The 72,089-nt window shown below is 45.5% G+C and overlaps 1 protein-coding gene across 1 annotated transcript; it reads left to right on the top strand.

Annotated features, from left to right (window-relative positions):
- The first annotated feature begins 12,446 nt into the window (after positions 1-12,446).
- Positions 12,447-36,214, top strand: LOC147693007 (uncharacterized). Its single transcript, XM_086939570.1, has 2 exons — positions 12,447-13,675; positions 35,989-36,214. Exons 1-2 carry the CDS (start codon positions 12,447-12,449, stop codon positions 36,212-36,214), a joined length of 1,455 nt encoding a protein of 484 aa, XP_086795696.1.
- Positions 36,215-72,089: the final 35,875 nt, after the last annotated feature.

Raw genomic sequence — 72,089 nt, forward strand, 5'->3', positions numbered from 1 at the left:
TAGGTATCAAAAATATCCTTAGAAATAGGTTATCCACTCAAATCAAGCTTCTAGCAACAAATAACTCCACCTGGAGTTATTCTGACGTTGTGACAGATGAAAACCCCAAAGAACGGCACCCTTGGGCCCGGAGTCAAGCAGACCCATAAACAACAGTACCTTGAAATTGATGAAAGCAAAGACGGTGCATGGCGTCGGGTAGGTGATGCTTTGTTGGCGCCTGCGGCGTTGGTTACTTACGACTCCAGGGGAGGTGACGTCACGGATGGCGGCGGTTCCTTTCAAAGGTGCGATGTTGATGGATTCGGGTGTAACCAGCAATGAGGATCCGCTCCGCATTGAGGAAGCACCGGCATCGATGAAGTCGGAGCTGTGGTGTGAGGCGGGACAGTGTGTCATGGACGTCACGAGCGGTGTCCTCGGCTCCGGTGCAGGCAGGCAGCGGCCTCGTTGACGGCTTCGGAGTCGATGCAGCACGGCGTCAGCAGGTGTCGGGCCTACGGTGCAAGTCAGGGCGGTGCGATGTGCTCTTCACGAGCGGTGCCCATGGCTTTGGTGCCGGTTATGGCATCGCTCACTGGCGTCGGAGTTGCAGTTTCCGCCTGTGGCATCTGAAACAGCAGTTCAAGATGCAGAGAGACAGAAGAGATGACGTCTTTGTGTCCCTGAGACTTCAGAACAGGAGGCAAGATCAGTTTCAATACCTTGGAGATCTTTTCTTCAAGCAGGTGACAAAGCAAACAGCAAAATTATTTTTCTCCTTACCTTGGTAGCAAGTAGCCACTGTAGGGCAACCCCAGACAGCAAAGAGCACAGGGGCAGTATTCCTCCTCAGCTTATCCGGCTCGTCTCCTTGGCAAAGGTTCCTCTTGATTTCCCAGAAGTGATCTAAGGTTCTGGGGTCCAGACCCCAATATTTATACCACAAAATACTTTGTTCTCTGAAGGCAGCGGGTGTCTGTACCCAGCCAAAACCAGTTCTCTCTTCACCGATGCAGCTTCCTGGCAAGAGGTGGAGACAGCATTGTTGTAGGCAGACCAGGCCCATTCATGTGAAAACAAAATCTCCTCCCCCACTCTAAATGCAACCAATGTCTATTCAGCCCAGCCCTGTCTCATCAGTCTCCTGGAGCCACTGCCCCTCTCCAGCCCCTGTCATCCAAAAGCAAGACATGCAATACACAAACCTAGCAGGCTCACACTGGATGGTTAGGCAAGAAAATGCCTACTTTCTAATACTGGTATTTTGAAACACAGAATGTAAAAATCACCCTCACTAAAAAATGCACTTTAACATTCTGAGTTCAGGCATACTACATTGTACTTTTCTATCTTGTTCCAAAGGTCAGTTATGTTTATAAGATGTTATAAAAAAAACTCCCCATTTTGTCCTATGGTGAAAAGTGAAAAACTACATTGGCAGTATTTCACTATCAGGACATGCCACACACACCAGGACATGTCCAACCTTTCACATACATTGCACCCTGGCCACAGGGGTACACTGGTCCTACATTTGGGGTGGCTGATATGTAGAAAAGGGAAGGTTTAGGGCCTGGCAAGTGTGCGTACTCGCCAAGTCGACATGGCAGTCCCAGACTGCACACAGGCTTTGCAATGGCGGGCCTGAGTCACATGTTACAATCTGCTTCCGTGGGTGGCACAATCAGTGCTGCAAGCCCACCAGCAGCATTTGATTTACAGGCTCTGGGCACACATAGTGCACTGTACTAGGGTCTGACAAGTAAATCAAATAAGCCAATCATGGAATCACTTATCCATTACCATAATTTAGAAAGGGGGCACTTGCACTTTGGATTGAACAGAAGTGGCAAAATGCCCAAAGCATCTAGATCAGCAAAAATGGAGTCCAACACAGAAGGTAAAGGCAAAACATGGAAGGGAGACCCACACCAATGGTGCCAGGTCTAACATTATCCTAACCCAGTACTATGGCACAAAAGTATGGTCAGAGTGCTTATCCACCTCATCCAGTAAAGACCAACCGAGAAAGCCCTGGAAATGTACCATAATGTAATGAAGGTATATTAATTAGTGTATACAGTTACTAATTGAATGACTGCTCTTGGACTATTTTCTACTAATAAAAAAAGTGAAAAAGCAAACACATCTTCCTGCCCCTTCTATAAAATATGCTGACGAGAAGATATACCAGGACATGTAGAAACAAAAAGTGCATGCTGCAGTAAACAAAGTAGAAACATTTAATGCCTGCTGCATCTCACCGTGTATAATTCCATAACCAATGACCAGTCGAGGGGGCAAAATTCTTCTTATTATGAGACATCCTGGGTTTTTCATTCATTTGTGCACAAATTGGAACTGCAGCTCGAGTCTACTGATGCTACTTTGTGCTCGCATGGCTACACATCCACTGTTAAATCCAAGAAAACATGGATTCCTGTCGGATTGCAGGGAATACATTAAGATGCCCACTTCTCTATAGTGGCGGACCAGAAGGGGTGCTGAACAGATAGATGCCATCACATGGCTGGTCATGGTGTTGCTGGGCTCCAGGAAGAGTTAGGTCCAGGAGACTTTAGACACAACATTGGAGAGATGCTTGAAATACCCTGGCCATATTTATTCAATACACCTCTAGCAGTTTGAATGAAAGTGAAATGGCTTCATCTTAATGTTATTTTTAAAAAAATCTTTTTATTGACAGGATAATTGAAAACAATCATGACAGTTTAGCATGTTTGTAAGTTTCGCTTTGCTTACGTGCATATAATCGTCATGTCACTTAGGATGGAACCATTTTCATTTTATAATATTCAAAAACATTACCAATACAACACCCCCCTCCCTTGCCCTCCCTCCCTCCCTTGGCTCGTACATAATTCACATTCTAATCACTCATGGTTCCTAGCTCCTTTTATATATGCACATTTCTTGTTGTGAACCTGCTGCAAACTTACAAGGACTATACATAATTCTTTCCATATATTGTATTCGTCCTGTGCACCCAGAGGTATTTATAATGCTTGTATCTTGGTTGGGCCAAGTCCAGTAAAGGGCGCTTTATTCTATGCGAGTAACATCACACCTATTGTCCTATATCCACAGAATGGTCAGACTCTACATCCTCTCCTGCCTCAAATGACTCCAAAAATGTGTTCCAATCCAGTGATATGGGGGTTTTCCTGATTCCCCTACGTTCTTCGCGCTGCAATGTCGTACTTTCAGCCTTCCCCCAGCGTACCACCTCCGCCCTCTATGTCTCAGGATCTGGTGGCCTAGGCGATTTCCACTTCATGGTTATGGTGCGTTTCACGAGAATCAGGGCTAGATCAGTGAAACGTGTGCCTACGCTCTTCTTTCGTTCTGTAGGGCCTAACCCCTTCATCTTAATGTTAAATGGGATTATATCTTTATATGCTATTTTGAAAGTAACAGGAGGTGAGTGTTTAGTGCTCTCTATCATTGTATTATAACTTATTGGCATTAAAATAGTGGTTTGGTCTCAAGAGACCTCAGCACTATTTGCAAACAGCAATGCATTAAAATTCTTGCTGGGTGGTATGTCCTGTTAACTACATAAATGATCCACAATAAGGTAAGGAATTTACCCATTGCTTGTCAGCTTTATTATTTTTTTAATTTTCTTTCTAGGTGGGGATGATTTGATTTGCTTTTATTCCTAACTCCATGGGTCACTGGTTGTTGGAGCAGCTGTGCCAGGTAAGATAAGGCATTACTATCCAATAGGGGTTCAGTCCCACACTGAAGCTCTTCCTCCTTTTCAGAAGATTACGGTGAGTAAATCAATATATCCATCCACAGGGTTTAATGCCAGCTGGGCTGTCCAACTGGGCATCTGTGCAACCCTTTCCCCTCAATTGTGAGGCCTGGAAGTTTCCAGTCCTTGATCACATCAATCTTTGGGCAACTCAAACCTCAGAGTATCTCAGAGAAGGGGAAGTAGTAGAGGACAAGGGTAGGATGATATAAAATAGGTCACATACTCAGGCACAAATGCAAAACATACAGCTTCAGTTAAATTAGTATTTCATCTGTGACTGGGTTTCTTTAACCAAAATCCTATAATGTGGGACATTTTTATTTTAAAAAACTGTATGGTTTTTGGTATGTTGAAATAAAATAACAATCATTTGTGGTATCTTTGCGTGGGGTATTGATGCCCCACTGCCAGCCACTAGGACCAAGGGCTTGATTTAGAGTTTGGTGGACATGGTACTCTGCCACAAATGCAACGTAGTACCCTGTCTGCCAATTTCTTGGTCCTTAAACACACAATAAAAAGGCAACAAAAATAAAGTGTACACAAAATATTTTGTACCAGAAACAATGAAGATAAGACTAGTAACTCCTTTTTGTTTGAATCTGTCTTTTATTTGTGTTCTTCTTCAAAAAGCACCAGAGCAGCCAACGCGTTTCGCCTTAACAATAGGCTTCCTCAGGACAGCTTTACATAGACAGCTATTAGCAGCCAAACTGCGTAAACATCGCAAGGAACAACACATTTTTGATGAGCACTTTTAGAAACGAGTTTGTATACATCAAAGCTTGAAGAAACAAACATCAAATGGCACGGTTTGGAGTTATGCATTCAAAATTCAAGAGTCTATTCATACGAGCTGTGTTCGGCAGGTCCATACAGCAGACCACATTCTTAGCATCCAACATGTTTTTGGTCTGTTGAAATGCAAATATCAATCATTTTAGGTAACATTGAGTGGGGTATTGATGCCTAACCACCAGCCACTAGGACCAAGAGATTTATTATAAAGTTTGGTGTACAGGGTACTGTGTCACAAACGCAATAGATTACCCTGTCTGGAAATTTCTCGGTCTGTCTAACCTCATTTAGAGATAGGCAGAACATAAGGTTTCCGTTGACGGAGCCCCCGTTGGCTGTTGCAATGGAAAGTTCCTCTGACATCCTGACAGACATGGGGCCATCAAAGAAAGATATGACACCACCCACCCTGTTTAGGATGGACAGTGTAATGCACTTTATTTCTGTCCCTTACTCTCAGGTAAAACCTGGTGGCGAGAGACAGAAAAAAACAAATGACTTTCCACTCCCTTAGAGCAAACTCTCAGAGTGTGGGCGTCATTAGTGTTTATGAAAAACAAACAAAAGAAAATAAAAACGTTTGTGAATAGCCCTCAAAACGTACGGTGGGTGTTTGGTACCTTGTGTAAGGTGTGATGACAGTGTCCTTCAAGGTACAGAGATGATAGAGTACCAGCAGACACTACTCCTTCCACCAAAGCATAAATCGGGTCTCAAGCCCATAACCATGAGGTGACTCCATTTGTTACACTGAGGGTTTCGAAAACAGTGGGCAACATTTTCCCTTCTACCCATATGGGATCTGTTTTTGAGGTTTCTTCGGCAGGGTATGTTGCTAGTCGCCTGGTCTTCAATCTCAAGTAGACTCCAGATTCTTTGAGATAGGATATAACTGAGGTGTACTCCCTGTGAAACTGCATTGTTTATGTCAGGGACAGTGCACGCGGGGTTGTAAACGACATGCTTTGGCCATAAGAGCAGCAAAACAGAGGTGATGATCAAGTTTCTGGTGCCTGCTATCAAGTTAAAATTGAAGGTGAGTTTGATGTGGGGATCTGGCTGGCTGGATGAAAAGGGTGGCAATCTGGTGGACTTTGTCCTCTAGCTCTAACCACAGGTTGCTCACACTGGGGTGTCTTCATTTTCTGGGAGGGTGTGATCTGGTGGTTTAACAGGTGCATCACCCTTGATATTTGGTGTCAGTTTTTTAAATAACTGGTATGCCACAATGTAAATAATTTATATTTGATAATGCACATGAAATTTGTTATTTGGTGATTATATTAGAAAAAAGAAGTTTTATCAAATTGTTTAAAACGTTAATGCTTGCTATTTTCTCATTTTTCAAACTGTGCAAAATTTGGTACGTTTACATATTGTCTTAATGTCTATCATCTCTCATCAAATGTCTAACAAATATCATGGTGCATACCCAACTTAATGTGCGCACCTTAAAGTTGTCATTTGTTTCACCTGATATTTCAGGGACTTTTGGTGGATGTAATGGACAGCTATGGCTGTTTATACTAGCAGATTTCTGGTCTTCCTTCGCAGAGCACTCACAATGTCTCCTCTAATATACCCTTGCTCACAGACCCTCTAAGAGTTTGTGATCTTGCAATGATTGGGACATTTGTAAAAGTATCACAAAACCTAACAATGCCCTAGTTCAGCATTCCTTTTATTGAGACTGAGGAGGAAGGTGGTAATTTCTTCGTCTGTTTCCTCCTGAGAATACAAGAGCACCCTGTGGCGGCGGCGCAAGCTGTCAGGAGAAAAATGATGCTGGATACTGGGACTCAGCAGGAAGTGAATGTCTTAAGCCTAGTTTAGAGTTTGGCAGATGGGATATTCGGTCACAAACATGATGCATATCCCATTTTCTGTATTATAAGTATCATAGGATATAATGGACCTGTAATTCCGCGGACGGTATATTCGTCACATTTGTGACGGAGTATCGCATCCATCAAAGTCTAAATCATGCCCTTAATCTCTTTTGCCAGCCATTCTCTTGGAACCCTGGGAATTTGTTTCCTACCCACACCTCCCATATATATCGCCAGTAGGTAGTCATAATTAAGTCCTTGTTTCTATTCAAAACACGTTTTTTCTTTTCCCAATATCTTTGGGGCCATGTGACTAATCTTCGCAAAATTTTCAAAACTTATGGGCCACTCACTTAAGCTGGTATGTTGGAAATTTTAGGGTGATTTGTCAAGCGGGGGCCAAGAAAAAGGAGGGTCCCAAAACGCATTTTCTCCATGTTAATTTCTATGGGAAACTTTAGACATGGCTACAGCCCGAACTGCCGAACGGAATTACTCCCAATTTGACAAAAAGGTAGCTCTTGGTTCAGAAAGCACTCTTTTTGTTAAATGGTGTAAATTGGTTCAGTAGTTCCTGAGTTTCTCTGATTATACAAGTTAGGACGCAGAGGATCCGTAAACCCTCCTGATATCGTGCCTGCAATCTGATTGGCTGCCAACACTTGAAACCAGGAAGTCTTGGCAGCCATCTTGTGACTTGGTTGAATTGAGTTACCAGAAAAAAGATTTAAAAACGTAAAAAAACAAGAAAAGGGAGCAGGTAGAAACACCCTGATCTCCTAGGCCTCCTCAGGGGGTTCCACAAGGACCCCCAGGCCCTAAAAAGCATTTTTTTAAACATTATCGGCTGGATTTGCGGTGGATCCGCGAAAGTGACCGTAAATGTATAAAAAAATGAAGCACAGGCTCCTGCTCTTCTTTTCCTTTAAGCCCCCGGGTGGGCTAGGTCCCAGGGGCAATGAAAAAATAAGATGTGGGGCCTGTGGGGCCGCGTGGGCCCCCGCAACCTCGGGGACCACGACCTCCCCAGGGCTTATCCATTGAATGTGGGGGAATAAGAGGATCCCACAGCCCCGAGCCCCACCACATCTCGGGGACTATAAAAACAAAAATCAATGCTTGGGGTGGTTCTCCCCCCATGCAGCCCTGGGGACAGCTACCTCCCCAGGGCTATGGATTTGAAATGCAGGGGGGCACGTGGACCACCACTTCCCCGGGGCTACTTTGCAAATTGGAGGGGTGCTGCGTGGCCCCGCTCCTGGAGCCGTAAATGGCCCTGGGGACCGCCACGCCCCAGGGCCAGCCCAAGCAATGTCCCGGAGTGCCTACCCCCGGGGCATTGCAGTTTGCTATGGGATGGTGGGAGCACTGCTCAAACAGAATGCTCGCATTGAAAAAGCGAGAGCACTTTGCTCCCGCTTGTTCAAAGCGACTACACTTTGCTTTTTACCACAAGGGAGCTGTATGTCATCAGCTCCCTAGAGGTAAATAGCCATGCCGGTTCCATCAGGAGGCACTAGCGGTCCGCGAGCACTGGGGCCTACAGAGGGGGATCGTGTGGCCCCCCTCCTTAAAAAATAAATGAGAAAACGTATAATGAAATGGCGATGTGGCCCCCTCCCCTTTAAAAAATAGAGACAAAGGACTAGCCCCAGGGGATGGGGTCCGCGGGGCATCTATTGGTCTCTGGAGGGGGGCCATATGGCTCCCCTTCCATTTCAATTTAATAAAAAATAAAACATGGGTGAGACCCCGGGGAATAAGATTTCCGGGGCCCAAAAAGGTAAAGGGACGTGTGGCCAGACAGCCACAGATTGACAGTGCACGCTCCAGTTTTTAAACATACAATAGGACTGTGTAGGGCAGGTCGAGGTCTCACAATGATGTAAAGAGTTTCTGTAGCCAGGCCGAGCAGGAAGGTGATACCTCTGACCATGAGACAGACGCGCAGGTCAGTATAAAGCACAACTGGAATGTTTGCATTTGTAAAAGCAAATGAATTTCAAATAATGTGCAGATGCGAGTTTCTAAATGTGCGAGTGCCTGTGTAAGTGTGTTTGCTTGCATCGTGAGGTGAGTGTGCATAGCACTTGTGCAATATGAAGTGCTAGATAAAAAAATATTCTGCGGCAGCTATTATTCATTTTTAATGCATATTGAATTATTAAACTTGGTTTCTGTGCTCATTTCAAAATTAGACAGACAACGCCACAATGTGGTGGGCTGTTATTAGGGCCGGTGTTGAGAATTAAGGGGGTTGAGAGAGCGCAAATCAAGTAAAATGTAGAGGTGCACCATATTTACAAGCACGTTGCACCAGTCTAGTTAAAGGAACATATAAGAGTGTCGAATTTATAGAGTGCATACATATAAGAGTGTTTAATTAATACAGAGTGCATAGATCAGTGTGAAAAGTTAATGTAGGAGTGTTTAGAGATGTTAGAATGATATTAAATTCCATGTTATGTGGCTGTTGCAGAGGAGAATGTAATGCTGCTAAACGTAGAAATGTGTAGGCCTCATGGCAGTTCACTGAGAAAGAATACGTGCCTTTACAATTTCACATGATATGGATTACTGTTGTCATAATTCAAAGTATTATTGATCATAGAACTGAAAATATACGTTTTATAGAAGTGTTCCCTATAACCAGTTGTGTGTAATATGTTAGAATACTGTTTAGGCTGAGAAATAAAGTTCATAGTGTGCACAGGCCCGTTTCATGTAATTCTAGTAGGCCTGAAGAGATAAGGTCGTTTCTTTTGATCTGCATGTGCTAGTTAGAATCAGGTCGTGTTAAGCATAAATCGTGGACCATGCTCGAAGGTTTACGACTTGTGAGATAAGCTGGAGGCCGGAATTTGGGGCCCACTTCATGGGTGTCTGTTTGCAGGTGCAAGGGGGTTCCAATCAAGAGAGTGATGAATAGAGCTCTGTTCTGGGAGACAGGCACAGGCCTGGAGGAGGGTTCAGGAATTTCCTGGGGGGTACCGTCTTGCCGGAGAAGAGCCTGAGAAGCAAGGTCAACGCTAACAAGGAGCCCAGAGGAGTATCAACATGGAAAAAGCCAGAACCGACACCACGTGAGGGGTGTACGTGAGGGGAGTCTCTGAAGGGCGTTTCTACTGTAATTGTGATTTTGTATTAGAGACAGCACCCCTGGGTGGAGGTAGAGCAGATGGCCTGAGGAACCTAAGAGAGCGGATGGGTAGGCAGATAGCGCATTACTGCGATGCACAGATTTACAACAAAGACTAAGGGAAAGTGAGTGATCTTCTTTGGAAGTCACCACGGCTGACACCTTTTTAGGTTAAGATCTTGCTAAGTAGGGATGTCACTTAGTCTAGTGTAGGGACAGTCTAATTTGGATTTTCCTTCCCTTTTGTAAATGTCGCACAAGTTACAACTTGTGTCTATTCTTGCAACCTTGATGATTTTTGAATTAGTTTTGGTGATATTCTTCTGTCGCCTAGGAGCATTTAGAGAATTCATGTTTGTACTAATGCCAGTGTATCTTTTGAACCTTATATTGAGATGTTTGTATCTCCAGTTATCTTTGGCTTTAAAATAAATCTTTTAAAACTTATTCGTAGTAAGTGGTTCTTCAGAGTTGTGCAAAGTCTTAAACTGATTAACCTAGTAGTGGATTGCTTTTTACTCTATGACAGGTAACAAAGGTTCAGTCGAGCTGAGTCGGGATCTAGATCTATAGTGATCTGATAAGAGATCAAAAATCCCGCCGTAACAGTTGGTAGCAGAGTATGATGGTTACCTTCTAGAGGAAGGTGATCTAGACTAGGTTAAGATTACCCCGAGGCCCCTAGAGATCGAGAGATGAGCAGCAGAAGAATCGCCTGCCGAAGAAAGTGCTGACGGTGCGAGAGAAAAGCAGCAGAGTCGGACGAGAGTGAGTATAATAAGGGTCATGCGTTGTCAGATTGCGGTGTTTTGTGTTGTATCTGTATTGTAATGTCATGCGGAGTTGAATGCCTGTAGTGTGATTGAGGGAGGGTTGTGAGCGCGCGCAACCTGGTGAAAATCTTAAGTTCAGAGAAGAGCTTAAGTGGTTCGGGTGTATCGAACATCCAGAGTAATTGTCGACCATTGTAAAGGGGGTCATGAGGTACCATTGATCGCCCGCAGGACCGTGATAGGGGGAACGCAAGAGTGAGTGTATGAGTAACGGACGCAGGTCGGAAGTTACTGTGTGTAAGTAACCTATCAGTCAAGGCGATTGTCTGGACGTTCACGGAAAGACATTTCGTCAGTTAAGGTGACAATTACAGTTAGACTGTGGGCGTACAGTCAAGGAAAGTGATCGCTTGGTCGGAAGTAATAATTTTTCAGGGTATGAATGGGACACATGCATGACCGGGAGACGAGCTGAGAGAGGAGGGGAACTGCTGCGAAGGGGAGACGAGTGACGTCAGAGAGAGCCGCGCTGTGATAGGCCGGTTGACGCGAACCGCGCTGTGATAGGCCGGTTGGTGTGAAGCCGCGCTGTGATAGGCCGGTTGATGCGAACCGCGCTGTGATAGGCCGGTTGGCGTGAAGCCGCGCTGGGATAGGCCGGTTAGCGAGAGCCGCGCTGGGATTGGTGGATTGTCATCAGGAAGTAAACGAACGCAGGGAAATAGGGAAAAATTGTAGATTTTGAACATGAAGTGTTTTAAATGCTTGAGAGCGATCTTTAAGAGAAAAAGGAGAGAATCTTATTACGGGGAAGAGACCCCGCCAGAGGGTACACCAGCTCATTATATGGCTACGAATGTTGGGTTGCATACTATACTGTAGCTTGCTACTTGGAGTAAGATTACAGAAGGGAACGAGGAACTGACTTTTCTGAAATACGGAATGTTTAGATTAGAAGTGTTGCACCAACTAAAAGCAGTTATGTCTTCATTGAGACCTTTGCCTAGACCAACACAGTTTGAGGCCCTTAATGCGTGCATGACAGGAATCAGAACAGGCATCAAGAAAGGGTGAGACGATCAGTAAGAGCAGTACAAGATGCCAAATGGGACTCGGAAACCAAGAAATGGAGGGTACAGACTATTGAAGTGGATAAGTTGTACCCAGTGAGAGAGGTTACAGGAGATAAGAGAACCCCAGAGGAGGATGATGAGAGCGAGTCAGAGGATAGCCTAATAAATAGGTTGTTGATAGATAGACCGCCTCCGTACAATAGGGAGATGGAAGGTATCGAGCTCCCAAGGGAAGATAGGGTTGGCATAGAGGAGAATAGACCACTCCCTATAACGGATTGGGTATCTACCAAAGGTGAGGAAACATCTCAACCTAGTCCTGTACAGAGGGTAGTCGGAAGGTTTGTGGTGAAGAAGGTGCCAGCAACGGAGTGTGTTGAGTCTTATGGATTGCCAGATGCTCTTCAAGTACCCGTTACCATAGGTCCTATAGTGTCGGTTTATAACCCAGAGAAAGTGCGAGAGGAGGAACAGGTATGGCTAGACAGAGAAAGAGCTGAAATGGAAAGAAGGAACAACATGACAAATGCCTGGAGGCAATTGCCAGGACCGACAAAATGGAGCACCCCATTGGATTCAGCAGTGGATCCCATAACAGAACAGGGGGGTCAGAGAGGACCGATGGATCTGAGAGGACCACGGCCGAAATCCTTTAAGGAATTGAGGTCTGACTTGAGGGAATGGGATGCTGCCACAGAAACACAGAGTAACAGGTCAAGAGTGGAAGCTGAATGGGGAAGTCGATGCGATGGGACATTGTCTCACTGCGGGGCTAGCGAAAGCGGTCAGGAGTGGGACGGTAAGAGTCAGGAGAGTAGAGGAGCTACCCGTCATATCCACGGTGGAAGTAGGCAGGAGCAAGAAGGTAGAAGTACAGAGTGTGGAAGGGCGTCTCGTCTCATTCACAGTGAGGGAGACCGAAGGACGCAAGAGTACAGGGATAGCTTTAAGTGCACCCACCATGCACCTGGCGATAACGTACAGCATTGGAATCGCGGGAACATGGGGAGCCACGAGGTGTCTCACCATGCGTCAAGCGATCATGGGCAGGAGCGGGATCGCGGGAACATGGGGAGCCGCGAAGGGTCTTGCCATGCGTCGAGCGATCATGGACAGCAGGGGAATTGTGAAAGCTTGGGGAATAATGGAGTGTCTTACCATGCATCTAGAGAAACCAGGCAGAATGGGAAATGTGGGACTATAGGGAATAGAGAAGTGTTTCACCATACACCAAGAGAGGATGGAACTGCATGGGACCTGGAGAGATGGGAGCATGGGAGGACTCCCCATAACACGCCTGAGCCCAGACGTAGGACTCAGAGCTGTGATGGGAGAGACGTAAATGGGCTCTCTAGAGACAGCATACTGAAAGCTGTGATAAAGGCAAAAAGGCTCGATGTGACCAGTTTAAAATCTGACCTGGACGAGATAATAGATGGTGCGTTGCCTTTAGAAAGGATTGACATGTACGAGCAAGATGAGCTGCTGTTTATAGCAAAGGATATTACTCGAAAGGCAAGAGCAACTCACGAGAAATTGTCTGAACTGGCAGACAAGTATATGGTAGACTTGTCGAGAACAAAGGCATTACAGGGTAACCATAGGTTGCATTATTCAGATCAGGACCTGGATGAGAGGAGGACAACTGGATTAAAAACACACATAAGGGAACTGATCACAGGAATAAGAGCAAGGAGAGATCTGGATAAATGGGAAGAAAGGTGGTCCAAGAAAGGGACTGTCAGGCGGAGCGCAATTGTGATGTCCCCGGAGGGAGGGCCACTGCGGATGGAGGCATTCCCTTTGCGAGAAATAGCGAATGGGAATTATGTACATGTGCCCTGGAGTAGGGGAGATTTGGCTGCGTTTACCAACTCATTTCCGAAGTTAAGAGAGAATCCTGTAGAATGGTACAAACAGGTAGAGAGGTTTGTCAAGATTTCAAAAGTACTGTGGATTGATTTGAACACTTTATTCGACATTGTGGTCCCAGGAGACTTGTGGACAGCATGCAAAGTTACTGTCGAATGGCCCACTGCAGAAGCAAAAAGAGATGCTTGTACTAATGGACCGTCAGAAACAGTAATGATAAAATATGAAAAGGTGATGACATGGCTGAAAGAGAGGGTGCCACCGCAGGATATAGATTGGGTGAAAATAGACCGAACTAGACAGGAACCCAAGGAGACAGTCCATGAATTTTATGAGCGATTGCTGAAAACGTTCAAACAATACAGTGGACTAGATGTAATGGATCCCAAAGACATAGGACAGTTTGTATCGAAGTTCGTTTTGGGGTTGAGACCTGATATTTGTTTGATGATTCAGCAACACTTAATTTGCTGGCAAAACAAACCATTGGATGAAATTTTGAGATACGCAAGGTATTGCAGTGATGAAATAGATTCCAAAGCAAAGAAACTTAAGGAGAAGTTGATGATGGTTCAGATGCAGTCGGCTGGAAAGGGTGGACAGCAGCAACAGGGAACAGGGACGATGGGAAGGAGATCAAATAGTCAGAATAGAGACAACGAGGAGAATCCGAGACCTAGAATAGACTTTGCTACATTGAAAAAGACGACAAAGTGTCACCAGTGTCACCAGGTGGGACATTGGAAACGCGAGTGTCCCTATAACCCTGAAAACGGAGAACTGGAAGTAGAGGAGGAGGAAGTTCAGACCGTTCCAGTCCAAGGGGTGACAGTACCAAAGGGTAAGGTGGCCAAAGGGGGGACTTCGGCTCCTCGAGCTCAGTTCCCGCAACCACCAAAGATTACGATAGATAAATGCCTCTTTTAGTAGGAGGAGAAGAGTGTTACTACGTTGATCCACTAACTGGACGGCGTGTGAGTAGAGAGGAGGACTGTACCCTCGGGGCAGTTCTAGAGGTGGACCAAAGAGGACCGTTTGTTGAGGCTGAGGTGGCGGGGTGTCCTACGACATTCTTAGTAGATACCGGAGCTACTCGATCAACTTTGAGATCAGCTGTGGTTCCGGATCTGCCAATGTCGGGGGAAACAATTCAAGTGGTAGGAGTCGCAAATAGGAGGATGACTAACCCTTTGACGGAACCAGTGCTAGTGAGAATAGGAAACTACAGCGATGAACATCAGTTTGTAGTATGTGATTCTAGCCCTGTGTGTCTGTTAGGAAGAGACTTATTGTGCAAACTAAATTGCACAATATACTGCACGCCTCAGGGAGTAGAGGTACAGACTAACAACGATGATGCCACCTTTAAAGTTGCAAATTCAAGAGTATGCGTAGAACTGTATCCTACCCTGACGGTGGAAGAGCTCCCTTGGGACTTAAGAGATACTGTGTCATCTGAAGTATGGGATTTCACTGGAGAAGAGATAGGATTAATTAAAGGAGTAGAACCAGTGAAAATCATGATAAAACCAAATGTTGAATATCCAAGAACGCCTCAATACAAATTGACCCCGGAGACGATTGCAGGAATAAAGCCCGTGATCGACTCCATGATTAAGCAGGGAATACTAAAGGAAATCGTGGGTAGTCCATGCAACTCCCCGATTATGGGTTTGCAGGAACCTAGCGGGAAATTTAGAATAGTACAGGATCTCCGAAGGGTTAATAACATAGTTGTTTCATGTTGTCCAGTGGTACCGAATCCATCAGTGATATTGTTTCAGATACCATTCCAAGCTGAGTGGTTCACAGTGATAGATCTTTGCCAGGCTTTCTTTTCAATTCCATTAGATGAGGAGAGCCAGTTTCTTTTTGCATTTAAGCTGGAAAATCGTGTCCTAACATGGTGTCGTATTCCACAGGGGTATACAGAAAGCCCATCGATTTTCAACCAGCTACTGAAGAAAAATCTTGAAAGTCTAGTACTACCACAGAACTCGGTTCTAGTTCAGTACATAGACGACCTACTTGTTGCGTCAGGAACAGAAGAAGCTTGTAAGATAGACACCATCGCCTTACTGAACCATTTAGCTGAAAATGGGCATAAGGTGTCTCCGAGCAAATTGCAGTACTGTCTGACAGAAGTACAGTACTTGGGTCACCGAATTGAAAAAGGAAAGCGGAAGGTGTCACCAGACAGGATAGAGGCGATCATGAAGATGAATTCGCCTACGACACAAAGAGAGGTCAGGATGTTCCTTGGAATGGTTGGATATTGCCGACAGTGGATAGCTAACTTTTCCCTGAAAGCAAAACCCTTACAAAAACTGACGCACAAGGAGGTGAGCAATCCGGTACCATGGGACAAGGATTGTTTGATGTCGTTCCTACAGCTGAGAAAGGACTTGTGCCGTGCTCCAGCTTTGGGAATGCCTGATTACGAAAAACCATTTTTACTTTACTGTTGCGAAAGAGAAGGTTGTGCTTTGTCAGTTCTAGCACAAATTCATGGAAATGCCCGTAGACCAGTTGCATATTTTTCGGCTACTTTAGATCCAGTAGCCGCAGCGTTGCCCGGATGTCTCAAATCCGTTGCTGCAACAGGTGTCAGCATTGAAAGGTGTGAAAGTATTGTGATGGGACATCAATTAGTGGTGTATGTACCTCATTCTGTAGAACTGTTAATGACCAGGACCAAGACACAGCACTTGACCAATAATAGGCTCACACGCTACGAGCAAGTTATTCTTGCTGCGGAGAACGTGACCCTTAAGAGGTGCTCTGTTTTGAATCCTGCCACTTTGATGCCACTTCCTAATGATATAGAAGACGAAGAATGTGAAGATCACGATTGCCTTGATGTGACTGAACTATGCACCAAGCCAAGACCAGATATTGTGGATGAGCCGTTGACTGACCCTGATGAAATTTTCTTTGTTGATGGCTCATGTGTAAGAGACGATACTGGTCAGTTGAGAGCAGCTTATGCTGTTTGCACCATTACTGGAGTTGTGGAAGCCGCTTGCCTGGAAGGAGTACACTCCGCTCAGGTAGCCGAAATCATTGCATTGACACGTGCCTGTTTAGCAGGTAGCAAAATTCGAGTCACCATTTACACAGATAGCCAATATGGTTTCGGTGTAGTTCATGACTTTGGGCAATTGTGGTCTCAGAGAGGTTACATGACTTCTTCAGGTTCGCCTATTCGAAATGGGGAGTTCGTGCGACTATTGTTAGAAGCGTTACAAGGTCCGGCAGCAATTGCCATTGTTAAATGTGCAGCACACACCAAAGGTACAGATTTTGTGTCCCAAGGAAATCGTTATGCCGATGAGGTTGCTCGCTACTGTGCGGAGCAAGGATACACTTTCACGGAAGTGGAAGTGGGTGGGACACAGGAAAAGACAGAGTTAAACATGATGCTAGAAACAGTTGATACTTGGGATGATTTAAAAGACATGCAAGAGAACGCATCAGATTTTGAGAAAAAGACATGGGAAACTGCAGGTTGTGTAAAAAGTGAAATGGATTTGTGGATTTCAGCAGATGGAAGGGCAGTATTACCAAGTGAATTAGTGAGTCCAATGGCACGACAGATACATGGTCCAGTACATTTAGGAAGGGATGCCATGCTGCGGGTATTTAGGCAGACTTGGTACAACCCCAAGTTTAGAGTAGCAGCAGAAGCAGTGTGTCAGAGGTGTGTAACATGTCAGCAATTGAACGTAGGGAAAAGGACACCAGTTACACTGAGTCACATTGGGAGGTCTGGTGGGCCTTTCAACCGAATGCAGTTAGACTTTATTGAGATGCCAAAAAGCAACCGCCTCAGGTATGTTCTGGTGGTTGTATGCATATTTTCCAGATGGGTCGAGGCATACCCTACACGCAGGTGCGATACACTCACAGTAGCAAAGTTGTTGCTTAGAGAGTTAATACCACGCTCGGGGTGCCGACCTCTTTGGAATCAGACAGAGGGACACATTTCAACAGTGAAGTTGTGAAGATGCTTTGCTCTGCATTAAATATTGATCAGAAGTTGCACTGTAGCTATCGACCAGAGGCTTCGGGATCGTGGAGCAGATAAATGGAACTATAAAATCCCGAATGGCCAAAGTGTGTTCATCGACGTCCTTAAGCTGGCCTGATGCCCTGCCCTTGGTACTCATGAGTATGCGTAGCACACCAGACAGGAGAACAGGCCTCTCCCCACACGAGGTTCTAATGGGGAGGGCAATGAGACTTCCATCTGTTCCAACTACAGCTTTGTTGAATATCACAGATGATCTGATCCTGGATTATTGCAAGGGACTTTCTGATGTCATTCATTCTGTGTCTCTTCAGGTGCAGGCTGCTGAAATTCCATCTTCCAGAGACCTATGTCACAACTTGTGCCCTGGTGACTCGGTGCTGGTGAAGAAGCACGTCCGGAAGAACTGCCTAGACGTGCGCTGGAAGGGACCCTACCAGATTATTCTGACAATGAATACTACTGTAAAGTGTGGAGGGCTGCCAAATTGGATTCACGCCTCCCATACTCGAAGAGTTCCAGCACCCCTGGAAGAAACAGCTCCTCTCACAGATGAAAATCCAGCTGTGGACGGCGAACCACTAGGGGGGATCAGTCAAGCTGTGGGGGTGTCGGAGGAAGCTGGGAGTGCTTCACATCAAGCGGAAGAAAGACAGGACGGCAGTGAAACTGAAGTTGCCACAGAAGGAGAAAGTTGCTGTGAATACGGCTCAGACACTGATCAAGCCAAAAGTGATCAAGAACCGAGTGTGAGGACAAGAAATAGGAGAACAAGGCGTGGAGAAGCTAGTTGGCCTGAAAGGAAGAAGAGGCTGAGCTTGAAGCCAACTCCAGAGAGAACTCTTGCTCCTATATCTGAAGACTCAGATCTGGAAGAAGGTGCACAGAATCAAGAACAGGAGGGTCCAAGAAGATCAAGGAGGGTGCGAGTGCCCTGCAGAAGATACGCCACTCCTGAGTGGACCCACCTAGCAGCAGATGTCTAGTTCACGGAGATCCGGGAGGGTGAGGGAAGTGACAGTGACCAGTACTGACCCAATCATAACATTGGAAGTGGTGTTGTTGGTACCTGGACTTGAGATCGAAGGGTTGCTGACACTCACTGTCCCCAATCCTCCTTATCTGAGCAGAATAAGAGAACTGGTTTTAAACAGAGTAGAATTTCCGACTTTTGGTCCAACGATACCAGCACTCGAGGAGATAATTCTTCGCTTAGAAATTTTAGAATACGTGATTAGAGCCGCTGGAACACGCATGATTACAGACTGCTAAAGACTTTTGTAAATAAACAGATTGAGAGATAACCTAGCGCCAAGTGGAAGAAGAAGAAATTTAGGGACTTTTTCATTTAGTTGACGGAGAAGGGCTAGGGTTGTCTGTTGCTATAATTCAAAAGACTGATCTTGCAAAAGGGATTATCAGCTTCCAGGTGTGGTTCGAAAAGACCGAATAAGCAAGGAAAACACTGTTGAAGGAGCAAAGAAAAGAGACTTTGTGATGTAAGAGAAAAATAGAACTACACTGTCTTGAGATCATGGAGGCCGGCAACCCGAACCGCAAGGCAAAATGCATAGTAGGCACACTTTTAGTGGGAGTAATTTCTCTTATAGTTTTAGTAGTTACTGTATCATATATAGTGGGACATGAAAATGAAGAGAAGGCAACAAAAGAAGCAAAAGTTGTAGTGACACCGAAACCTACTACTGCTGGTCAAAAGGGGGACAATACAGAGAAAGATAAAGCTTTGCTAGCAGCAGAAGCTCGTAGGTTGCACGTAGATGAATCACAGGGAAATTTCAAATCAAATGCATATGCTAAATTCCTTTATGAATACATTGATGCTATGGATGCAAAGGACTGCTATGTCTGCATGCAATTGCCAGCTTCTGTAGACGAAGGTATTAGGTACCATCATCTTCCATTGACTTATGGAATCACATGTAGTTTGTTGCTTAGTATATTTTATGGACGCGATAGCTTTGAGTATTATTTTTCAAACTTTGACGCTGTTTTACCAGAGGTCCCGGCCTACAAGCATATGAACAAGTGGGATTGCTATAAGAGTGAAGATCGATTAAGGAAATTTTTCATTCCTTGGAGAACGCTGGATACTTCATATGCCCGAATAAATAATTTGACTTGTAAAGTGTCAGAAATTGAGAAAAAGTTTATAGGGCAGGTGGATGATCGATATAGGAGGCAGAAGATCCTAAAGGCTTCGGGCCAATGGAAAACAGATTGGACCGAGGAGGAAAAGTCACACAAAAGGAAGGATAGTAATGGTCCAATAGCTTTAGATCGAGTGCAAAGAGGGAAACTATGTATATACAGGGGTAAAACCTACTATGAGAATGTGTTTGTGGGAGAAGTAAGTTGTGAACATGCTTTCCAAATAGAATACTATACAAAGGATTTCTTGAAAGGAATGCAGGTGATCCCGAATGTATATTTTGTCTGTGGAAGAAATGCATACGTGAAACTACCGGATAATTGGTACGGATCATGTTATTTAGCAATTGTCTTCCCCAAAATATACCATGCTAAGGATCTAGAAATCATAGAGGGAGGAAAACAAGCCAGAGGGAGAAGGGATGTAAGCACTGATGAGGTAATTGGAGACGTATTTGGTGCTATGTTCCCTCTTTTAGGGTTAATACTGAATGATGTCAAGATTAGGAGATTGGCAACAGTTGTAGATAGGTTGTCCGCCAGTACTGCTAGATCACTAATGCTGGCGGAGGGAGAGATGCAATCAATAAGGGCAATGGTTCTCCAGAACCGACTTGCTCTAGACGTTCTGTTAGCCAAAGAGGGAGGAGTCTGTAAGGCTTTGAAGGTCCAGGAATGTTGCACTTACATTCCAGACAATTCAAAACCTCTTGAAAAATATATACAGAACATCACTGAAATTCATCATGAGATTGAGGATCTAACACAGGTGAATGTGTGGGAAAAAGTGGGTCATGGAATGGGTAAAGTTGGAGGTTGGTTTGCCAACCTAGGGAAGGGTTTCATTTGGTACATACTGAAACCTATCATCATAATAGTGATTTGTGTAATCACATTGTGGGGGTTGGTGTGGCTGTATCAATGGTAAAGATCAAATAGGTTGCAAAGATCCATGAGAGAGCAGGAGCAGAGGTTAGCTGCGATGCAGGATAACCAGTACAGGAGCCTGAGGGCTCTAGAGATGATGAAGCGAGGGAGCACTGCAACGAGTTCTGTTTGATTCAATTCATACCCTCAGGGATGGTGTTGTGATGGTGATGACCTCTAAGGGTCATCAAAGGGGTGAACTGAGAGAGCGCAAATCAAGTAAAATGTAGAGGTGCACCATATTTACAAGCACGTTGCACCCGTCTAGTTAAAGGAACATATAAGAGTGTCGAATTTATAGAGTGCATACATATAAGAGTGTTGAATTAATACAGAGTGCATATATCAGCGTGAAAAGTTAATGTAGGAGTGTTTAGAGATGTTAGAATGATATTAAATTCCATGTTATGTGGCTGTTGCAGAGGAGAATGTAATGCTGCTAAACGTAGAAATGTGTAGGCCTCATGGCAGTTCACTGAGAAAGAATACGTGCCTTTACAATTTCACATGATATGGATTACTGTTGTCATAATTCAAAGTATTATTGATCATAGAACTGAAAATATACGTTTTATAGAAGTGTTCCCTATAACCAGTTGTGTGTAATAAGTTAGAATACTGTTTAGGCTGAGAAATAAAGTTCATAGTGTGCACAGGCCCGTTTCATGTAATTCTAGTAGGCCTGAAGAGATAAGGTCGTTTCTTTTGATCTGCATGTGCTAGTAGAATCAGGTCGTGTTAAGCATAAATCGTGGACCATGCTCAAAGGTTTACGACTTGTGAGATAAGCTCGAGGCCGGAATTTGGGGCCCACTTCATGGGTGTCTGTTTGCAGGTGCGAGGGGGTTCCAATCAAGAGAGTGATGAATAGAGCTCTGTTCTGGGAGACAGGCACAGGCCTGGAGGAGGGTTCAGGAATTTCCTGGGGGGTACCGTCTTGCCGGAGAAGAGCCTGAGAAGCAAGGTCAACGCTAACAAGGAGCCCAGAGGAGTATCAGCATGGAAAAAGCCAGAACCGACACCACGTGAGGGGTGTACGTGAGGGGCGTCTCTGAGGGGCGTTTCTACTGTAATTGTGATTTTGTATTAGGGACAGCACCCCTGGGTGGAGGTAGAGCAGATGGCCTGAGGAACCTAAGAGAGCGGATGGGTAGGCAGATAGCGCATAACTGCGATGCACAGATTTACAACAAAGACTAAGGGAAAGTGAGTGATCTTCTTTGGAAGTCACCACGGCTGACACCTTTTTAGGTTAAGATCTTGCTATGAAGGGATGTCCCTTAGTCTAGTGTAGGGACAGTCTAATTTGGATTTTCCTTCCCTTTTGTAAATGTCGCACAAGTTACAACTTGTGTCTATTCTTGCAACCTTGATGATTTTTGAATTAGTTTTGGTGATATTCTTCTGTCGCCTAAGAGCATTTAGAGAATTCATGTTTGTACTAATGCCAGTGTATCTTTTGAACCTTATATTGAGATGTTTGTATCTCCAGTTATCTTTGGCTTTAAAATAAATCTTTTAAAACGTATTCGTAGTAAGTGGTTCTTCAGAGTTGTGCAAAGTCTTAAACTGATTAACCTAGTAGTGGATTGCTTTTTACTCTATGACAGGTAACAAAGGTTCAGTCGACCTGAGTCGGGATCTAGATCTATAGTGATCTGATAAGAGATCAAAAATCCCGCCGTAACAGGGTCATTAGGGTTGCAGACGGACTTTTGTCCGTCCGATATCCAATTGTATTTGGGAACACCTGCCTAAAAGGGGGCGGTCCCACCTGGCAAATTAGGATGCAGCGGCCACTGTGGCTGTCACATTGCCCATGTTTTGTATTGCAGTGGGTGCTGCGCTCTGCAGCGCCCGCCATAGTACAAAAAAACCACCCCACACATTTCCCTGCACTACCTGGCAGTGCCTGCGACATGGTACAGGGATATGTAGGGGGGCACCATAGGTGCCCCTCAGGGCCCAAATCCCAGGCCCAGGTGGTAAGGTGGGCCCACTTTGGGCCAAATACATTTACGCCTGTCGTTTTGTTGGGCGTTGACTGCCGCAGAACAACAGGCAGAAAGTTTTGGGGCCCTCTTATGGAGGTACTGCAAATTAAACCACCCGCCCTGACAATGACAGTACCAGCACGACTACTTGCCATCATGTTCCTACACGTCTGAAAATTCAGATCATCCCAGGCCCCAAAAGCTATAAAAATGGCTTAGGGGGCAGGTATTCATTGTTTTTAATGTATGTGGGATTAATATAAAACTGGTATGTGATCTTTATGTTTGACAAACAACGCCACCATGTGGCAGACTGTTATAAGTGCCAGTGTTGCCAATTAAGTGCCGCTGCCAAACACTGGACACCACCGGCTCAAATGAAGCACTCCCTTAAGCACTGTGTGTTTCACATCCAAAAGCGCCACGGTGCCAGATAGAGCCTAGCTTCAAAACTGAAAGTTTCACGCTCTCTGGCATTAGAGCAGACAGGCTTCTTTACAGCTCTCTCGCACTACAAGGCGGGTGCTGGTTTGTTCGCTCTACATGTGACTGAGACGGTATTTTTGTGACAGGCACATTTCGTGCCTGTCACACAAATGTAGCATTTTCTTCTTTTATCTGCTCCAGTTTTTGAGTTCAGAGGCCGTAACGTGTGGCACAACAGACAGCAAAACGCTTAGGGGTCTGGATTACCACTAAAAACCTTACCCTTTTTTTCAATATTTTCCATTTGAAAATTATCTTTTCATTTTTAACATGTTCCAAACGGTAAACAGCGTTTAAAACAAATCTTTTACCCTGCTGGGAATCACAATGCGGTCAGTACAACGACCGCGCGTTGTGCTTCTGCATCCCATTACTCCGCAAGTCGGAACAACGACTTGCGGAGGGGGGGAGGTGTTGGATTTAGAATCCAACACCTTTCCTAGTTTCCGCACAGACTGGAGTTGGAATAGTGAATTATACTATTCCAACTTCCAGCGCCCCCCTCCGCAAGTTGTTGTTCCGACTTGCGGAATAATGGTATGCGGAATCACAACGCGGTCGTTGTAATGTCCGCGTTGTGATTCCCTGCGAGGTAAAAGAATGTGGGATTTCAAGGTATATTCATTCCAAACAAGTCACAGTATTTCAAGCCTTATTTATTGATCAATCGAGAGTCATTCAGTAATTGAAAATGCTTGCTACCTGCAGGGCATCCTCCTTACAAAATGGCGGCCCACACATACTCTATAACCATTAATCACTGTATGATTCTTGTACTGCCGTTAGAGGACATTAAATGGCCATTGCAGCAGTGCTTCCATAGAAGTTAATTCACTGAAATGTCAGGGTTAGCAGAAGTGACATCATACACCCTTTGACATCCACTTTCACTCCCACACACATACACACAAATTCACACACATACACACACTCTCACCTGCAAGCACGCACACAACATACATTCAAAAGCATTTCCATGGCCACTGACTTGCCTCAGTGGCCATGGAAGGGCATATTCCAGCTTATTGTACTCCATTTTCAGGTCAAGCCTCGGCAGCGCATGCGCTGCTCTCGGAGGCATGTTGTAATTGAGTACGGACTTGAAGCCCCGCCCACTCTCTGACCATTTTTCATTGCCTTGTGTCATTGTCCTTTGTAAATGCTGGCTTCTGATTCGTTAATAGGCTTGTTAGTCCCTCCTTAGTATCCCCTTGTCTTCATTTTTAACCTCCCATGAGGACTGACCCTTTTACTTCTGTTGTTACACGGTATGTCTTATTTAGTCTGTAAGGGGAAACAGCCTTTACTACACAACCGTTACAACGCATGCCATTACATCGCATGCCGTTGCAACGAAAAAGGTGCTCAGCAGTGTGTAGAAGGTGTTGGATTTAACTCCAACACCTTCCCTACTGTTGCACACACTGAAGTTGGAATAGAAAATGAATCTATTCCAACTTCCAGCGCTCCCCCGACAGAAAGTCGGGGTAAAGGTTGGCGTTGCAATGGCATGCAATGTAATGCCATGTGTTGTAACATCACATATTCTCTGTAAGCACTAGTTTCTCCTACTTCAGGCACCACATGCTTTCCTGCAACATTCACTTTGCAAGCAACCCGGGAGAATGGAGGTCACTTCTTTGAAATGGAATAGGTCTTGCATTTATAAGAGTTTGAGCTATCGGTATTGTAAATGACAATGCCTTTTATTTATGTGTTAATTATCAAAACAGACTATTAAAAGGCATAGTAATGTACTATTCCAATAGCTTAAAATATCGCAACTGCGAGACCTATTGTATTGCCAATGCTTGTTATTACACTATTAGTGAATAATATATTTTATTTATTTACTATTAGTGAAAATAACACATTGACCGAAAATAAAGAGAGTGGAGCCCCCGCTGCCCCTGTGTTCCTGGCACTGAATTTGCCACCTCTGAGGCCAGGGGTCACAAAGTCAGTGCTAGGGGTAGCAAAGGGCAAGCCAGGGATCACAACTGCGACCCCTGGCGACCCCTAAATGACGTCCATTAATACTCCCCCTGTATTTACCATCAAATGTAGATCACTCATTCTTCCATAATCACAATCCTGTCCACTTAAGTGAATACTCGTTCAGTGGAGGGGGAGCTACTAATGAGACAGGTATTGAACATTTCACAAGGAGGGTCATTTACTTGGCTGAGTGCATTTTCGACAGCACTAATGCCCATCAGAAGCACAATTCCTCCTTTATCTGCATCTCAAATGATATATATATTTATATCTTCTTGAGGGTACCTTAAGGCTAGTCTTTAATTATGTGTTGTATGGTGTTCATTCATTGCTTTCATTGCTGGTTATTAACTTGGGTTACTGCTTTCTGAATACATCTTCACACATAGGGATGGAAATTACTTTTTTAATTCGGTGTCCATGTTTTATGTTTTGTGTCTGATGACAATAACAAGTGGGTAATGGCCCTGCTTGAATCTCCATCATTCTGTGTGGTCATTTGTGACACTGCATAAGTAATAATGTGACATAAGTACATGTCCCATGGTGCACAGCGTGACCATAAGAAATGGATTTCCTGTATAAGGATTTAAGGGACAGTCCATCGTCCACCTAGGGAAAATATTTTAGAAATGGGGTCAAATTGTGTATTTTTTTTATTTTACCGAAAATGTCTAAGGACCATATGTATCAAAATCCTCATTTGCGATTCTCAAATAGTGATTTTTTGCGAATCGCTATTTAAGAATCGCAAAATGCTATGCATGTAGGATTTGCAATACATTTTGCGAATCCTACATATTCCTTAATTGCGAATCTCAATTTGAGATTCGCAATTAAGGAATAGCTCCCAATTCATTCCTATGGGCCTTTGAGGCCCATAGGAATGAATGGGAAGACATTCTCAATTTGTGATTATCAATTAGAGAATCGCAAATTGAGAATGCAATTTCAAGGGTATCAAAAGGTCACCCTGTTGCACCCCTGAAATAAGCATGGGTGCACATGTGGCACACATACATGCCCTAAGGGCATGTATGTGCTTCACATGGCACTTTGAAAAATGCAAAAAAGTGCATTTTTCATAGAAATCGCAAATTACCATCAACTTGAAGTTAGTGATAATTTGCAATTCCATATGGCCAAATTGCACTTTTTTGATGCTTCTTACATTGCATTTAAGGAATCGCAAAATTTGCGATTCCTTAAATGCAATCGCAAAATAAGGAATCGCAAATTTTGTGATTCCTTATTTTGCACGCAGATTCGCCTCATACATACCACTAAGCAAAATTTTGATTGCAAATGCCGATATTCTGTGAATTCTGGCATTTGCGATCGCAATTTTGCTTGATTCATATGGCCCTAAAAAGCAACGAAATATACTATGCGCAAACGAAGTCTGATCATCCCAAAGGTCGATTTAATACAGAAAAAAGGTGTGAAAACCATTACTTTTAAACACAATTCCAAGAAATTTGCTAAAAGCCACAAGTAATCGAGATAGTTGAAAAATGTGTGCATGCGATTTCGTATGGCCCATCATTAAATGTATTTGCCATCTTTTATCCCTTATGCATTCCACTTTGAAATTTTCCATTGTGCAACTTCCAAATAGATTCTAAATCTCATGATCAAAAATCTGTTTAAAAGGTGTATGGTGTGAAATTGAACCAGCAGAGATTTCACCATCTCAAGTCAGAGAAGGCAGTGGTAGGCTCATCACAGTGGCATAGCAAAGGGTGGGTGGGGGAGGTCTGCACCTGGTGGTACGAGGTTTGGGGGTGGAGCCCTCCCTTTGCCGCTCTTCAGTGTGGCCGTAGAAGGGCAACATTCCAAGAAACCGCCAGCACCCTCCTCACTTCAATGCAACTGTTGCGGGGCTGCAAATGCAGGAGGACCGCCCCGGGTGGTCTAAGGTCTAGCTACGCCACTGGCTCATCAGATCTTATAGGCTCATAAAGCAGAGGAACTGCACAGGTTACAGAGATGCCACAGGTTCTATGGCGGAAAGGTATCACCAATACTACAGGCCTATGCCTATTGTCTAGGACAACAGTATACCTGTCAAGAAAATCTTCATCTTTAAGAATGAAGAGAGTCTTGCGCACAGGTCACATGCCCTGCAGAACACAGCCTCTGACCCCAAGAAGGGGAAACAGACTTAATAACGAAGGCCAACATTAACAACGAGATGCCTTTACCACGAAAGTCTTTTCAAACAATGTTTTTTAATACGGAAATGCCTTTACCATAGCTACCCTTTACCCCGAAAAGTGATATATATATATATATATATATATATATATATATATATATATATATATATATATATATATATATATATATATATACATACATACATATCTATACTAATTTAATAAAGAGAGAGCCTAAACCTTTGAGGCGAGTAATCTCAGGAACCACAGCACCAATCACAACACCCAATACAGCGTTGGAAAGGGCAGTTGCAGCAGAAGGACATAGACTATGCAGACACCCACCATATACATTTAAAAGGTAAAAGAACCATGCCAGCAAAGTAGTCCCTTGTGGGCGTGTCTGCGTTGTGCTGTGGGCGTGTGCTGGGGGTGTGACAAACGCTGGGGGCGTGTGGTGCGTTCCGCTCTTCATGCCATGTCTCATATCATGTGCTAATCCCACCCTGCTCCCTTTAAATACCCCTGCACCCCATAATCATAACCCACCCTTACTCCTTAAAATACCCCAACACCCGGTAAGTACATTGGTTGCACGGCGGCCCACATCTCCAGCAACATACTCATATTTTTTCACCACCCATTTGAAAAATGCACAGGTCTCTCTCATTGATGGCCAGCACCGACATACACTTTTAGACACACCTCCCGCTACAAGTTCTAGAATTGCGAACTTTAGAGCTGGGGAGCTACGTTCGAATCTCGGCATGAGCTCAAAATCCTGTGATTCCAGTCAAATCGCTTTGTCTCCCCGTGCCTACCACAAATGAATGTGTTCTTCTGTAATGTAAATTGTGCTCATGCCATGTTGTCGAGTTTGCGCTATATAATATTGCAAGGAAAAATAAAGTAGGGAAACTCGAGTTCACACACTACTGAACGCGCACTCTTAAGTGCATCAGCAGTGCACTGTGAATCCGAGCGTTTCACAGGCCTGTCACAGATAAGAAATGCTATCAAAACGAAATCCTACAAAACAATATACTACTGGCCGGCAGCAATTCATACCCGGACAACGTCGCGACGGGCTGCTAGTATTTATATATATATATAATATATATAAATCGTCAAACAAGATGCCCCCCTTCGAGGATGCACTCAAGGACAGACGTTGCAGAAGGACAGATTTGCAAAGATTAAAACAGGATTTCTGTGTCTGAAACTCACTGGAGAGTGTTAAGCGTGCATAATATTGTGTGTTTATGTCGGAATCCACCAGAGGCAATATTTATGTAGTGAGAGAACTACAAGTCTCAGAATACTGTGTTGAATTTTACCCACCAGAGGGCTATAAAAGTAATTAATTGAGAGACTCGAACTTTCACTTCTCTCAGCAGAAACGCACGCATGTTGACCGTGAACAAGAAGCAGTGGCTTTGAAACACGTCAGGCTTTTATCTGAATTGGACATTGCAATGCCGGTTTGCTGGAAATAAAGAATGCTGCCAAAAATGTCATGATTCGTCTGTCCTTGAGTGCATCGTCGTAGGGGGGCATCTTGTTTGACAATATATACATATATATATATATTAATCAAAGCTCCAAGGTTCCCACCTGTTGGAGATATACCACTTAAAAATAAGAGCCCACCAATGGGCGACTCGAATGAGTCCGCGTTGGTTTGTGGGTCTTGTAGTTTGTCCTTCAGTTATGTGCCGCTGTCTGAAATGTTTCAAGCCCACCAATGGACCTCCACTTGCACATCCGGCTTGTCAATCCTCCATGGATGCCTCCACATTGAGACTCCGTGATTCGAGTGGCTCCGTGGCCCCAAATTTCTAGGTGGTGCATCTCCCGCATCAGGGAAGTCGCGTATAAATCAAAACTCCAAGGTTTGAGACGCACTCTGACATCCACTGCAGCAACCTTCATGAGGTAAAAGCCGGAATGGTGGGCGGATCCAGTTTACAGCATGCCTGTCGATTCATGCCGGATGCGTTTCGTGCTCAGTGAATGTCAGAGTGTGTCTCCAACAGGTGGGAACCTTGGAGCTTTGATTTTTAGCGAGTGTTGCAACATCTGAGGGCCATTAGCAAAGGGGAATCGAACTTACCCCATAGCCCGCCTTTTTGAGCAACACCATGGGAAAGACATAAGAGGTCTGTCATACTTCGTAATTGATGCTGTTAAAAAAAGTGTGAGGGGTGGTGATCGGATAAAAAGATTGAGGAGACTGGAGTCTAATTATATCATCAAACTGAACTCCAAAAGCCCGGATGGCCTTAATATGGAGGAAGACCTACACACTCACTTGTAGCGTATGAGAAGAGGCTGCTCTGACATGTTCCCTTTTTTAGCTGTTTTTTAATGCACTATATGTAAGAGCAATGCATACGACAATCTGACTGGCTTTGTAAAAAGTGTAAGTAAAATTGGATTAGCCCACTGGGGCAGTATTTGATTGAAGGGACAAATATGAATAAATAGCGCAATAGTCTTGGGGTGATAGGATTAAAAATTGAGCACTTTGTCACTGTTTAGGAGAAGCATCAGTTTGACACACCGTTCAAAATAACCGTAGGATCATATTTGATCCAGGTTAGCAGCCCACTAAGGGCAGTATCTCTGCGGACTGTCTATATTCATATTGTATGAGGAATTAGAACATTGGAATGTTGGGAGCTCCATTGAAAACAATGGCGTGCTCTGGGCTTATAATGGCTGGTATAAGCCTGGAGCTCCAGCATTCCAATGTTTCTTTGTTCGCAGCTCTGGCTGTAATCAAAGGCTTCAGGGAGCCTGAGGGGATTCCAATCCCCTCACACTTCCAAAAGGCTTTGTCTTTTTTTGTTAGAACATTCTGTCCTCTAGTGACAGAATGTTCTAATAGCCTTATAGCCCTTCGTAGATGGGCTATACCGCTATTAAAGACCCTTCGGCTCGGGCCTTTAATGCTGGAGAGGGCCTTTAATAGCCGGTATAGCCCTCTACGGCGGGCTATTAGGCTATATGATGTCACAATTATTGTAACTTTCTCTGTCCAATACGGTCATTCTATATGGGCGGCTAGACAGTCGAACCTGTGTTTTAAATTGAGCATGGTTCTTAATAGAAAAAAACTGGTATGTTTACTGATGTTCTTTTGTAACGTTGCATTACTAAATGCCATGGTGAATCAATTGTATATTTTAGTCCTGTTTAATGTAATTTTACATGAACTACAAATTTGAATGATTGTGATTTGGCAAAAAAACTACAAGTCTGTTGTTGCGTTCTATTATCACAAGATGACGGTGTTTTTACGAATTTAAATGGCTGAGGGAACTTTATTAAAATGTTAGTGTGCAAGCCTGCTGGGCAGGTGAAATGCTTCTAACAGTAACCAGCTCACATTAAATTAATCCTTGCAAGGACATGGCGTCGACTCTCTTGTTGTAAGGAGTGTGGCAGGTATATATATATATATATATATATATATATATATATATATATATATATATATATATATATAAATATATATATATATATATATATGTATATATTACGTGCCTTACCTCCCAGGGTGCGACTACACCTGCGCCTGTCTTTGTAACCTACTCTGGTCGTGTCACCCCGTGGAGCATTCTCCATTTCTCGCAATGAGCAATACTGTGGCATTGTGGGATATGCAGACATAGGAGGGCCGTCAACAACTGGGGGCGGAGCATGGTGTGCTTAGCAACGTAAAGGCAGGACTATTCATGTCGCAGCTGAGAAGCATCTTGAGGAGGGGCGTTGAGGAAGGCGGACACGCCGAAATGCATTCGCCATGGACATGTTCTCAATCAAGTGCTTCTTCTTTTCTACCTTGGGGCCACTGCTCGTTCTTTGAAGGAGGTGAAGGTTATATATATATATATATATATATATATATATATATATATATATATATATATATATATATATATATATATATATATATGCAGTCCATGGCCCCTCATAGAAGAACCGGGCACACATGCAGGATTGTTTCAGGCAACAGTTTTAATCGGTAATGGCATGATGCATTTCGGATAATACCTTCGTCAGATGCCCTCCCAGTGTTTAGTTGCTGCTGGAATCCGATTTAAATGCCTGCTCCGCTTCGATGGGCAGAAGACTGCAGGTGTTCGTGGCTGGGATTCAGGACAAGGTAAGTACCCTCCCCCAAGTGGGAGGTCCTCTCACTCCTAGCAGTCACATCTTTGTCCAAGTATTTCTGCTGCCCCTAACAATCCATCATCTTGCCGCCTCCTAGCTCCTTGGAAAACCTGACATGGAGCATTCAGTTGCCGGAGAGCGGCGGCGCTGCAGTATTTCAAGTTCATTAGAAATAATCCAAGTTTGTTTGCCACTCGTACTGCAGCACAGCTTGTAAGATGGGGCGCCCAGGTGCATAGTGGCAACGCACCGAAACACGCAGTCCATGGCCCCTCATAGAAGAACCGGGCACACACGCAGGATTCTTTCAGGCAGCAGTTTTAATCGGTAATGGGATGATGCATTTCGTATAATACCTTCGTCAGATGCCCTCCCACTGTTTAGTTGCTGCTGGAATCCGATTTAAATGCCTGCTCCGCTTCGATGGGCAGAAGACTTCAGGTGTTCGTGGCGGGGATTCGGGACAAGTTAAGTACCCTCCCCCAAGTGGGAGGTCCTCTCACTCCTACCAGTCACATCTTTGTCCAAGCATTTCTGTTGCCCCCCACAATCCATCATCTTGCCGCCTCCTAGCTCCTTGGAAAACCTGACATGGAGCATTCAGTTGCCGGAGAGGAGTCGCTGCAGTATTTCAAGTTCATTAAAAATAATCCAAGTTTGTTTGCCACTCGTACTGCAGCACAGCTTGTAAGATGGGGCGCCCAGGTGCATAGTGGCAACGCACCGAAACACGCAGTCCATGGCCCCTCATAGAAGAACCGGGCACACACGCAGGATTGTTTCAGGCAGCAGTTTTAATCGGTAATGGCATGATGCATTTCGGATAATACCTTCGTATATATACATATATATTTTTATATATGTAGGATTTTTAGGGTTTAGGTAAGGTATGGTTTTTTGGGTGGTAGAGGAATTTTTAGGGTTTAGAGTGGATATTGTTTTTTGAGTGGCACAGGAACTTTTTAGGATTTAAGGTGGGTATGGGTTTTTGGGTGGCAAGGGAATTTTTAGGGTTAAAGGTGTGTATGGGTTTTTGGGGGGCTGAGGAATTTGTTAGGGTTCAGGGGTTTTGGGTTAATATGGTACAATATATAAATATAAATATACTAGCAGCCCGTCCCGACGTTGTCCGGTTATGAATTGCTGCCGGCCAGTAGTATATTGTTTTGTACGATTTCGTTTTGATTGCATTTCTTATCTGTAACAGGCCTGTGAAACGCTCCGATTCACAGTGCACTGCTGATGCACTTAAGAGTGCGCGTTCAGTAGTGTGTGAACTCGAGTTTCCCTACTTTATTTTTCCTTGCAATATTATATAGCGCGAACTCGACAACATGGCATGAGCACAATTTACTTTACAGAAGAACACATTCATTTGTGGTAAGCACGGGGAGACAAAGCGAATTGCCTGGAATTACAGGATGTTGAGATGATGTCGAGATTCGAACGTAGCTCCCCAGCTCTAAAGTTCGCAATTCTAGAACTTGTGGCGGGAGGTGTGTCTAAAAGTGTATGTCGGTGCTGGCCATCAATGAGAGAGACCTGTGCATTTTTCAAATGGGTGGTGAAAAAATATGAGTATGTTGCTGGAGATGTGGGCCGCCGTGCCACCAATGTACTTACCGGGGAGAGGATAAACACCCATTATTCCGCAACTTTCTTTCCGCATACTACCACTCCGCGTACTTTCATTACGAAAGTACCATGACTCCGCAATGCCATTATAACGCATGGCATTACATTTTATATGATTTTACCACGCATACATTTACAATGAAATTCGTTGTAAATGCATGAATGGTAAAAGCATGTTTTTTTAATGTTTGGATAAGGTAAGTATGGGTATAGGGGTATATATTTTGGGGTACTGAGGTATATGCTTTGGGATGTTTGGGTATTTTAAGGGTTCAGATGTAGTTTTGGGTTATGGGGTACAGGGGTAGTTTTAGGGTTTAGGGATAGGTATATGTTTTGGGGTACAGGGGTATTTATAGGGTTCAGATATAGTTTTGGGTAATGGGGTACAGGGGTAGTTTTAGGGTTTAGGGATAGGTTTGGGTTTTGGGGTACAGGGTATATTTATAGGGTTAAGATGGGTTAGTGTTTAAGGGTGTTGGGGTATTTTAAGGAGTAAGGGTGGGTTATGATTATGGGGTGCAGGGGTATTTAAAGGGAGCAGGGTGGGATTAGCACACAATATGAGACATGGCATGAAGGACGGTACGTACCACACGCCCCCAGCGTTTGTCACGCCCCCAGCACACGCCCAAAGCACAACGCAGACACGCCCACAAGGGACTACTTTGCTGGCACGGTTCTTTTACCTTTTAAATGTATATGGTGGGAGTCTGCATAGCCTATGTCCTTCTGCTGCAACTGCCCTTTCCAACGCTGTATTGGGTGTTGTGATTGGTGCTGTGGTTCCTGAGATTACCCGCCTCAAAGTTTTGGGCTCTCTCTTCATTATATTAGTATGGATTTATATATATAATATATATAATGAGAGAGTTTAAAGCTACCCAGCTTTTTCTACCATACTTATGCCTTTGTCACAGATGCCTTTACCAAATAAGAGTAAGTATATTACATGTAAGTATCAACCCATTATATATATATATACCTAAAGTCCTAGTTTCTGTGAGGCTTGCATGCAGCGGTCTGAGACGGCTTCCAGGTACCCCAATTATCACCACTTACCCCAATTATCCTTCACTTCAAATGAAGAACACTCAGATGACACAAATATGCCATAAAGTAGGATTTAATGGCTCCTCCAACGCATCTCGGCTTACGCCTTGATCACGGTCAAGTTACGGTAGCACATCAATCAGGTGTACATATACACAAAAACAGTGAAAATAGACTCTTTTTAAATGTCTTAAGAGAAACTGCCACTCCACCGCCATCTTTAAATAGGCTTCCAGGCATATGCATATAGCACCTGTAGTTACATATTATATAACAATGTACACTAGATCAATTAAATAGCTCATTAAAGTCATAAAATTTGATTTATGGCCCCAATTCACAAAGGTAAACTAAGAGGGAAATTGAACTTTATGACTTCCGATATTCACAAAGGGCATTTCCTATTCATAAATGTCCTTTGTGAACACCGAAAGGCAAACGTTACAACTTATGGTATTCATAAAGGGCATTTACGAATAGTAAATGCCCTTTCTGAATACAGAAAGATGTAAAGTTCAACTTTCCTCTCAGTTTACCCTTGAGATTTTAGGTCAAGAACCCAAATTTCCACCAACAATGAGCATTGCAGTAAAATGTTCCAGATTTAGTTGTCTCAACTCGGCATCAGCACATATACAAACACCTCCGCCGCCAACCTTTGCAACCGTATTTGCTATAATTTGCATACTGTCCGCTGAGTTCAGTTTATTAGTCACAGAGCCCAAATGGGCCATGTACAGTATATTACATGGTTGTAATAAAGATTTTATCTGTTAAATACATGCAACTGTACATGCATTGTTAATGTTACAATAGAACAAAAATGGAACATAAAGAAACACTTAGGACCCTATTATGATGTCGGTCGGAAAGCCTCCGACCACAGAACAGAGGCTTTCCGACCAACATCCCTGGTTTGACTTCTGACCGCCTAATTACGATATAGGCAGTTAGAAGTCAAACCAGCCGTCCATTCTGGCTGGCTTCCGACAGGCTCAAGGAGCCAGTAGGCCAGTCGGAACCACAATGTAATCCCTTTAGGACGGCTTTTCCGCAGTCCGGATTACAATGTCGGGTTCGGACAGCCTTTTCATGGCGGCCTTTCTGACATGGAAAGGATCTCATAAAGGGACTTTGGGGGCCCCTAGCAGGGCCCTCTTGCCTCCGCGGCCTATGGTGGTGGGCCTGGGGGGCACCTGGGTGCCCCCATGTAAATCCCTTCACTGTGTGGCAGGCATCGTGATTTACACAAACTCCCATTTCTCCAAGGGAACTTGTGCTGCAGCCGGTTTCCGACCGCAGCACAAGCTCCCATGGAGAAATGGGAGTGTGCGACTGCACCATGTGCGGTTGCATCATAATAATGTGGTCTGGACTGCGACCGGAAGTCGATCGCTCCCGATTCCGTGGCGATGTCGGTCGGAGGGAACTCAAACCGGCTTGATATTCAGGCCCTTGATACCCAAATGGGCTAATGCATGCATTTTACCAGATCATGCTGCTGAACAAAAAACTAATTCATTTTCTGTTCAGCAGCATGATTTAGGTAGAATGCATGCATTAGCCCACTTGGGCATTAAGTGTTTATTTCTGTTCCTTTTCATTTGGGCTCTGTGGCTAATATATTGAACTGAGAAAACAGTATGCGATTTGTAGCAAACATGGATGAAAAGCTTGGCGGTGGGGGCATTGGTATATATGCCGATGCCGAGTCGGGACAACTAAATCTGGAATATTTTACTGAAATGCTCATTGTTGATGAAATTTAGGAATATAAATCATATTTTATGATTCTGATGATATATTTAATTGATCTAGAGTACTTTGTTATATAATATGTAACTATGGTTGCCATTAATATGCATCGAAGCCTATTTAAAGTGGGGTGGCAGTTTCTCTGAACACATTTATGAGTCTGTTCTTGTTGTTATTGTGTATATGTACACTTCATTAATGTGCTACTGTAACTTGACTGTGATCAAGGCGTAAGTCGAAACTAGTTAAAGGAGCCATTAAAGCATACTTTGTGGAATATTTGGGTCATCTGCACATTCTTCTTTTGAAGTGAAGGATTGTTTAGTGATATAAATATATATTTCGTGTTGAAGGCATTTTCGTTCTAAAACCATTGTTGTAAAGCCATTTGTTGTAATGGCAGTCGTTATTCTGATATACATCCCCCAAGAAGATTTCTGCAACAATCTTACATTAATGATCACTCGAATAGCAGATTTAAATATGCCCCCTTCACTTCAGGAAAGAGTTAAAGATCTACCAGTTGAAGCAAAACCTTGTCACCGCTTCAAGCAAAACTTTGTCAGTGTAAACTTCTGACTTCCTTTCCACCACCAAATCCCATGACTGAATGCTTCTCTACATCCATTCACAATGTGACCACCTGGTTACCCATGCTTCTCAGAGAGAGTGCTCCTGTATACTCTACTCCAACCTAGCTTATGCCCTTTGCCTCTTGATCTTGCACGACAACCCCTTTACCACCAGTCTTACCTTTGTATCCACTGAAGCTGAGCAGCATGCATCATTGGCACCCTGTCTCTCTAGCTCACCTCTTTCTCTCCATTTTCTTCCATGTAACATCTATACCGCTGCCTCCCCAAACACCATAATTTCTTGTGCTTGAATTCCCTGGTATTACTATAGCTTTTGCTTCGTACCTGGGTTCACAGCTAAGTTTGTCCTCTTGCAGCCTGATTCATGAAGTGAAATTGCGCCCGCAATCGCTGCGAAAACGCAAATGCGGGCGCAATTTCCGTAATCGGCATTCAACAACAAAATAGCGAATTCGCAAACACATATTTGCGAAATCGCTAATATATTCGCAGAATCCCAGCCGCTGAGCATTAGCGATTCCGAAATAGCGACACACCACGGATTCTGCGATAATAATAGCAAAATCGCAAAATAATCGCTATCGGTATTCAAGAAAAATCGCAATTAGCGAAAAACCCAAAAATCGCATTTTGCACCGCGCAAAATAAGGACAACTCAAAGCAGGTGGTAACCATGAAAGCCATGGAAAAAAAACTTTCAAAAAACCGTTGTCCTATCACCAACAGGTACTGGCCTGACCAATCACACATAAGGACCATCAGCAGCAGCAGCATTAGGAGTCCCACAATGCCAGGAATGTGCATGGTGGTGAGGCGTCGCAGGCTACAGCGATTAGCACGGAGGAGATGCAGGATCCAGGACAGGATATTCCGCCAGCGGGTCACCTTGCTGGGCCAAACCAGAGAGCAGATATATGCTAAATACAGGCTGAATGGGGAAATGATAATGCAGCTAATACAGGACCTTGACCCCCTGATGCAGCACCCAACAAGCCGTACCAATGCTGTGCCTACACATGTGCAGGTATTGTGTAGCCTGCACCTCCTGGCCTCCGGAAGTTTCCAGGGGGTAGTAGCGGCTGCTGGGGGAATATCCCAGCCCACCATGTCACGCTGCCTCCACACTTTTGTTGACGCCATGCTCACCCAGCTACACCGTCACATCAAATTCCCCGCCAGCCAACAGGAATTGGACATGACAAAGCTACAATTCTACAATGTAGCCCATTTTCCACATGTGCTCGGATGTATAGACTGTACCCACGTCGTCATCTGCCCACCAGCTGGCATGGAGTATATGTTCCGCAATAGAAAGTGCTACCACTCCCTCAACATCCAGATGGTCTGCAATGCCAAGACATACATCACTGACATCGTCGCACGGTACCCAGGGAGTACCCATGACTCCTTCATTTTCCGGCACAGCGGACTCCACACACGACTGGTCAGAGGAAAGTTTGGGGAAGGACACCTACTTGGTAAGTACTCTTTGATTGAAATGTCACATTGCAAAGATGTAACAGCGCAGCACAGGCAATCACCATCTGCTCCTCTCATTCAGGTGACAGTGGCTACGCCCTCCGTGAATACCTCCTGACCCCATACCTCAACCCTGCTACACCCCAGCAACGGCGCTACAATATTGCACACATACGGACAAGGAATTGCATAGAAAGGACATTTGGCCTGCTCAAGAGCAGGTTCCGCATACTGCACAAGACAGGTGGGGCCATGTATTACAGTCCTGAAAAGTGCTGCCGCATAGTGGCTGTCTGCGCAATACTACATAACATTGCAACCAAGCGCCGGATACCTGTTGACATCTCTGGCAGTGAATCTGAGGGGGACAACCGGCCACCTGCACATGCGCGCCATGCACAAGGGGAGAACCCAGCAGAAGGGCACAGACGTCGCAACCACATCACAGTGAACAGTTTCTAGTACAACCACTTCCATCACCCCACAAATCAACAATGCATGCAAGATGTAATGATGACACAACGCTAATGTGTGTAGGAAAATAAATGTATTTGTTAAATTCACAAAATGAAATATAAGGTTCTGTCCAAATAGCAAAATAAATGTATTTGTTAAATTCACAAAATGAAATATAAGGTTCTGTCCAAATAGCAAAATAAATGTACTTGTTAAATTCACAAAATGAAATATAAGGGTTCTGTCCAAATTAGTCCAACAAACAGTATTGCGCCATACTGCTGTGCATGACTGCATGGCAGGCTTGACCTCAGCCTGTGCCATTGGTGAAGTGCAGTTCTCTAGGTGCGCCTAGTGCGCGTTCCTCCATAGCGCCTCTGAGGGGCATCCTCCTCCGGGGCTTAAGGCAATGGGGGGGTCCTGGTGCTGCGGGTGGGTAGTGGGGCCTGTGAGGCAGATTGTGAGCTGAGGCTGGACGCCCCCTCACTCGCATCATCACCCCCCACAACAGATGGAATAGGTGGAGGGTGAAGAGCAACGACGGCCGTGGTGAGGGTCTCCAGCACCCTTGTCATGTCCTCACTGCACTGGATGATTGCGTGCTGCTGGGTCAGACTGCGCCGCGCCAAAAGAGATGTCGCATTCGCCGACACATAACTTGCCCTGCTGTAAGTGCCAAGCCGGGTCAATAGTTGGCGGTGGCGCCGGCGTTGCCCACTGCGCACTCTCAACATGGCACGGGTGTTGGCCTCCACGGCTGCAGCAATGCGGGCCATTCCATCTCCCACACCTGCCAGGTCTGCCCTCATGCCTTCAATGTGGCCTGCAACAGATGCCACGTTGCAGCCAATCATGTGCAGTTGGAGCTGTATAGCTCCCTGCTGCTGAGCCTGGCGCTGGTGAATGCGCAGCATCCGTCTCTCGACGCTGAGCCGTGCCAGTCCATCAGCATTGGCCTGCCTGGTAGCTGCTGTGGAGCGCTGGCGTGACCTGCCACGCCTGCCCTGCTGGCCTGATTGTGAGGCTGGCCGCTGAGTGGACAGTGGCGCTGCCCCGGATGTTGAGGCGACAGCTGCTGGGGGTAAGGCCGCCGGTGTTGCAGGTGAGCCAGTCGCAGGGGGTGTGCCTGCTGGTGTGGCAGTAGCAGTTGATGCAGGGGGCACAGGAGTGACTGCCCTGGCTGCGGCTCTGGGAGGAGCAGCGGTGGCAGGAGGCACAATGGGGGCTGACATGCCAGCGGATGTGGGTGCTGCACCTGTTGCAGGGGGGACGCTGCTGGCGGTACTTGCTGCTGGTGTAGCTGCAGCGGCAGGGGCTGGTGCCTGGGTTGGTGTTGGCACCTCCACCTCCGGGACGCCCTCATCGATCTCCAGCCTATCACTGTCACTGGTATCGCCACCTGTGGGGGTAAGTGGTGGACCATTAGTTGCATGCATCTGGCAGACGTGCAGTTGCTACATGCATGCTGGGTGACATTCCCTGAATGGCAGTGGCTTTGTGTGCATTGGGACCTGTCTGGCTGCATTGTGGTACTACAACATTGTGGCCAGACTACATCTCCCACAATGCTTCAGGACATTCCTTGATGTGCAACTATGGCATGCCTATGGGACATTGGGGGAGCCTATTTGGTCATGGACATCCATAGGGGGCAGGGTCGCAGTCGCATGCCACTTACCTTGGGTGTCTTGGGTGGGGCGGGATGAGTCCAGTGTAGTGAAACCGACACAGGCCTCCTTCTCCAGGGTGTTCTCAACCTGGTCCTCCATGGCGGTGTTTGGTGGTACCGTTGGTCCTCCTCCTCCTGTGCCAGAGGACTCCCCAAGGCGCGCCGCCACCTTCTCCTTGGCACGGCCTCGGAGGTCGTTCCACCGCTTTTTTAGTTCGTCCAGGGACCTGGCCGCCACTCCCACCGAGTTCACTGCTGAGGCTATCCCCTGCCATATGCGCCGCTTCTCCATTTCTGGGACCCTCCGTGAATTAGCACCAAACAGTTGGTCATGGTTGGCCACAACCCCCTCAATTAGGTGTTCCAGCTCCTGCTCAGAGAATTTCAGTTTTCTCTTTCTCCCAGACGAGCTGCTGGTCCCAGGTGCTGGTTCCTCAGCCATGGTATAGGGTTGTGGATCTGTGGATCTGTGTACTTTCCAAGATGAGCTGCAGCTCTCCAATGTGCTCCCTCTCTCTCTGCCTCAATGTGCAAAATGGTGGTGGGAACCGGCAGCTTCCTGGTTGTGATGTCATCACTGGGCTCGAAATGCGAATTCCCGTTTTCCCGATCTCGCGAGTTTGAGATCTCGCAAATAGCGATATCGCAAATAGCGATATCGCTATTTGCGAGATCGCAGTCCAGGCGCGGGTAGGCGGAAATAGCGATTATTCTGCGATTAATCGCAATTTCAATCGGATCGCAATCGGATTTCGCTTTTTTTCGCTATTTCAGAATCGCAAATGCCGATTTTCATGAATATGGCGGTTAGTCTTGGCCAGCATTATGCAAGATATGGGGATCATCATATTACTGTTTTTCCCAATGAGCCAAAAATTACCACCATACGACCAGTGCCAGAATTGTCCTTGCTTTGGAAGCCATTGTGCTGTGGATGTCCACTTATGTCAAGAATTATCACCATTATGCCATGCACCCATCATGCCATCTATGCCCAAAATGTGGCAAGAAATACGTACTACCTTAAGGCCAGGGGTGGCTTTCAGCAAGCCAGACCCAGCTTAAATGGCACCAGGTGTCCTGGTAGATCCTCAAGTAAAATATTGATTGAATAAGGGACATAGGCCTAGTGACTTTAACTTACACACTGTCACTTACATACACACACACACACAACACACACACACTCATGCATGCACATCCACTTCAAAGCAATCAATCATTTTTTGTACTTGTCTCAGCTGTTGCCTCTCCTCATTCCAGGCATGTCTCCCAGTCCCACAGCTAAACTGTAACTAGAGTTGCAGCACTGGCCAATTTTCTGGGCACAGGTAGCCTGGAAGACCCTGTGCTGCGCTAACACATACAGTGAGAATGGGAGCTTCTACCTCTGTAACAGGCCCAGTCCATATTGTCCAACACAGTGTGTATGTGACTGCAGGAAGCAAAGAACCATCACTGACTCATTGGTGCCACTTAACATGCTTAACAACATAGACTGGATGATTTTTCCTAAAATAGTTAAAGGCACCGCATTGGATATCAGTGTTGAAGAGTATGAGACCTCTTGACAGAGATTCCCGCCAAACATTTTCCTTCACTCCCTTGCTTTGCTGCATTTTATATTGTTTGCATTAGATCTCTGCATACTTTACCCCTGCTAACCAGTAGTAAAGTGCGCGCGCTCTCTCCTTAAAACATGGTAAAATGGACTTACACTTAATTGGCACATTATGTGCACTTGTAAGTCCCTATTAACTGTTACCACATGTACCCAGGGCCTGTACATTAAATGCTACTAGTAGGTAGTAGCACCCATTGTGCCCCCCCCCTACTAAAAGTAGCACAGAAATAGATGTCTCAGGCCCTGCCACTGCAGCCTGTAGTGCAGTTTAAACTGCAATTTCACCCTGGCAAAACAGATCTTTTGTCAGGTGTAAATCTTCCTTTTAATACCTATAAGTCACCCCTAAGATAGGCCCTAATGTCTTATAGAGTGGCAAGTTGCATAGTGTTTAAAAAGCCGGACATGTGTTTACGTTTTACTTGTCATGATAGTGAACATCCTCTAAAGTCATTTTGCACTATTTTACGATGTGTCTCTTCCATGATCTATCAATGGGTCACCTTAATACATTTATTAAGTGCTAACTTCAGATTGGGACCAAATAGAGATACGCAGGTTACACTCTTTGAATTGTAATTTAAAATCCTCTTCTTTGGTAAAGGCAGTTTGTAAGTTACATTTTTAAAAAGCCACTTTTAGAGAGGTAAACTTTTTCTGCCCAAACCATTTGTGCCTTTCTACAGTGTCCTGAGTCACATGACTGTGAATTGCTCTCATGTTGTGGGTTGTATATTCTTTCGAAATATTAGAACAAAAGAGGCCTATGTGGGGACAGGGTCTTCTTGATAGTATGGCTGGTGAGGACCTTTGCCCTACCCCTATTACATTTTGAAAAGATTCTGTCTGCAGCACACACAAAGGAACTTCACACCAGACCTGTCCTTGGCTCTGTCACTCCAGATAGTTTCGAGACAGGACTAGGGGAAAGAGAAGAACTGACCAGAACCAGTTTTGGGGGATAGTCAGGGAATTCCCCCTCCACAACACAATGGCTGGTAGCAGGTATAAATAAGGGACCGTCGGAGCCTACCATCAGAACACTACTGGACCAGTGGAAGATTAAAATAATGAGAAGGACACCCTGCTACTTTAAGGACTGCATTGCTGTCTGAAGGAGGGCAATTGGACCTGCTTGCCTTGATCCCTTCTAGGGTCAGTTGTTTGACCCCCTGTGTGAGCTACAGGGGCACAACAACTTCCAGCGGCCTCCCTGCAACTGCCCAGATCACCAGCACCAACTGGATCTGCCTAGACCTGCCTGAGCCCTTCTGTTGGCCTCAGCTGGAGTGAGTCCTCATCCCCAAGCAGCTCCTTCTAGGTACTGGATCTTTGGCTGACATCACTGAGAACTCCCCCTGAAGACAAGGTGAAGATACAGAAGATTTGTACTCCTTGCAATCGCAAAGTGATCTCTTTGTATTGAAACTTGACCGCCCATGCTGACCGCCTGTGCCGACCGCCAATGCGAAGCTCCAGTGGGTCATGCTCTTTGTGCTAACATTGACCTTCGAAAGCAATTGGCATAGTGAGACCAGCAATTTGCTTCGACAATAACAGCTCATGATGACCACCATCATGAGTCATGCTCTTCGAGCTGAACACAATCCTCCAGCGACAACCAACTCGTCATGCTACAGCAACAAACATTTGCAAAGCTCAAACTGCTCCTTGTGCTGACAGCCTCCTCCTCACAGCCCCCTTCAACATGAACGGAGAAGGTAACCCTTGCAGTCAGCAGTAACTTGCGACTTTCCTTGAGTCCAGTGCAACCATTAACGAGAGTATCACTTTGTGCTTTTTGAAGCAATTTTCTCTAAAAAAGTCAAAAGCTTAAATCTCTGTTTCTACTAATTGGAATGTAATAGTTTTGGTGCTATTTTACTTATTAAAATACTGTATTCTACTAGGTTGGATTAAGATTTTATTGGTGTTGTGTTTTCACTTTTTTATTGTTTGTGTACTGCATACATATTTTACACATTGCCTCTAAGTTTAGCCAGACTGCTTTGAGCCAAACTGCTAGAGGGTTAAGCACGGTTCATTTAGTGGCTTTTGTGGTTATTGCGCGAGTGGAGCTGCCACCACTCTCAACTAATAACCTAATCTCGTAAAGTCAAGGATTATTTGGTCCCTGGCATGAATTAAGCAAATAAACTCTTTTTGGACAATTTTGTTTGGCTGGCACAGTTGAAAACAACAACAAGATTTAAAGGTGATGCATCCTTACTGTGGTACTAAAAGTGCCAGCTCTACTGACATCAAATCCCTGGTGCCTGTAGTCAAGGATCATAAATAAAGAAGGCGGACGAATGAGGTGGCGTTGGAGATTGAATGTCTCATCCCAGTGGGCTCTCATGCGCACTCGTTGATTGACTTTCCATCATGAGTAGTTTAACTGAAGAGCTCTCTGAAATCCAACAGCCTTGGTTTTCTTAAACTGCAGAGTGGAATTATTGATCTAAGTTTAAGATGGTAGATTAATTCACTGGTTTTTCATATCACAGCCTTCATCAAAATAATGGTAGGGCAGGCTGTCAGTTTCAGGAATCATAACTTCATCTCAACGCTCCTGAAATGATTGAATCCGTGGGGCTATAAGTGACCAATGCGATAAAAGGGATTCTCTCGCTTGGGCTTTGGAAAGAAGGTCTAGAAATTTTCAGTCCAAACTTATTTTCTTAGCATAAGGCATAGGAATTCAATACATTATGCAAAGAAGATTTTATTATGCTATCATAGTTGAAAATTGGGTACCTCTGCAAACAATATTAATATGCACTAATGGCATTGTTTACATTTTCCTCCTTGCAATGCACAATGTATGGCCTATGTTAGCACAGACTCTGGGTGTCCATCTAGGCAAACCCAAGGGCTCGTAGATTCATAGCAATGTAGGACTGAAAGCAGGATCGGCAGAGAGTCGGAATGGGCTATAGTGCCCGATTGGATGGTGTGACAGATCAGTGGAAGGTCGTTTATTGTTTAGCAGCAAGTGGGCCAGTTTTATAGCCGGGCGGGCCAGTTTTTAGTGTTGAGCTCCCTGGCAGTACCAAGGCCATTGCCTGCAGCAAACACAAATGCGTGCAGTCTCCCATACTTTGCAAAATACCCATACAGCATGACTTTACCTGTTCAAAACTGGCCTGATTTGCAAATGTGGGCCATTTTTTTAGCTATCTGGTTCACTAATGTGGGCCACCTTTATTTTGGTGCCCGGGCCTATTTTTTTCCCAGTCCGACCGTGTTGGCATACTTTTATGGATTTACTTCTCAAGGCTATCTGCCCCTTTGGCCCAATTAGAGATGGAAGGTGCAGCAGAGGGAATAAAAAGCTGACATATTTTGAGGGTCCTTTGCCACCCTGAAAAGTTACTACTGCAAAGATTAGGAGTAAATCCCTTTCCAGTACTCCCCATAGTCCATGGAGTTGTAGGAAAAGGGTCCTATCTCTGTGGAACAATGTTTTCTTTGCAGATAAAAAAAAACGGATTCTGCATATTTCCAACATGTGCACACTCCAGATAATTATCTGCCATGTGGACAATGCTTTGGAGTTTACATAGTAAAATATAAGTATATTTGCACAGCTGTGATGTGCATATTTTTCCATTGCATGAAGACTGGGATTCTGAGAATTGATGAAAATACACAAATATGTGCAAATTGTATCCATGATTCCGGAATGTGTATATTTATATGCTTCCTCATGATTCTGATTTATAATCTATTGACCTATAATTTATGTAGTATTGTGAAACACGTGGCCCTGCTATTCACTATGCTTCAAAGCCTTCAAACTGTTCAGCATTAGACGTCATTGGTTGAACTGTGTGAATTGCACAAACTGGTGCTGGGATTGTTGACGTCATTGTGCATTAGGCTTATTCGCAGAGATCAGTGCTGGAAAGAAGGGGGAGCCCACCGGATCCCAGTTCCGGCCGCTCTTTCTGGGTCCAGGGAAATATACTGAATTTGTCCTAGTGTCATTTTCCAACACGAGGATACAATTCGGCAACTGCTGCATGCAGTCTGTAATGATGTACTTTTCCTTCCCCCAATAACTCTCGGAGTCGGGTTTCAGCGTTACTCTCTTTATTCAGTCATGACATACAAGGAGTGCATAGCATGTCCTTCGCCCAGCCTGCTCGCGCTCTCAATGGCGCGCTACGCTCTCATGCCGCACTACGCGCCTCGCGCCCCTACGTTGCCATACGTCACGTAGCCACGTGACATACTACGTTAGCGCGCTCACTACATATCTCCCCTTTTTCCGACAACTATATGTACAAGTCCTGGCTCATGTCATAGTCTCTGAACCTCGCTGGTGGAACCACCGCCCTGCCCCTTCTCGTCAGCCTTACCGGGGATGGGGCGGTTGTTGCTGCTTCTCCTTGACCATCACCTAGCGCAGCTGCGCTGGTCTCTCTCTGATCTCTGTCCTCTTCAATCTGCTGCTCCCCACTCGCCTCTTGGTCCTCTTGCCTTCTCTCGCCAATGTCTAGATCCTCTCCCCCATACTCACAGGGGTTATCATTGCTGTTCTCTCCTCCTTCACTTCCATTACCTCTCCAGCTGAGTATTTTGTTGCACCTGGCCATGCGGTCCTGTGACCACACATTGCCGTCACTTAGCAAGGCCGCCCTGCCCTTGACTTCTACTACTTGTAGGGGCTTGCTATATTTACTTTCCCCCTTTTTCTGCAATGTGGCCAGTCTTACTCTCACCCATTCTCCTTTTTCCAAAGCTGTGTCCTTCACATTCCTCCGTGCGTCATAGTGTTTAGTGTACACCGCTTGTGCTCTCTCCAGGTTGGCTTGCACTACTGCCGGTGACCACTCGCTCTTAATTACTTTTTCTTTCCATATTCTGTTGTCCTGAGTGAAAGGCTCCCGGCCTCTAAGGATCTGGAAGGGACTGTAACCAGTGTTCGTGGGCGTTATCCGGTACGCCCACACCATGTGCCAGATCTCTGCTTCCCAGTCTTTGTTGTCTGAAATCGCCGCTTGTATCGAGCCCATCACCACTCTATTAAAACGCTCCACCAAGCCATTGCCCGCGGGATGATGTATGGACGTGTGTTTTGCCACAATTCCGTTTCTCTGCATGAACTGCGACCATTTCTCAGACCGGAACTGAGGTCCATTATCGCTGAGGACACTCTTTGGGATGCCCTCTCTCACAAATGTCTCTGCCATGAAGCTCACTATCCTTTCCGTGTCCATGGTTTCTTCAATCTTCAATTCCGGCCATTTGGAATAGCGATCCATCATTACACATATGTACTTCTGTATTCCTTGTGCGTTTAGCACCGGACCTAGTATGTCTATGGATAGTTCCTCCCACGGATTTTGTGGAGGATCTATTTTTCCCAGGGCAGGGCGTAATGGTTTCAGTGTTTTGTCTGCGCCCTGGCACCGTGGACATTCTCGAACGTGTCTTTCCGCCCTTAGGTCCATTCCGGGCCACCAATAATTCTGCTTGGCTCTTAGTTTCAACTTCCCCGCACCCAGGTGGCCTTCGTGTAACATGTCCATTAATCGGGCGATCATTTTTTCCGGAGGTATGACTCTCTCCCCTCTGTAAACAAATACGCCCTGGTCATCCATAGATAGTTCCTCTCTCACTTCGAAGTAGGGGACGAGACCTCGTCCTGTCTTGCTTTTGTCCGGCCACCCCCGCACAATGTGTGACTTCACTTCTTCTAGGACGGGGTCCTCTTCGTAGGCCAACTTCCATTCTTGCTTGCTTATGGACGTTTCCAGGTCTTCGGTGAGTGCAACCCACTCTTCCGCCGCCTCACCACCTTCTACGCTGGTTTCCATTGCTGCCGCCCGGCTCAGGTAGTCCGCCACCTTGTTCTTATTCCCTGGAATGTGCTCCACATCATATCGGAATTCCATCAATTTGAGCGACATTTTCGAGATCCTCGGCGTTGCATCTGCGTGTCCGCTGGATGTGAGTACCTTGAGCAAGGGCTTGTGGTCGGTCCTCAACCGGAACCTGGTGCCCCACAGGAACTGCCGAAACCGGGACATGGCCCACACCACTGCTAACATTTCTTTTTCGATCACACTGTACTTCTTTTCAGTGTCGTTGAGGGTGCGGGACGCAAAGCATATTGTTTCCACTCTCCCCTGGCCGCGGTCTTGCATGAGGACTGCGCCCAGTCCTTTATCACTCGCATCCGTTGTGAGTATTGTGCTGCCTTGGGGGTCAAACCCCTGTAGAGGGATCGCCCCTGCCACTTCTCTTTTTATCCCCTCAAATTCCTGCTGGGCTTCCTCTGACCACCGGAATTCACTGTTCTCTCTGGTTAACAACCTCATATGATGGGTTTTTGAGGCGAAATGTTCTATGAACTTCCCATAATATTCTGCCATGCCCAGGAACGACCTGACTTCTTCTTTGTTGGCCGGTGAGGGTGCGTCGCAGATTGCCTTCACGTTTTCCCTCTTGGGGGTCACTCCTCGTGCACTTATCTCGTGGCCCAAGTACGTCACTTTTTCCATTCCTATGCGGCACTTAGCCCACTCTGCCGTGAGGCCCTTCCTTTCCAGAATGCTCAATACCGTGTCCAGTTTCTTTTCATGGTCGGCTTTGTCGCGGCCCATCACCAATATGTCATCTTGGAAGTATTGAACTCCCCGGACGTCCTGGAACAACTGGTGCATTAGTTTTTGGAACACCGCAGCCGCCGAGGCTAGCCCGAACGGCATGCGGCGGAATCGATAGCAACCGAAGGGAGTTATGAAAGATGTCAAACTGCGACTCTCCGGGTGTAGTGCGATCTGATGGTACGCCGATGTTAAGTCTATAGTGGAGTACCACTGAATGCCCCTTGTGCTGGCCAGCATTTCTTCTATCCGGGGGAGAGGGAACTTCTCTACCACTATGTTTTTGTTCAACTCACGCAGGTCTACGCATAGACGGACCTTGCCGTTGGGTTTCTTCACCACCACCAACGGCGCCAGCCATTCGGCACAGGTGATCGGTTCGATGATTCCCCTCTTCTCTAGCTGCCGTAGCTCCTCCTTCACGTCTTCCCTCACTGCCAATGGAATGTTCCTCACCTTGTGGGCCACCGGCACTGCTCCTTCTCTCAGTATGATCTTGTGTGCGAATTTGTCGAGCCTTCCTACTGATCCGCCAAAGACCGTTGGGAACCCCTTCATCCACCTGTTCGTGTCTATCTCTTCTTCCGTCTCCGTCATCAATATCTGCTCCTTGCCACCTGGGTCCAGTTTGATCCCCAGGTCTCCTTGGTCGAGCCACCCCAGGACAGAAGGGCCTTTCTCGGAAACATATAGTTTACACCTGGCCGCCCTGCCCCTAAATTCGAAGTTCAGCTTTCTGCATCCGGCCATGGGGATTCGATCTCCATTATACGTGACGGGGCGTATGTCCAGCTTATCCAGCTCGGGGCCCAGTTGCGGAGCAAACTTCTCCTCCCATACTTTTCTTGGAATTATGGTGTAGGGTGACCCCGTGTCTGCCACCACTTGGACTTCCACACCCCCAATCTTCATGTCCATGATCGGCTTCATCGTCCTCTTTCCGTCGGTGCCTCGGCCTTGGTTGTTCACGCTCAGGATTTCATCGTAGATGCAGAGGACAGTGACCACCTCCTCTTCGGTCACCTCGTTTGGCTCCTCCGCTTCTTGGTCCACGTACTTGACTGCATTTTTGGAGGCCTTCTTCCTGCACACTTTTTCATAATGGCCGACGATTCCACAAAACATGCATTTGGCGCGAAGGGCGGGGCACTTCCGGTCGTGCGCCTCGTGCGTCCAACTGCCGCATCTGTAGCAAGGCCGTTTATTACTTCCGGCTGGTTTGCCGGAGTGGCTTGGGCTGTTTTGCCATTTGCTCGTGCCCTTGTCTGGTTTGTTCCGCGCCTGGTGATCTTTGTGGGGTTCTTCGTTGTCCACCTTGTTCACCACCCCGCTGGGCACGTTTTCTTTCTTCGTGGCCGCTGCACACCTTCGCGCCAGTTCGGCTCTCTTGACTATCACCAGTACGTCCTTGAGCGAGGTGTCTCCTGCAGCCCATAGCTTGTCCTGTACGTTCGTGCACGTGGTGTGCATCACCACTTGGTCTTTTATGAATTCGCTTTCCCAGTTTGCGTATTTGCATGGGGCCGCCAGTTTCCTTAACGCCGCTACATATTCTTCCACCGTTTCCCCTGGTAGTTGTTTCCTTTGTTGGAAGTTAAACCTGTCCACTGAGACGCATACCGAGGGCTTAAAGTGTTCCTCCAGGTCTTCCATTGCGTGAGCATACACGTCATCGTCGTCCGTCTCTCTCTTCTTAGGTACCAGGCTTTTGTAGATCCTCAGGCCTTCTGGGCCTAGGTTTAGCAGCAGTATGCGTTTCTTTCTCGGCGGTTTGAATTTCTCCTCACTTTCATCTTCCAGCACTTCTATGAAATTATCTATGTACTCTTTCCAGTCCTCCCATTTCATGAGTGGCTCCCCTGGCCTGGGAAGGAACTGGACTGGCGCTATCGCGTAGCCCGCTTGCGTGGTCATCTTTTCGCCCCTGGATGTGGGCAGCGCACTTTCCAGGCTTCTCGGGCTCCCTGGTGCACTGCCTTGTTCCTCCTTGTTGAGTAAGGGTGGAGGGCTGCTCCTTTCAGCCCTTTCCTGTTCAGGTGGGGTAGCCAGTGCGGTTGCCTGCGGGCCTTGACCGTGGCTGGTCTCCTGCTTCGGGTGTGTAGCAGTTCTCCACCCTCTTGGTCACTGTGCGCCACACAGTGCTCGGCTCCTCGTGCTGTTGGCTGCGTCGCGCTCCTTGTGGTGCCCGATCAGGGTGGGGTCGCTGTGCGTTCCCTCGGGCCTTCCTCGCTCCCTCAGAGACTCCGCTCCGTTCCGCCGTTCTCCGCGTAGTCTGCGTGGTGGGGGGTCGTGGGTCGTTATCCCACCCTCGTCGCCACTGTAATGATGTACTTTTCCTTCCCCCAATAACTCTCGGAGTCGGGTATCAGCGTTACTCTCTTTATTCAGTCATGACATACAAGGAGCGCATAGCATGTCCTTCGCCCAGCCTGCTCGCGCTCTCAATGGCGCGCTACGCTCTCATGCCGCACTACGCGCCTCGCGCCCCTACGTTGCCATACGTCACGTAGCCACGTGACATACTACGTTAGCGCGCTCACTACACAGTCTGCGCTCTTTTAAGAGCAGCAACCTTCAGGCGGGAGGGGGTGCTCTTTTGTTCCCCCCTTGCAGATGGACCCAAGACAGAACCCAGCACTAAATGGTCATCAACCTTTCTTTTGTTCGCATATCATCAGGCCCAGAGCCACCTGGAGCCTGACACCTAGAAACAAAGGTACGCAGCTTATGACCTTACAAGTACTTTAGAGAAACTATGACTTGGACGCCATTTTTCTTACTTTGGTCAGTGCCCCATGTAAGAAATGTGCACTAAATGTATGAATGAAAGATTTATTTATGTGTATGAGTAATTAAACAAACAATGAGTTAAATGGCACCTACTAAATAATTTTTTTAATTTAAATATTTTATTGCTCTATTCATCCCAGCGTAGGTTGCCAGAGTGCTTTACATCACACAAAGAGACACAATGAATCAGACAAGTGTGAGAAGAAATGCACAGAATATGTTACATAAAACAATGTGTGTTGCAAGGTGTAGGAAACACATATCACCCATTCTTGGAAATGTTAAAATCCCATCTAAATTGCTGGGTACACAAAGATCTCGCAGTGGTGTCTTAACCCTGTAAAATATTTTAAAATGCCGCCTCTTTAGACCAATTGAGTAAACTAGAACAGATTTACTGTCACATTTGACCTCGTAGCCAATTTTTCTAAAAATAAATGTAGAAATTGACTGGCAGACTTGGCTTTTCAATCTCTGCCACTGGTGACTCCACCCCCATCCTCTGTCACACATTGACACCCCCTAACCCCAATTTATGGGTTCCCGGAGTTATTTTTTTCCAATTCCAGCACTGGCAGAGGTTCTATATTCCTGCCTGTGTAAGCATCATTAGCTTCACCCTTCTATAATCTATTAGTTTGACATGTTTTTTGATAAAATAATGAGGATTTTGGTGTGTAACTCAAACTTTATTTGAAGCACACTATGATCTAATACTTTTTTTCTCGAAAAACAGTGTTTGAAAAAAAGAAAATTCATATGAAAAAACATATTCGAAAAATAAATGGAAAGAAGGCGTTCTGTTCAAATACGAACTAAGCAGTGGTTCTAAATGTTCATTATTTCCACATTGTAAGACTTTTCTCTTTGCCTTTATTACTAGTTTCTATACTCTCCAAGGTACAAAGGGCCCGGTTCACAGAATGACCTTAAGACTCAATCCTAAACTTACTACTATTTTGGTATTCACAAAAGTTAGGATTTTGTCTTACGACAAACTTAAGACAGACTTAAGACAGACTTAAGTTAGGATTTTGTCTTATGTCTGTCTTAAGTCTGTCTTAAGTTTGTCTTAAGTCTGTCTTAAGTCTGTCTCACCAAGTGTAAAAATGTGATCCTCAGCCCCACTGTCCAGTACATTCCTGTGACTATGAATACTACCGAACAAGGACTGCCCTATTGCCAGATTACTGCCCTGCTGCTTGAGGCCTGACCTGCTGTCTGAGAAGGAAGACTGGACCTGAATCCTTCATCCCAGGCTGAAGAGACTCGTAGGGTCAGCTGATAGACCTCCTGGTGAGAGCTACATGGCCCAACAAGCTCCAGAGGTCTGCCTGCAACTGCCCAGCTGACCTGCTGCACTGGACCTGCAACTGGACCTGTTGAGCCCTGCTGGCCTCTGCTAGAGTTGAGTTCCCGATCTGCAAGAGTTGCCTCCCAGGTCTTTAGAGTGGCATCAGTTGAGCTCTTCCTTCAAGAAAATCAGTAATCCTGAAGTTTTGGATTCTTTACAACCCTTAACAGGTCAGTTCCCCCCAGGTTACTGCTCGTGCCGTCTTGCTATGCGAAGCTCCAGTGAATATGACTCTGAGCTATCGCGATCACCAGCGATAACCGGCAATGCGAGATCTGCACTTTGCCCTACAGCATCGACAGCCCGCAGTGACCACCAAGGCGAAGCACCAGGAACGAACGTCCATGACGCCAGGGACGTCCATCCCCAGTGCTCTCCCTGTTCTTCGTGGCCTCCTACCACCGCAACTGAACTCTTTGCGCTGGACTTGAGAAGGTAGCTTTTTCATCTGGCTTAAAATGGTCCCTATATCCCGCCCTTGCTCCATTGCTGTCAAACTCAACTTGTGACTTTCCCTCAGTCTCTCATAACCAGATAATCACTAGTAGCACTTTGGACTTTTAGGCACTATACTTACCTTAAATATTTGAAACTGAATATCTCCGGTTCTACTGATTGGCATTTTGCTGTTTTGGTGTCAAATAATTTAATATATTTTACTCTACTTACCTAGATTGGTGTGGGCTTTCTCTTGTGTTGTGTTGTAACTTTATTACTGTTTGAGTACTACATACATATTTTCCCAACAAAAAAAAGAGTGGAAATACACAGTATAGTATCGGAGGATCTCAAAACATAAATTGTTGTGGGACCCTGTAGCGACAGGATAATTTGCCCTATTTGGATTGGTGATGACTATGGTCCACTGCCATCTCAGTATATTGCTATGAATCCTTTATTTTAGCCTATTTGTAGGGTTTGCCTATTGGCTTTGGCATGATTCTATGCCTATTTTGCCTCTTTTCGGGCCTAAAGGCCTAAACTAGAGAGCAGCCACCTTGTCTTCCTGCCTCAGTTGTCTGAGGCATTTGTAGGTCAGAAGTGATATTTAGAGTTGAGTTGTTATTCACTAGTTAGAAACCGGTGAGGACCGGCCCTTATCGAAGGAATGTGCTTACTTTTCCCGGGCTCTAGACGCAACTACAGCTTGCCACTGTGGGAGCGCAGGGAGCGCGGGGCTTTTTACAGGAATTAGGTGGGAGGCCGGGTGCTTGCTGGAAATTTCCATGAGCAGCGAGCCTCCCATATTATCAGAGAACAGAAGAGCAGAGTTGTCAGATGGTTTTTGGAACTGAAGAGAGCGGTTTGGAACTGGAGAGATCAGATGGTTTTTGGAATGGTAGAAGTCAGATGGATTTGAGCGGTGAAGCTGTCAGTCAATGAAGAAGTCAGTTGGGAGTCGGCTGGAAGAGTTAGAGTGCAGTTGGAGCCAGTGGAGTGCAGAGACCAGGATGAACATCAGAAGTTGGTTCGTTGGTGGTGGTGCCATGGTGATGGAGAGAGTCCTAATTCCACCAGAGAGGGACAGAGAGTTGGACCCTTCTTAATAGGGTGAGGTGTTCTTAAATAATTTGCATTATATAATCATTCAATTCTTTTTGCTTCCTACGTTATGTTTAGGTCTCCACTTGCATTAATAATATCCTACTGTATTGCTTATACATATATCATTGTTATAATGTTTTGTTTATTTTGTTTGTTTGATTGCTTGTTAGTTGTTATTCTATCATTGCTCCACAAAGAGCATTAGTTATTTAGTTCCTTGTCATTTTAATAATGAAACCCCAGTTTGCAAATCCTGTTGGTTTATTGTCTCTGAGAGAGAGTAAAGGGTTCCTTTTTAACCAGATGCTGATGTATAGAGGGCTGAGAGACACCCCCACTTGCGGGTAACTGTTGATAACTAGGTACACTACTCAGGATCAGGGATGGTTGCAAGACAGAACATATAATTTGCCCTTAGTCTCTGTGGAGGAAGGTCGGGACCCTTTTTTACCAAATGCTGACAGAGAGATGGGTGATTCCTCTCTGGTAAGTAATTGTAGATACGGAAGGGAAATCGGCTCCTAAGCAGGAATGCCCAAATTGTTGATAGATTAACCCCACATAGCATAGACAGTCGGGAGACTATAACGAATCGTCGGGGGACGTTAAAGATAAGATAAAGATATAATGAATCATCGGGTGACGTTAAAGATAAGATAAAGAATACAGATAAGATAAAGAATCGTCGGGTGACGTTAAAGATAAAGAATCAATTATTCAGTGAGGTGACTATAGGATATGACATGGGATCCCTTAGATGTTAGTGGTATCTTTGATTGTACAGGCTTGTAAATAGCTCTTTTTCACCTACTCAGGTGAGTATTCTTGATATCATGTATATAGTGGCCTGAGAAGAGTGTGGTTACGTGACGACTGGGAATCCGGTCGTTACAGACCCTCAACAGTATGTTATGTCGCAAACGGATCGCCTTTAAGGCTCTGACCTTGGCCTACAAAGCGCTCCATGCTGTGGGAGCTAAACATCTCCAAAAGAGACTGACCTTTTACCATCCGACTCGCTCGTTGAGGTCAGAATCTCTACTTCTGGCGGCTGTTCCGCGCGTGAAGAGGGCTCGTCTCGGGGGCCGCTCTTTCAGTCTGTTGGCCCCACAGATGTGGAATGCATTACCGCTCCCTTTGCGGGGGGCGTCTACTCTCCTTGATTTTAGAAGAGGTCTCAAAACCTGGCTGTTTTCCCAATAGGTCTGCCAGTAGTTTCGCTTTCTTTTTGTTTTTCTTTGTAATCTCTTTTAGCTGTGTTGTGTTATTCCGAAATCTGTTCTCCTTACCTAAAAGCGCCGGGACACTCTTTTTGAGTAACCGTTGCGCTATACAAAAGAATAAATAACATAACATAACATAACATGTTCAGTCAGTGACAAGCTAGCTAGCTGACGCACTAGTGACTGTGAGCTTCATCATCAGGTCTGTCCTCCACCATACATATTTTAGACATTACCTGTAAGTTATGCCTGACTGCCTTTGTACCAGGCTCCCAGAATGTAAAGCACAGGTTAATTTAGCGACTTTTTGTGGTACACCCTGACAAGGATTGTGGCTGCTGCTTTAGTAGGGTTTTGCTCTCCTCACTCAACAACCCATTTTTTCACAGAGAGCTAGCTAAGAAGTCAAAACAAGTTTGGGATATGACATCATGATTTTTTTAGGAATGCTTAAATTCAAGTTTAGTATTAAAAAGCCTGAAGAGAAATATGTTATTTTTTGCATGAACGAAGAGAGATCTATCTGGATTAGCATTCAATAAATGTAGTTATTTTGAGCAGTCTAAGAGGGCACTCAGAATGTACAAAAACATGTGAGCTTTGATGATGGATTGTGTCTAATGGCCTCCTATTAATACTTCTATTTTGTTGGACTTTTAGAGTGAAGGGCTGCTAGAGACAAAGCATCATAGTACTGGGGTTTTGTCTAGAGAGGTGTCTTTCTGGCCAACTAGAGGGGGAATGAAAAAATCCTAATTTGAAGATGTTTATGAAGATGTTTTTGGAAGGGCTGTTCCACAGACGTAGAGGCAGTCTGTTCCAGAGTTTAGGCGCTAGGTATCTAAATGAGTGCCTTCCTGTGCCGCTTTGTTATTATGGGAGCCCACAGCCAGCAGAGAGTCAGATCAGCCAAGGACTCCACAGGGAGTGTAGGGCATAATGAGGTTGTAGAGGTAGCTTCACAAAAGCACCATAGGCAAAGCACATGGCTTAAATTGGTCAAGTCAAATTCATACGTTTTTAACTTTGGGCCTCAGAGGAGGGAAGAAGCCCAGGAAATTGGTTCAGGAGGCTGGTTGGGAATATATTTGGTTGGTCCCCCACTCCGATCAACTCAGTCTTTACAACATTGAACTTAAGTGCCATCCACTTTGTGACAGTAGTAAATCAGAGTTTCAACTGAAATGCCACTAGTCTGATTCTTGGAAAAGTGATATGATCAGCTGGGTGTCATCCGCATAAGTTAGATGAAACCAAACGAATCTACGATAAATGCTAGGGAGCATATATAAATGTTGAAATGTGTAGGACGCAAAGCAGGGCTCTGAGGAACCCTCTCGATAGTGGTAGTGTCTTGGAGCAGAAGGATTTCATAGCATAGTAACCATTGGTGCCCAACAAAAATGTATATGTAGAAACCGCAGATCAAAGGAACTTCGGCTGAGGAAGGCAAAGGCATCATTATGTTACAAACGGCATGTACACTGCTGTACACTCATTCCTTAGTGCTGCAATCTTTTCTCCATCTGGTTGCAACCCCTTCTCAAAAATATATGAATTTCAGTCCTCTCTTCTCGAATTCGCACTTGTCAGGGTGTGTTCCATTTTTCCTAGTGTTGTGCATATTTCCTGCAGTGCATGGCCATGTTCCTCCGATATAACCCCAGCCTACCATCATCACAGTTTCAACTGTTGTGAATGATTTTAAATGCTAGTAGTATATCAAAGTGCAGATTTAGCTTGGCAGCTATTTAACGGTATTCCGACAAAATATTGTCTAAAAAATATTGTGAGACACAAATATCGTGGCAAAATATTTGTGGTATAGAATATTGAAGAAAAGATTTTGGTAGGTCTTTTCTAAAGTTTTTTTAAATGTATTTGCACATATTGCAATATTTTTGTAATATTTTGTTGAGTGTTATTAGTTTTTATTAGTTTTTTGTTATTTTAATGCTTGGTATGTTTAACCATTGTTTGCTTTTTTTAATAGTTTTTTTTATTTTAGCAGGTGAGTCGGTGATAGGTTACATACCGACTTGCAAAATAGGGTTGGTGCATTTGAAAATGCATTTTACCAGTTGCATATGGCCCGTCGTGCATCAGGCCTCACATCAACAAACCCTATGTGGATGAATTAAATAAACTCTTTGTTAAATATCATTTGTGCTTTTCTTTTGACTCCTTTGCAGATTTACTGGTTTTAAATCCCAAATATATGAGGGCAGAATGCTCCAATATGATCGATTCTATCTTGTTTTCTGATGATGTGATGATGTGCTCAGCCTATTTGCCAGTTACAAAGTTCAGGAAAATACGTTTAATGATCCTAATCCGTTTGGTAATTTTCCGATTTATATTAAACCATGTAGGAAGCTCACTAGTCTTCTAACACCTTTTGGGCCTCATTTATGCTTTTTAAGTCGAGCCTAGAGTAGCGCATGCGCTGCTTGCTTGACTTTTAGTAAGGGGATTTTCAAAGTGCTACCAGAGGCTTTTGCTGGCCTCAAGCTGGCAGTAACGCGCTCGTGCACGCGCGCAGCTGCCATCTGTCTTTTCTCCATCACGGGTAATTAAGTGCATCGCGATAAGTTTCACTTTTGGCAATTAAGTGCATCGCAATTGCAATGCACTTTCACTTTCGGCGCCCTCGCAACCAACGCTTTTCGCGCGCGCTTGTTATAGTTTTGTGGTCACTTTGGTCTTGATAAAAATGTACAGAATATACACCAGAATCTGTGTTTAGCCATGTAATGTGCCACATAATTTGCCTTTCCAATTGCGTAAAGAAGTCTAGCTGGCGTTATCCTTTAGCTCCCACGTTGCCCTTTAAAGCCTCTGATGATACCTTCAAGTGCCATTCACTTGTCCCTGCTGCCCCCTGCTCCATTTATATATCTTAGAAACATCCCAGCTAAATGGCTGAGCATTAGGGAAAGTATTCTGATGGTAGCTTCATATCTTTCGCTTCTAGTGGGTTGATTCAGTTTTACATCCTTCTTAGGTGAATAAAACTAAATCAAGTGAGTTAGGCAGTGGTATCGCCTGTTATTAGCGCCCAGAGACAGCAGGTGGTGGCGCCACATTTCCTGGCATTATTAAGTGGTCACAGTTGGCAGTTAGGACATTTTTATGAAAAGCTGCTTCAGCGGTCCGGCCTGAGCCTAAGTACAAGTCGAGCCATCGAGAAACCATCATCTGAGCCACGCAACAGATGCATTGTAATATCAAAATAACTAAGAAAGAATGACTCATCGGTGCTGCCATAAATGAGACAAGAGCCTATTACATGTCTGTTGTGTGCCTATAAAACCGGGAACAGTATGGCTTATGGAATACTTTATGGCCTCTTTATCCTTGAGTTTTTTTGTTTCAGCGGACGCTCCATAGTAAATCATTTCAAAGAGCTATCACATTCTCTCACAGATTCTCGGACACTCTCTCACAGACTCTCACAGACACTCTCTCACAGACACTCTCTCACATGCACTCTCTCACAGACTCTCACAGACTCTCAGAGACACTCTTATAGGCACTCTCTCACAGACATTCTCACAGACTCTCTCTCACAGACTCTCACAGACATTCTCTCACAGACTCTCACAGACACTCTATCAGAGACACTCTCTCACAGACACTCTCAGACACACTCTCTCAGACACTCTCTCTCAGAAACTCTCTCACAGACACTCTCTCACAGACACTCTCTCACACTCTCTCACAGACTCTCACAGACTCTCAGACACTCTCTCATAGGCTCTCACAGACACTCTCTCACAGACTCTCACTGACACTCTCTCACAGACTCTCACAGACACTCTCACAGACATTCTCTCGCACTCTCTCACAGACACTCTCTCACAGACACTCTCTCAAGGAGTTTCACAGACACTCTCTCACTGACTCTCTCTCACAGACACTCTCTCACAGACACTCTCACAGACACTCTCTCACAGACTCTCACAGACTCTTACAGACACTCTCACAGACACTCTCACTACATCTCTCACTGACTCTCTCGCACTGATTTTCTCTCTCTGACGCTCTCTCACTGACTGACTCTCTCTCACTGACTGACACTCTCTCTCACTGACTGACTGACTCTCGCTAAAAGACTGACTCACTCTCACTGCCTATCTCACTGACTCACTCTCTTTCACTCACTGACTGACTCAATCTTCACTCTCATTCAGTCTCACTGACTGACTCTCACTCTCACTGACTGACTCTTTCACTGACTGACTCTCTCACTGACTCTCACTCTCTCACTGGCTGACTGACTGTCACTCTCACTGACTGACTGACTCTTTCACTCTCACTGACTGACTGACCTTCACCCTCCTGTTATTTATGCCCCCATAACAAAACAAAAAACACAACAAGCAACCATTGGGATAGGCAGATACAATTTGCCAGCACTGAAAGGACAAAAAAAACTCAAGACATTATTTTTAATACTTTTTTAATATGGTCGTTTAGTTGTACATAATGCTTTTTTGGTCGTATCTAAGGTAACAAAAATGCTTCTGACACTTCTTTTTTATAACTTTTCAGCATGCTGCAAACTTCCGTACAGCACAGCTTAAAGACGTAGGTGAAGTCAATATCTCTGGCTAAACACTTATAAGTTCCCAAAGGCGAGACCTATTGGCTATGCCAATGCTTGTTTGCCATGGTGCTGCGCAGTAGGCCTTGCTGCTGCACTGCCCTACGGCACAAGAAGAGGGCAGGAATGTGTTGTATCTATTAGATATGGCACATTCATGTCCTTTTCCCCTGCGCCAGCGCACAATGGGCTGCTGTGTGCCAACGCAGGCACCTTTGCACCATGGTGCAAGGGTGCCTTCGTTGTGGGGATGATTCTTTTCAATCACATGAGGCTTTTTCCTTTTTCTATGTGTGCTGCAGAATGCAGCACACATCGAAAGAGGAAAAACGAGGAGAAATAAAGGTGTTTCTCCTCATTGTGCCTCGCCCACGCCTCCCCTGGGGAGGCGTACGTTTTTGGTGCTGCCTCAGACTTAATATTTCTCGTAAATGTGGGGCAGTCTCAAAAAGCCATGGATGTTGCTGAGAACGCCCCAAGCAACATGCATCGAACGCCCCTTTCACGCAGTTTTCTGTGTGAAAGGGGCACATATTGGTAAGGCATGAAAAGCCACATAACGAGGCTTTATGTGGCCTTATAAATATGCCAGTGGCACATTGTGCCACTGGAACGTCAAAAAAGTGAGCAGCGCAATAGTGCCGGTAGGGCCTCATAAATGAGGTCATTAGTGTCTAGTAAACATGAGGGAATTTTATTGAAGTGGAAACAGGTGGATACATTTGTGACCTGCAGCAGTATACAACAAAAGCACTATTACTGTGTTTAAATGACAAGGAAGTCCCCTCCAAGATCATTACATGTTTTGAGTCATTGAGCCTTTCAGTCAGGAAAATGTTAACCTATCAAACAGCTATATGCCAGCAGAAACCATCTGGATGGTTTGATTTGAAGTGTACTAGAGCATAGAAACAATTTGCTAAACTCAGTTAAAAGTCCCACGAGATAGTGCATCGATCAAGAAGTGCCACAGAAATCATAGGCTGGCTCTCGCCAATAGGAAACATATGATTAGGTGTGAAGACTCAAGTGCATTTTGGAAGCTGATCAACAACCCTTTCTTCAGAAAACAATCAGAGGCTGAGATTTCAAGTGTGATTAGACCAGAAATCTGGGTAAAACATTTCAAGGAAGTTTGTGAAAAAGGTTTCCCTGCCTCACCATTCGTGGTCTAACCACAGTTGATCTGCTATTAAACGAGTCTGGGTTCACAATCGAACTGCATGAAGTCAGTGAAGCCTGAAATAGATGTACAATAGGCAAAGCTCCTGGACCCGATGGGACTTCTGTTGATCTTTTTAAAGCACACCTGCTGATTATAGTTTTGAATGCATTAAGCAAGGCTGGGCAACCAAATTCCTGAGTATATTCAGTAATTGTGGCTATTTTTAAGAAGGGGACAGAGGTGACCAGAAGTGGTTTCGTCCTATTTCTTTGATCAACACTATGACAAGGATAATAGGCAGAGCAATTTTAGATCAGCTTGAGGTTTGGGCCCTCAATAATAATGTTGTCTCAGATCTTCCATATGGTTTTAGGGCAGGTTTGGGCACCACTGTGCAAAGTTTACATTTACACTTATTAATTAAATAGGACACCGTAGCTAAATCAGGTAACATCTGAAACAACTATTTAGCATTTATGGATTTAAAATCTGCCTTCGATCATGTAAACTGCACCAAGGTTTAGGCCATAATGGAGGACATGCGGAGGCAAATATTGTAAAAATTTTAAGGCAACTACAGGTTATGTGACGGAACCACGTATACGATAACCATGCATGCCAGTTCAATGTGGTCTTAACCATGCATATGCCTTTACTACACATGCCTTTACAACCCAAATATGCGTTAAGGCATGTATGGCACAGACATAGGTGTGGTTAAAACTTATCATATAAGTGTAACTCCCCTGACCCCCGCTCTGATCCCCTAAAAAAGTAGTTGAAATGCCACTCATATACTGAAATTAGATGTCGTTACACATAGCATAGGTAGCGATTTTCATTTGAAACCTTGGCAGCTATGCATCATAGCCCCACCACCACCCTGGTATGTGTCTGTCTGCCCCCATCTGACTGGACTCGACTCCGATCCGACTCTCTTGGAGCAAAGGTTGCTGCAAGCAGAGGCACGTCCGAGAGCACCTACGTCATAGCCAGCACCGACAGCCAATCAGCAGGGTCGTACACCTGATAGTACCTTATTTATTTACCAGGTCGTCTTCTGACTTTCATGCTAAGCTCTCCAGTATCTCTGTACGTCACAGGTGAGGTAATGACAATACAGTCAAAACCATGTATTTAATACGGTTGTGTTTGATATGCAAGGGGGGCACTATGATATAGCATGGGTGCAGCAATCACAGGTCAGTGGAAATACCACCCTGCACCTAGGTGCAGCGTCTATGTCTATAAAATGTGGCAAAGAATAGCTCTGAACTCTCAAGTACAGTCTCAAATACCAGGCACAGCACAGCCTCAAACACACAGACACAACCATCACACATCCATAAGCCAAGACATGCCTTCAAATGACGGACCAGGCTCAAACTCCCTGTTACAGCTTCAAATGCCTACATACAGCCTCAAATGAACCAGTACAGTCATAATTCCCTTACATATAATCATCATATTTTAAGGTTTAGCCTTAAAAGCAGGCTCATGATCAGGGTGGATAGATTTAGGATCAATAGGAACACATTGGCTTCTGTCTCAATGACACTGAGAGATGGATGAACCATGATTGTTTACAACTGAGTGGAACTAAGGTTTGGGTCATCCAATTAGGTGCTGCGCTAATCATTGAACCCTGTGCTTTCTGGCCTCATTTCCCCAGCCAAATCAGCAACGACGCTGAGAGAGCCACACTGAGGGAGTGATTCAGATAGATGCCTTGAAATGGGCTAGTTAAGAAGCTCATTAGGAGTATACACTTCCACCGGTCTGATGTAAAGAACACCCAGCTGATACTCACGATACTCAGATAAGCTTGAGGGTATTAATTCATTCTAGACATGAATATTCAAGCAGCTCATACATAGTTATCTCTAATGTTGTCTTGAAGCTTGAGGTGTTGCAATGTTATGATCATGCCAAGTGTCAGTGACATATGGATAGAAGGATTTACAAAAGGGGGTGGTGATGAACAGAGTGTCTGAATTGAGCAGACCACTCTTACCCAGTCCAAAGATCAGGGCTTGATCCATCACCGTTATTTATCTCACTGCCCCATCCCAGCTCAGAACCTGGCTATATGCAAATCAGTCTGTCCCTGGCCCAGTGCATCATGGGAACAGGGCAGACTAAACTACCAAGCCAATTCTTTACCAGAAAGGAGACAAGCTACCGGGGACCGGTTTCTGGCATTTCAGCCTCGTCGGCCCGGCTTGCTTGAATCCTGATGGAGCAGTGAGAAAGGGACTCATGTCTGAGTATACCCTGCCACACCTATAGTGGCCAAAATCGATTTACAAAAGGGGGTGGTGATGAACAGAGTGTCTGAATTGAGCAGACCACTCTTACCCAGTCCAAAGATCAGGGCTTGATCCATCACCGTTATTTATCTCACTGCCCCATCCCAGCTCAGAACCTGGCTATATGCAAATCAGTCTGTCCCTGGCCCAGTGCATCATGGGAACAGGGCAGACTAAACTACCAAGCCAATTCTTTACCAGAAAGGAGACAAGCTACCGGGGACCGGTTTCTGGCATTTCAGCCTCGTCGGCCCGGCTTGCTTGAATCCTGATGGAGCAGTGAGAAAGGGACTCATGTCTGAGTATACCCTGCCACACCTATAGTGGCCAAAATCGATTTACAAAAGGGGGTGGTGATGAACAGAGTGTCTGAATTGAGCAGACCACTCTTACCCAGTCCAAAGATCAGGGCTTGATCCATCACCGTTATTTATCTCACTGCCCCATCCCAGCTCAGAACCTGGCTATATGCAAATCAGTCTGTCCCTGGCCCAGTGCATCATGGGAACAGGGCAGACTAAACTACCAAGCCAATTCTTTACCAGAAAGGAGACAAGCTACCGGGGACCGGTTTCTGGCATTTCAGCCTCGTCGGCCCGGCTTGCTTGAATCCTGATGGAGCAGTGAGAAAGAGACTCATGTCTGAGTATACCCTGCCACACCTATAGTGGCCAAAATCGATTTACAAAAGGGGGTGGTGATGAACAGAGTGTCTGAATTGAGCAGACCACTCTTACCCAGTCCAAAGATCAGGGCTTGATCCATCACCGTTATTTATCTCACTGCCCCATCCCAGCTCAGAACCTGGCTATATGCAAATCAGTCTGTCCCTGGCCCAGTGCATCATGGGAACAGGGCAGACTAAACTACCAAGCCAATTCTTTACCAGAAAGGAGACAAGCTACCGGGGACCGGTTTCTGGCATTTCAGCCTCGTCGGCCCGGCTTGCTTGAATCCTGATGGAGCAGTGAGAAAGGGACTCATGTCTGAGTATACCCTGCCACACCTATAGTGGCCAAAATCGATTTACAAAAGGGGGTGGTGATGAACAGAGTGTCTGAATTGAGCAGACCACTCTTACCCAGTCCAAAGATCAGGGCTTGATCCATCACCGTTATTTATCTCACTGCCCCATCCCAGCTCAGAACCTGGCTATATGCAAATCAGTCTGTCCCTGGCCCAGTGCATCATGGGAACAGGGCAGACTAAACTACCAAGCCAATTCTTTACCAGAAAGGAGACAAGCTACCGGGGACCGGTTTCTGGCATTTCAGCCTCGTCGGCCCGGCTTGCTTGAATCCTGATGGAGCAGTGAGAAAGGGACTCATGTCTGAGTATACCCTGCCACACCTATAGTGGCCAAATTCGATTGGATTCAAGCAAACCGGGCCGAAGACGGCTGTAATGCCAGAAACCGGTCCCCGGGAGCTTGTTTCCTTCCCAGTGTAAGAATTGGCTTTTGTAGTTTGGTTTGCCCTGTTCCCATCATGCACTGGGACAGGAACAGACTGATTTGCATACAGCCAGGTTCTGAAACTGGGATGGTGCAGTGAGCTAAAAAACGGTGTTGGATCTAGCCCTGATCTCTTGACTGGGTGAGAGCTTTCTGCTTAATTCAGAGACTCTGTCCCTCACCACCCCTTGTTGTAAATATTTTTGTCCACCCTAAGCGTGGAAGGGTATTCTCAGATGTGAGACCCTTGCTCATTGCACCATCTGGATTCAAGCAAACCGGGCCGAAGACGGCTGTAATGCCAGAAACCGGTCCCCGGGAGCTTGTTTCCTTCCCAGTGTAAGAATTGGCTTTTGTAGTTTGGTTTGCCCTGTTCCCATCATGCACTGGGACAGGAACAGACTGATTTGCATACAGCCAGGTTCTGAAACTGGGATGGTGCAGTGAGCTAAAAAACGGTGTTGGATCTAGCCCTGATCTCTTGACTGGGTGAGAGCTTTCTGCTTAATTCAGAGACTCTGTCCCTCACCACCCCTTGTTGTAAATATTTTTGTCCACCCTAAGCGTGGAAGGGTATTCTCAGATGTGAGACCCTTGCTCATTGCACCATCTGGATTCAAGCAAACCGGGCCGAAGACGGCTGTAATGCCAGAAACCGGTCCCCGGGAGCTTGTTTCCTTCCCAGTGTAAGAATTGGCTTTTGTAGTTTGGTTTGCCCTGTTCCCATCATGCACTGGGACAGGAACAGACTGATTTGCATACAGCCAGGTTCTGAAACTGGGATGGTGCAGTGAGCTAAAAAACGGTGTTGGATCTAGCCCTGATCTCTTGACTGGGTGAGAGCTTTCTGCTTAATTCAGAGACTCTGTCCCTCACCACCCCTTGTTGTAAATATTTTTGTCCACCCTAAGCGTGGAAGGGTATTCTCAGATGTGAGACCCTTGCTCATTGCACCATCTGGATTCAAGCAAACCGGGCCGAAGACGGCTGTAATGCCAGAAACCGGTCCCCGGGAGCTTGTTTCCTTCCCAGTGTAAGAATTGGCTTTTGTAGTTTGGTTTGCCCTGTTCCCATCATGCACTGGGACAGGAACAGACTGATTTGCATACAGCCAGGTTCTGAAACTGGGATGGTGCAGTGAGCTAAAAAACGGTGTTGGATCTAGCCCTGATCTCTTGACTGGGTGAGAGCTTTCTGCTTAATTCAGAGACTCTGTCCCTCACCACCCCTTGTTGTAAATATTTTTGTCCACCCTAAGCGTGGAAGGGTATTCTCAGATGTGAGACCCTTGCTCATTGCACCATCTGGATTCAAGCAAACCGGGCCGAAGACGGCTGTAATGCCAGAAACCGGTCCCCGGGAGCTTGTTTCCTTCCCAGTGTAAGAATTGGCTTTTGTAGTTTGGTTTGCCCTGTTCCCATCATGCACTGGGACAGGAACAGACTGATTTGCATACAGCCAGGTTCTGAAACTGGGATGGTGCAGTGAGCTAAAAAACGGTGTTGGATCTAGCCCTGATCTCTTGACTGGGTGAGAGCTTTCTGCTTAATTCAGAGACTCTGTCCCTCACCACCCCTTGTTGTAAATATTTTTGTCCACCCTAAGCGTGGAAGGGTATTCTCAGATGTGAGACCCTTGCTCATTGCACCATCTGGATTCAAGCAAACCGGGCCGAAGACGGCTGTAATGCCAGAAACCGGTCCCCGGGAGCTTGTTTCCTTCCCAGTGTAAGAATTGGCTTTTGTAGTTTGGTTTGCCCTGTTCCCATCATGCACTGGGACAGGAACAGACTGATTTGCATACAGCCAGGTTCTGAAACTGGGATGGTGCAGTGAGCTAAAAAACGGTGTTGGATCTAGCCCTGATCTCTTGACTGGGTGAGAGCTTTCTGCTTAATTCAGAGACTCTGTCCCTCACCACCCCTTGTTGTAAATATATGGATAGAAGGAGGCCTGGCCTGGCTGACTTCACAGAGGAGCCGCATTCCTAGTGTATCATGTATGCTATACCTTGAAGCCTATTGTCTAAAGCCTTAATTATGAACTATTTAACCCCATCACAAAACAATTAACGCAGTGTTTAATCTATCTCACGTTGCATCATTAGCAGTGTGTTCACATCTGTTTAGGTCGCACATCAATACATCCGCCACGGCCCCTTTGCTCCACGCCACTAACAGTGGACAGATGGAGTCCAGTTAAACAGCGTGCGGGGGCAGTTTGAAGAGAATCACTGAGCGGTGACGGAGTAAGGGTCTGCGTGATGCGGGTCCAGCAAAGACGGGGCCTGGGAGAGCCTGCCATAATGGCTGGATTCCATCGCACCTCACAACTTGAAATGTCCTGCTCATTCTAACTAAAAATTAGGCGGCCACTGTCAGCCCAAACCCTTCCAAACCCACTGCTCCACAGAAACAGCGCCCCCGTGGTTTCTCTAGGCAGCGCATGCCAGCGCTCCTCTGGGTTTTGCTTTGAATGTCATCAGGCCTCTGGGCCCCACTGAGCATATTCTTTACCATGAGTCTTCACCTTCGGTGTTGTCAGCCCTCCGTCCTAACAGGCTTCAACTAGAATTCCAAAGTGGCAGCTTTGTGTTCTTTGATAAAGCCCAGGAAACAGTGGAACAGGCAGATATTGCACTTTTCATATGCTGGTACCTTACACTCGAAAATTTGAATGAGTCTCTCTCACCTGAATGATCAATTATTTTATCGTGTGTCTGTCGCGCAGAGTGCCGCCCGCGGCCCAGCCACAGCCCACAGCAGTGAGACAGTAACAGGGCAGCTGCAGCAGGGCCAGGCAGGCAACGCAACGGCAAGAAGAATAGTGGTGGTCTTCTCTCCACACTCCTCGACACGACGGGAGGGGCCGGCGGTGAGCGCGCAGCGCGTAACGGCGTGAGGGCTGGCCCAAAATGTTACAGGGCCGTCATTGGTTGTGGCTGTGTGCACCGCGCACGCTACCTGATTGACGGCCCTGTAAGCGAGGCTGGGAGGTGGGGGCCCTGAGAGTTGATGACGTCGTGATCAGGTGCTTCGAATCGGAAGTGGAACAAACGCAACCCCGACATACATTTATAATTAAATAATGCATGTTCCATGGTGGCGTGCTAACTCAAAGTGTTCTGGTACTGGTAGTGTACCCAGGAGGTACCGTGAATGATGTTATGTGTAAACTAAAGCACCGCTGGGCCACGGGCCACCGCGCCGCCCTAGTCACAGCTCAAGTCACAGGCCTCCCGCGGCTGCAACGGGCCTCGGCCGGGCCTCCTCCAGACAGTCAGTCAGTGAGAGTGCGGCCCCCCCCGCGCGGCAGCCTCAAAAAAGGTGCCGCCTGGGGCGGACCACCCCCCCCACCTCCCCCTAGCTACGCGGCTGGGTGGTACCGTGAGATTTATACTGGGTGTCTGCAAAAAGAGCTTCCATAAAGATTCTCGGTGGAATCAATATCGAAAATATCTTTAATGGCGTATGAGGACAAAAAAAGAGATATGTACTTTGATAGAACAGATAATAGCATCCAAATGATGCTCTGTTGTGTGTTGGGTTAAACAGTGGGTGGTTGGTTGGATGGAAGTGTGAAAAGATGGCTGGGTGGATAGATGTGTGATGATGGATGAATGAAGGGATGGAAGGAACTTTTTGTGGGGGGCAACCTTTGGTCATACGGTGCAATTATGCTATGGTTCAATTGGAGATAGTACAACTTCTGCCTACTGCTCTCTTGTTATATAGTTTTCTACTTCTAAGGTGCTCCTTTCGCTAGGACAGAAATATCATGTGACACATTGTCATCTGCTGACAGGCGAGGATAAATGTGTGATCCTGGCCATCCTTCCTGTTCCTAGGATAGAGGAGTAGATGGAATTTCTCACAACGTCGTTTTTGTAGTAGAATTATGCTGCAAAAGTAGGTGTTGGTACATTTGGCACTATGCTGAAAATGATGATAGCTAATATTTAGTAATACTTAGGAATAATGATAATTTCACAATATGTCCCTAAAATAAAAGGTTGTATAGATAATGTTTGTACAGGTGACTTGGGTTAAGTGGCTGTGAACAGGCACATGGCTGAAAAGGAGCACATTTGAACTGGACAGCCCCACCAAATTCTCTTTTGCTCTTCTTTAGTTCTGTGGTGACCGGGAGTGCAAGGAAGACAAACTAAACAGGTGTTGAAGGTGAAACAAAATCACAGCCGGGTGCTCGCAACATGCCACCAGACTTGTCCCTGAATCAGCGGTAACAAAGGTATAATCAATATGTCACTTCACAAGTTGAAAAAAGGAAAAACTATCCTCTGAATGTTTTTTTTAAACTTTCTGAAGCTCTGTATATTTGTTAGATATGTAGATCTTTACTTGTTCTGTGTGAACGTCAGGTGTGTATGTGTGAGTGTACTTACACTAGTCATAACCATTTATTTAGCACAGGATACAAATTGAAATCTAACTTAGGAACAAGCATTTCTTACTACCCAACAGAAACCATTTTTATCAACCCTCGAATAATGGAAGATTGAGTTCAAAGCAGCAAAAACGTAAACTGATGCCTTGCAGTTTATAGGACTCTGGTGCCCCACACACTAAGAAGCCTATTCACGGAGGCACTTTGGAGTATTCCGGTAATACTTACTTTTAACCTTGAATTTGTGAAGTGCACAGCTACCTCTGAAGTGGTTTCCCGGCGCTGGGGACACACAGGAAGATTAAGCAAGCTATTGCCCAGAGTCACATGGTGCTTGGCTGACCTGCGCCGGGATCACACTGTGAACACTGCCGCTGCCCACGTCCCACGCAGAGGGACATTGGCAGGGCAGCTCCCTTAGTGGCCACTAGTCGCAAATATTTGGAACGTTTTAATGTTTTTTCTTGTGTTGCAGGCGGAGTTACAGGGCGATCTGGAGGCAGACGGGTACAGTAAGGGTACCTCTGCGGCAGACGGGGACAGTAAGGGTACCTCTGCCTGGTACAGTAAGGGTGCCTGAGCCAAAGACCTGGAGCCGCAGGAGGTTCCGGGAAACCACAACGGCGCCCCGTTAGTCCTTTGGGCGGTTGGGGGGCCTGAACCAACCGGGGGTGTGCCATACCACTCCACCCTGAAAGGGGCGGGAGTATAAAGATAAGGATCTATAAGGTGCTGCACTGTCCGGGTTTCGACCCACCGTCTGGCTGGCTCTTTAGGTGGGCGGGGGAGCGAGGGGCTGCCTACCCTGGATCGCTCGTAAGATAACCCACTAACGTCATATTCTTGTTGTATAAGAATAAACCAGTTCTTTACCCATAAACCATGTGTCCAGTGTAATCATTATGGGCAGAATGTACATAATGTTGGGGGGGGGAGCGGATGACGGTGTGGGCACTACGTTGTGCAGAGTCAGGCACCCTGGCCGCTCGCCACACTTCTTCCACATTACATACTCTTGCATTCTTTGGATTAACCTAAAAACACCAAAGATGGGACTGAAATGGGAACATTCAGTGAATATGCATCTACATTCAGCACAACTAGAATGGACTGTGCCCTCTTTGCACTTTTACTGATAGGGAGCTTGATGTTTTGGGGCCGACCCACAGGGGCATTTAAGACTACATAAAAGAATGCTTCTATAGTGCTACTTCCGTACTTCTAAATGCTTTTATAATCTGCAACTAGATTTGTGCGTGAAAGCCCAAGTGCATGCAGCTTCACGAACTTTACATATTTTTGTAGTTTTTGCAAAACACAAAGATTACTAGAAAGATTTGCATACTCTTACAAACTGCCTGTTGTGACCTTGGCAGCACTTAAAACGACCCAGTGTTGTTAGTTTATGTGTCCATCGGTTATTTAAGCGAGTTCAGAAGTCAATCTTTGCAAGAGATTTGAACAGATGCAGGTATTTCCAAGTATCCGGTGTTTTTTCTACCACTCTCTGCTTCCTGACACCAATGCACCGGTGGTCTTACCTTGTGCTTGAGAGTATTCTCGGGGGCACAATGGTCTTTCCACTAATCCTGCGGTGTATTCTGCATTTAATCTACTCCAACTTCTTAAAACTGAAGGTGAGCAGACAGAATACATAACCAGTATGTGTCTTCTTATTAGTTTTGACAGATGTGCACCACTTGCTTCCTGTGGCCCAGGCCTACAATCTGGGCAGTGCTAACTTTGTGAAATAAATTACATTATTTAATGCCAGGGCACAAGGTTTTCTTAGAGGTCTGCTGACAGACCTCTCGACTTCCAGGGGTTGTGAATGCCAAGGCTATCTAGTCTTGGTTCCACATCACGTCCCTTTCTTTCACACACCTACACCTCTAGTCTATTTATCTCTTGGTATGCCTTTTTTGCACCTGCTTCTTCCAGTGTCACTGTTGGCCTATCTTTCTCTTCCGCCTTCTTTCTCCCCTTCTGGTTCAAAGGCAGAGTAAGATTAATAAATGAGAGCCCCCATACATAAGTGCCATTGCGCATCACCAGCAACCACCGCCACAAATGAAGTGCTGAATGTAGGACACATTGTTGTCCTGATTCCCATAGTCCTTTGTCTGTGTCCTAGGTGGTGATGTCATTGTCTTGTTGGAATTGTGCAATGGTGATTCCACCACAGGCAAGCAAGAAAGTTCAGAGAGCTTGAACTGACGTCAACATTGGTCCTGGTGAGATGTTAAGTGTAGAAACTCTTCTGTGTCTAATACTTTCTTCTACTAGAACTGTGTTGGATCTTTTCAAACTATCACGTGTCCCCGAAAGTGGGAGAAGTTTTATTAAAGAAGGTGGTTAAAGAAAAGAGAAAGCAGGAGAAAAAAAAAGAAAAGAATGCAAGCTAAAAGGGGTTATGAAAACCTCCTCACTATACCTTCAATTCTATTTCCGCTCATGCATATACAGTTATCCCTCCCACACGCTCATTTCTTCCTGAAAGCTTATTTGAAAAAGCAAAAAAAAAAAAAAATACATATATATACTTTGGCTTTGAAGTTTCAAAAGCAACTGAGTAGCACTCATAGAAGGTATCAATCTCTAGATTGAGCACAAGTGCTCTCTTCTGCGAATTGACTGAAGGGTCCTGAATTATGCAAAGCAATGAATTTTTATGAGATATTTAAATTGGCGTCCATTGATTCCGCATTCCCCCGGTGAGGCGGGTTATTAAGGAACAGCGAGTCCTTCGTTTTCCCTGCATCTCGAGGTACAACTCGTAATGCAGCCGCCTTACAAGCTTAAAGGGAAATAATAAACTCCACTCCTGAACTGCGTTGCCCCTGCTCTCAGATGTGTTGTTGTTTATTGTCCCGCCTCCTTGCAGCCCCTCGAGGGCAGTGCCCTGAATTTAAAGTGATGCAGAAGAGAAGTGCAAGGGGTAGTTCGAGATTGCCTACGCAGTGCTGGGTTTGACCCGGAAGCTTTTTGTGTCAGGAGCGTGGAAGGTCAGCAGATGCACCAATTAGGTTTGTTGGATAGCACGCGGCGCTGGAAATGGAAAACATGAACTCCAGAAACCACCAAACTTGGAACAGGATGAAGAGGGTCGGGTGGTAGCAAAGGGGTGGAGTCATGACAGGAAGTACATATGCATTAATTTTA

Source organism: Lissotriton vulgaris, chromosome 9 (genome assembly GCF_964263255.1).
Source record: "Lissotriton vulgaris chromosome 9, aLisVul1.2, whole genome shotgun sequence".
NCBI classification, from domain to species: Eukaryota; Metazoa; Chordata; class Amphibia; order Caudata; family Salamandridae; genus Lissotriton; species Lissotriton vulgaris.

Coding starts and splice junctions, on each gene's coding strand:
- LOC147693007 (XM_086939570.1), top strand. CDS start 12,447: ATGGGGAGCCGCGAAGGGTCTTGCCATGCGTCGAGCGATCATGGACAG. Junction 13,676..35,988: donor GTATCGAAGTTCGTTTTGGG/GTTGAGACCTGA, acceptor TTCGTGTTGAAG/GCATTTTCGTTCTAAAACCA.